This window comes from Neofelis nebulosa, chromosome 9 (assembly GCF_028018385.1).
Source record: "Neofelis nebulosa isolate mNeoNeb1 chromosome 9, mNeoNeb1.pri, whole genome shotgun sequence".
Taxonomy (NCBI): Eukaryota; Metazoa; Chordata; class Mammalia; order Carnivora; family Felidae; genus Neofelis; species Neofelis nebulosa.
This window is the reverse complement of record NC_080790.1, coordinates 16509597-16581685: the sequence shown is the minus strand read 5'-3', so window position 1 is coordinate 16581685 and position 72089 is coordinate 16509597. Positions and strand designations below refer to the sequence as shown.

Sequence of the window (72089 nt, the reverse complement as noted above, 5' to 3'; positions counted from 1 at the left end):
ATGGAAAGTGTAGGAAAAGGCACATCAACAGAAGGAGCATATAGTATTTTTGACCAATCAGAAAAGGACAGTAAGAGAAAACTTACTCTGCAGAAAACTTCAGATTTTGGGTTTACATGAGTGGCAGTGGCAGGAGTGGCCATTTATCACTGATTATAAGGTTCTGTTCCTGATGCAAAACTAGCATCAGTAGGAAACATTCAACAACTTAATCTAGGGTTACAGGGAAACAAGGGCAACAGTGGACATTTTCTCATTGGGCAAATCAGGCAATATGATTTTGGATAACTACTAGATATGTAATACCCTTTTTTTTTTTTTTTCCGTTTTTGTTTTTGTTTTTTTATTAAAAACATTTTTAACATTTATTTATTTTTTTTTATTTTTATTTATTTTTTTTTTAATATATGAAATTTATTGTCAAATTGGTTTCCTTACAACACCCAGTGCTCATCCCAAAAGGTGCCCTCCTCAATACCCATCACCCACCCTGCCCTCCCTCCCACCCCCCATCAACCCTCAGTTTGTTCTCAGTTTTTAACAGTCTCTTATGCTTTGGCTCTCTCCCACTCTACCCTTTTTAATTTATGCTTTTTATTCAGCCAGTGTGTCTGTGACTTTCAAATAAGAACACTATGATTCAGTTAGCATCCTAAAAGGACACAAATGGTTTCAAGGTTTGAGGAGACTTTTTAAAAAGGTTTTTCTAAAGGGTTAAGGAAATCAAAAAAGAATGGTGCAGTATCCTGGGACTAGCAACAAAAAGTGTGAAGGAACAAGGACACAGAGTGGATATTGAATCCTAGAGAGAGTAGCTGTATGACAGGACAATTCAGGACAGTTGAAGCTGTGGCCTTCAGTAGAGGGACACACCCAACTTACAGCAAGATAGCAGTGAGGGAAGACAGTAAATAAACACAGGAATCTTGCTGTCTTACCACCTTCTAATCTCCTGCCAGTGCATCCCATTGGTCAAACCTAACTGAATGCCAGAGGGCAAAACAGCCTATTGGTGCAGTCTATGAAGGTCATCCTTTGGAAAATAGAGCAGGTTGGAGAATAGTGGAGAATAAATTTGGAGGGAAAAAGTGAAAATATCTAGCACACTCTAACAGATCCTCTTATTAGTCATTCAGTTCATTTTCAGGTTTATATGGCAAAAGGTATTAGGGTTAAGATACCAAAAATTTACAGCATTTTTTCATAATACTACAAAGATACAACACTGCCTAGGTAAGAGAAAGAAAATGGTCTTGAAGAGTAAGCAAGAGTATTTAGGGCTGAAGAGTACTTTGTGTGGTACTCTTTCACTCTTTCTCTAAGGAATGTCCTCCCAGTTAACAGTCCCTACATCTTCATAGTTTTGTGTGCAAAAATACAAGAATTTCAAAATCAAATTAGTTTTCTAAAGTCTGTAGGTTCTCCAGCAAAAGAAACAAACTTGATTTTTTTTATGTTTATTTATTTTTGAGAGAAAGACAGAGACATAGTCTCTGGGCAGAGAGAGAGGGAGACACAAAATCTGAAGCAGGCTCCAGGGCTCTGAGTTGTCAGCACAGAAACCTACATAGGGCTGGAACCCATGAGCGGCAAGATCATGACCTGAGACAAAAGTCAGATGCTTAACTGACTGAGCCACCCAGGTGCCCCGAAGAAAAAATAAACTTTAAACCATCTTTGTTTCTTCTTTACCTCTCACATCCAATCCATCAGCAAGACTTGGTGGCTCAACCTCCAAAATATATTCTACATATACTGTTTTCTGGTATTAAGCCTCATTACAGTAAACTATCATCACTGCTCAAATAATCTTTCGAATGAGAAAAAAGGTTAAAACACTCAATCTTCCAGCTATTCTATGAACTATTACTCTGTTGGATTTTCCTCATAACAATCACCATTATCCAAAATCATACTGTTCATTGTTTACTTATTGTCTTCTTCTTCATAAGGTGATAAGCTCCATAAGTGCTAAAAGTTGGCCACTTTATATTCTCCAGAACCTCGGATACTGCTAGACGAACAGCAGGCACTTAATAAATTTTTGATAAATGAATAAATGAATCTTAAAGCACTCTTCAATATTGAGTTTACCAAGAAAGTCACCCTATACTTTAATTAATATGTATACTGTTGTTCTGTGTGTGTTTGTGTAGGTATTTTGGAGGAGACCATGCATTCTTTTTCAGGAATCCTATGAGGTTATGAATGGACTTCACTGATGTCTAAGTTGCATGTAACTTTCAAAAGAGAAATACATTTTATTAACTACTATCCATAGGATATAAAAGTGACCAATTATTTACATTTTAAGAGGTTAAAATGATAATATCCTCTTTGGTTTGTCATCTTGTCCAACAGGCTATATTAGTTTTGAGCATTAAAAAGCAGGAATTGAAAACAATCAAATTAGTTATCTAAAGTCTTTTGTATGCCATGGCAGGAAAGAAATGATTCTACATGTTTCTACAGAAACAACACAGAGTCAATGACAAATTCACTAGTTTACTAATTGTCCTTACATTGGTGAAGATCCTGAGAAATAAGACACAATTCCATGCTTCCGGTAACTCAAAAATCTATGTAAGATCTAAATCAATAAAGTTAAGTACAAGGCAAGTGATAATATAACAGCACAAACAAAAACATGGGAGCACCAAAGAGGGCACTGTGTCACCTTTGTTCAGTTAAGGCAGGCTTTAAAAGCTAAACTTGAGTTGAGCCAGGGTCAGGTTATAAAGGACTCCACCATGCTGAAGAGTTGGGATTTTAGCTCGCACTGAATGCAGTCTTTGACAGACATGGGCAGGTCACCTTTGTTTTAGGCACATTAGATTGACAAGATTATAAAAGGCTAATGGGACACAAGGGAAAACAAAAATCAGTTACGAGGTGATTTCTTTCACTCCCTGCAAAGGGCAAATTAGAGCAGAGTTCATCAACCTCTGTGAGGTGACTGTGAAACACAAAGCAAAACTTTCCTCTAAAGTTCAGGTCAAATAGCACACAGGCCATGAAATGTTTTTCTTCTCCTAGCATTACCATAAAAAGGCTTCAAGTTTTTGGGGGCACCTGCGTGGCTCAGTTGGTTAAACATCCAACTTTGGCTCAGGTAATGATCTCAAGGTTCATGAGTTTAAGCCTCACATTGGATTCTCTGCTGTCAGCGCAGAGCCCACTTGGTATCTCCTCTCTCTCTCTCTCTCTCTCTCTCTCAAAAATAAACATTTAAAAAAAGACTACATTTTTTGGAGTGTTTTTGGGGGGCACTTCCAGAAGCCAGCTAAATGAAATCCAGTGAGAAAACCAGAAAAATTATTTTAAATTTCCCTTCTGGGGTATTTCTTCTTTCAGGTATGAGGAAACCACGTTTGCTAAGAATTACCAGGAAAACCTTTTCATTGCTCTACGTATTTCAAATGTGTCATGTGTACTTTCCAAATTAAATGGCACTACATAAAAATGGTACGAAAAATTCAAAAAAAAAAAAAAAAAGAAAGAAAGAAAGAAAGAAAAAGTGACAGAACCATCCAACTCCTCCACTCCTTTGGGAAAGAACAAACAATCCAACCTGCCCAGTTAGACAACTCCTCAAAACATCTTGCTGCTCACAAATTTCTGGAAGCCTCCTCCATTTGTGACTTTCATAGCCTCTCCACAATTCTGTACCAGGAAAACACACTTTAGTTATACTGACTTTATCATGAGTTACTTTCCCTTTTAAACTTTTCCCTGACTGGCCGTTTTTCCCAGTAATATTAATCCCTTGACTCCTGAAGTTTTATCACTTGGCATTACTCACACATTTTGACTTTCTTCAAGAGCCTGTTCTTCCAACCTGACCACAGAACTAGCCAAGTACCCTGATCTTTGTATGGATCTTGAATGAGATTTAAATGAATCATGATCTAGGATTCCTTTTTCACTACAACTTGCTAGCCACACCAAACCTTCCTGAATACTGGGAAGAATATATCTAAAGAATAAAAATCATCAGAAACATACAAAAGAGAAGGAAAAAAATTAAAGCATTTGGTTTAAGCGATTTTTATTTTTATGATTGTTTTTGGATAGTCAGCTCATCATAAAAAGTTAGTACTGGGTCTCCACCTGGTGGCCAAAATTTCTATTTTTAAATTCTAAAGGACCTCATTATTTTTTGGTCTATCTTCTTGACAGTGAATTACAGAAGATAAAAGACACGATTAATTATCCTAAAAAGAATGGACAAACTCATGTAATTAATAATTCAGAAGATTATAAATTTGATAATATACAATTTAAAGGTATACTTATAAAATAAAGCCCAACAACTCAAGAATTGAGCCAAATCTCATGCAAGAAAAACAAAAACATAAGTATGTTCTGAATTGAGCACAGAATTGAGAAATTCTGTCACAGAAACTGCACTTATTATTCAGCAAATATTTATGGGGCACATATGTCGACAATTCCCCCCAAGTATAGGGACTATAGTGAAGATTAGCAAATTTCTTCCCTTCAAAGAGCTTATGTTCTACTGTGGAGAGAGAAACATTAACACATATACACCATAAGATCAGTCTGCCATCAATGTTATGACATAAAATAGAGTAAGAGGATAGGGAGTTATGGAAGGGAGGATATGTTCTTTTATAGAGAAAGGTCGGGATTGGCTTCTATCAGGCAATATTGGAATAAGGGACTTGAATGAAATGAAAACTGTATACATTCCTAAGGAAAAGTATTTTAGGCCAAGGAATAGTATGCACAAAGGGTCTATGGTAGAAACATGCTTCAAGATCATTAAGTGAACAGCGTGGCCGGAGAACAGTGAGTGATGAGAAAGGTTGAAGAAGGAAAGATAGGAGAGGCAGCAATTTGTCAGATCTTGCACAGTCTTAGAGGCCACTCAAAGACTTTGAATTTTATTCCAAATTCGGAAGAAAGCCACTGGAGATTTTGGACCTAATCATATTGGGTTTTAATAGGCTCACTCCACCAGCTTTGTAAGACAGACTGGGTATACAGGGGAGAGGGCAAAAGAGGCAATAGGGAGACCAGTTACAAGTCTGCTGCAATAGTCCCAGTCAGACGTGCAGCAGCTCCGGCTCTGGCGGTAGCAGTGCAGAGTACGAGAGGGATGCGTTTCAGAGGCAGAACAACAGGGAGGTTTGTGAAGGAGGAGAAGAAGAGCAATCAAGGATAACATCAAAGTTTTTTTCTCATGACAAGTAGGTGAGCAGATGTCAATTACTAAGGTGAAGAACACTGGGGAACATCAGCTTTGGGAAGAAAAATAAGAATTTTAGGCATGCTAAGTTTGAATTGACTATTAGGCATCCAGTTGAAAATTTCAAATATGTGGTAGGATATATGGGTCTACAATGTAAGGGAAACATAAAAATGGAGATACAAACCCCAAGCAAGTGTTTTGTAACTTGTGTTGTTAATCAACGGGAAACCACGAAAGGCTCACTCAGTATAATCTACCAGAATAAGTTGAACACATGTCAAATTGATGGCAGAATAATTCAGGACATGTGGGTAAATTTTACTATTGATTAGTTTCAAAGCACCTCATACGTGTTGACCATTATATAATGTCAGGCAATATAATGTGGAAAGAAAAGTTTCAGTCACTACACAGAAGCTTTCAGTTCTGGTAAGCTGACAAGATAAATAAAAATTAAAAAAAAAAAAAACATGAAACAAGCAATAAGAATGAGCAAGATAGCAGGGAAAGAAAATCCACGACGATAAGCATGAATCACATGAAGTGACAAAGGCCAGAAGGACAATGGTAGTTACATGACCAGAAAGCTAATTAGAAAACAAAACTTGTCACTTTTTTAAAAAGCTAATTACATCTAAGAATTCCATTTCACATTTAGGAAAAGTATTTCAAATAGTAAGTCACATGAACATCCCAATTCTGTAATACAGTCAAGTAAAAACATCCCAGATAAGTGAATTTTTAAGTCATATGAGATTCATATTTCTGGACTTGACTACATTTGTTGTTCTGGCTAGCTGCTTTCATACTCATAATGTAAACTTTTATGTATAAATAATATTACCAGTAAATTCATGATAAAAAGGTTATACTCCAAACACTGAAAATCTCAGCACACTGTGCGGATTTCTCCTTTGGAGATAAAGTAGATCAAGTTTTCTGACAAAGAATGACCAACATTGTGGCTAATAAAATTCCTGCTGCATGGTATACATTTAAGTCAACACATATTTTTGCTCGAAATATTTGTTGAATGTTCACTATATACTGAGCCCTATATTAATTATTAAAATTTGAGGTGACACTTTTCAAGTATTAGAGATTGATATGATAGTCTCTATCCTTAATAAACATAATTAGGTATACTAATAAATTATATTGCATTCTTAGCACTATCTAGAGTGGGGTAGGGTAGGACCTCAATTAATAAATGTTTGCTGAATGAACAGTTAATTGAGTCTCTTTCTTTGGTTTAGGGTGATATTCAGAATGTAAAAGAGGAGCCATTTTTATAATCAGGTAGATAATATCCAGCATGGAATTAGGGAACCTTCCCATAATGAGTTTAGTCTGGAGAACAAAGATATAGCAAGCAGATGGTCCTTTTTTTTTTCCTTGCATTCCTGATCCAAGCAGTCCAGAGATATTTACAGGAAAGCTTACTGGTGCAAAGTCTCCAAATAAAACTTTTCTTGTTTCTTCTGTGCCTGCCCCAAAGGTCCAACCTAGTTCAGATTCCCAACAAAAATCTCTTAAGTGGGATATAATGAACAAATTGCAAACATTTTTGATGACTTTGAGCGATCCCTGAAAATATCCATCACTACACTCTATAAAAAAGAGGAAACCCAGAGCACGTTTATAGTAAGCAAAAATCAGGAGGTCAACAACAGGAACTACCATAGATACAGAGAAAAGGAACCCTTTTTCATTTTGAGAGTGTAAACTGATGCAACCATTGGGAAAGCAATCTGGTAATGTTTTCTGAAACTAAGTATGCCCACACTCCTACAACCCCATTCATGGTCAAATACACTATAGAATGTTAACTTTAAATTAGGACTAAAATAGAACTGTATGATGAAAATCCCAAAGCATAAACAGAAAGTAAAATACATGTTACATAAAATGAATCCTTTTTGTACAATGTAGTTCACTACCAAGCAGAAGATATTTACAGTGTCCCAAAATGACAAAGAAGTAATATCCATGCCTGCACTAATCCAGTACAGGAGCCACTATTTGCATGTGGCTATTTAAATTTAAACTAATTAAAATTTAAAAGTCAACTCCACAATCCAGTAGTTACTATGGCTCAATAGTTTACATATAGCTAGTGATCCTTGTAGTGGAAATACCAGAATAACATTTCCAACATCACAGAAAGTTCTATTGGATATTTCTGATCCAGAGTATACAAGAAACTCCTGCAAATCAGTAGGGGGTAGGGGGAAGCCCAATAGTAAACTAGGAAAAGGACATGTAGGTTAACAAGAATTTTTTTTAATGCTCAAAAGTAGTAATAACACAACTAAAACCTAAAATACTGTATCATTATTATACCATTAATACTAAAAAAAAATCAAAGTTGGGCAATGTCAAGTATTGATGAGAATGTGAAGGTACAGGAACAATCATGTAGAAGCGTACACTAGGGAAGCCATTCTGGAAAGCAATCTAACACTCCTCAAATATATGTATTCCTTCTCAGAAATCCTATTCATGACATATATTAAAAATTATCACCAAGATCCATCACTGGAACATGTAGGATTCATTAAAGAACTGTGGAAAAGGAAGAGGAAAAAGGACATATGAGGGAAGGGAGGCAGAGGGATAGAGATAGAGTCAGGAAGAGAGATGGATACAGGTATCCATCATCCAAAATGATGACATTTGTCATCAGTGACAAAACTGAATGGCTTGGTTTTAACATCTGACGAAAGAATTGATGATCAAAAGTCACTGCTAGAAACTATCCAGAACACACAAAGAAGTTAAAACCATAGAAGGTGGTTTTTAAAAGAAAACGGGTCTAGAATGAGAATATCTAATTTGTATCTAAATGAATTTCCTAAAGGAAGAGAGAATGGAGAAGAAATACTGGAAGAGAATATGGTGAGAATTTTTCAGACTTACAAATGACACCAATTTACAGATTCAAGAACACCAATGAATCTAGAAAATAACTGCAATGCAAATTAAGAAGTATTAGTATCCAAGGGTCACTGGGGTGGCTCAGTCAGTTAAGCATCTGACTCTTGATTCTGGCTCAGGTCTTGATCTCACAGGTTCATGAGATTGAGCCCGGCACTGGCCTGCACACTGACAGTAAGGAACCTTCCTGGGATTCTCTCTCTCTCCCTCTCTTTCTCTGCCCCTCCTCCCCTCACACTCTCTCAAAATAAATGAGTAAGCTTTAAAAAAAAAAAATGTATTAGTATCTAAAATACAAATTAATCAATACAAAAAAGACGACAACCCAACTAGAAGGTGGGGGGCAGTGGGGGGAATAAAGGAACAGGGATTTTATTAAGGCAGTAGCATAAATAGGCAATAAGCCAAAGGTGTAACTAATTTATTATCTAAGAAATGCCCACTAAAACAACAGTGGGAACACAGCCATGGTGAGAAGATGGAGAGTTGGGCCTTTGTGGCCACCGTATCAGAAGAACTGGGGTGGTGAACATGACCTGCTGGTCAAGTGATTGGTTACTTAAAATGGGACTGAACAATTAAGTAAATATACTGAGAATTAGTGGAGGCCGGTATCTCATTACAATTATGAAAAAGGGGAAGGTATAATTAAAGTTCAGTAAATACTTGTGACTTTCAATATTTAGAGAAGACATATGTAGAAGTGGATATGAATGTATATGTAGACATATACATGTTAATACAAATATAACTACCAACTCAAAGGGGTAGAAACAAGACAGACAGTATAAATCAACACACAAAAGTCCAGATCTCAGTTTATAATTATTATTCACTAAAAGATAGCAGGACTTCTTGAAATGGCTGATTCTAAGGTTAAGGTACTCTATGGTAAGGAAGGGTTCAAAGTATTATGGGTACATATTAAAATAGAGCAATCAGTTCAAAGGAGTTCACACTGGCCATTCCTGTGACAATTTAGGGATCAAAATGCATAATGATAGTAATGAATTATAACTTTTAAAATAAAATAGAAATCCATGAGTCATTACTGATAGGAGTACAGGAATGAATAAGTTAATAATAAATCTGTGTATCTAGAAGGAATGATGGAATTAGAAAATCATTTGGCAACCATTATAGTCATATTTGATTAAACAAGAATTAAGGATTACAAAACTAGTAGGTGAATGATGAATAAGAGGCTATTTATACAACCTTATAAAATAATTACAACTACTCATTAATCAAACATAAAAATTACAGATAAATCTGGGAGACACTACCCTAGGAAAATCATATTAGGAAAATGATATAAGTTGACATCATCAGTAAGGGGACAAACTAATATTGTGTGCTTCCTCATAGAAGTACAGAAGAACAGAGCATCATTCCTATGGAATTCATGCCATGCCAAAATGCATACCAGAAATCTAATCACAAGAAAACATCAAACCCAAATTCAGAGTCATTCTACAACAACTGGCCTGTGTTCTTCAAAACTCTCAAAGTCATGAATGTCAAGAAAATTGAGAAAGTGCTCCAGAATGAAGAAGACTAAGAAACATGACTACCAAGGGTGACACATGACTTAGATTTAATCCAAGATCAAAAAGAGAGCAATTATAAAGAACACCATTAGAATAATTGGCAAATTGTGAATGTAGGTCTATGGATTGGATTGTAGGGATTACATGTCCATTTCCTGATTTTATGCAGTGTCCTTGTTTACAGGAAATATACACTAAAGCATTAAAATTAACCATTTGAGAATAGGTTGCATATCTAAGTATATTTATATACATCCATATGCTATATACATACACACAAATCCATATATGTATGTACATATATACATACATACATATACAAACTCAGAAATATAGGGCAAGTATGGTAAATTGAGAAATCTAGGTGGAGATTTAAAAGGAAAAATTTGTAGAAGTATTTAATTTTAAAATTTCAAAATAAATTATGAAATTCATTTTACATCCAAATTAGTAAACATTAAATACCTATCAATATTAAGTGTTGGTGAGCATATTAAGAAATACCAATTTTCATAAACTGCTAGTATAATTTTAAAAATCTGTAAAATATCTGGCAGTAACTAATAAAATTGAACATTGCCACACAGTATGGCTTGGCAGCTACAGTCCTAGGAATAAACTCTAAGACACTCTTGCATATGTGCAGAGACCTATACAAAAATATCTTATGGCATCATTTGTAGAACACCAAAACTAGAAAAAAAAAACAATGTCCAAATAGAAAAATTGTGGTATATCCATATAGTAGGGTATCATACAGCAATTAGAATGAATGAGCTCTTCGGCAAATGGTGCTGGGAGAACTGGACAGCAACATGCAGAAGAATGAAACTGGACCACTTTCTTACAACATAAACAAAAATGAACTCAAAATGGATGAAAGACCTAAATGTGAGACAGGAAAGTATCAAAACCCTAGAGGAGAAAACAGGCAACAACCTCTTTGACCTCAGCCACAGCAACTTCTTACTCAACCTGTCTCCAAAGGCAAGGGAAGTAAAGGCAAAAATGAACTACTGGGACCCCTCAAGATAAAGAGCTTCTGAACAGCAAAGGAAACAATCAACAAAATTAACAGGCGACTGATGGAATGAGGAAAGATATTTGAAAACAACATATTAAAGAGTTAGTATCCAAAATCTATAAAGAACTTACTAAACTCAACATCCAAAAACAAATAATCCAGTGAAGAAATGGACAAAAGACATGAATAGACACTTTTCCAAAGAAGACATCCAGATGGCTAACAGACACATGAAAAGATGCTCAACACCACTCATCAGGGAAATACAAATTAAAACCACAATGAGATACCACCTCACACCTGTCAGAATGGCTAAAATTAACAACTCAGGAAACAACAGATGTTGGCGAAGATGTGGAGAAAGAGGATCTCTTTTGCACTGCTGGTGGGAATGCAAACTGGTATAGCCACTCTAGAAAACAGTATGGAGGTTCCTCAAAAAATTAAAAATAGAACTACCCTACAACTCAGCAATTGCACGACTAAGTATTCATCCAAGGGATACAGGTGTGTTATTTCGAAGGGGCACATGCACCCCCATGTTTCTAGCAGCACTATCGACAACAGCCAAAGTATAGAAAGAGTCCAAATGTCCATCAATGAATGAATGGATAAAGAAGATGTGGTATACATGTATGTGTGTGTGTGTGTGTGTATACAAGCATATATGTGTGTGTGTGTGTATATGTATGTGTGTATATATGTATACACACACATATACGTACAATGGAGTATTAGCAATCAAGAATGAAATCTTGCCATTTTCAACTATATGGATGGAACTAGAGGGTATTATGCTAGGCGAAATTAGAAAAAATAAGTATCATATGACTTCGCTCATGAGGAGTTTAAGATACAAAACAGATGAACATAAGGGAACAGAAGCAAAAATAATATAAAAACAAGGAGGGGGACAAAACATAAGAGACTCTTAAATACAGAAAACAAACTGAGGGTTGCTGAAGGGGTTGTGCATGGGGGGATGGGCTATGAGTAAGGGGAATTAGGGAGGACACTTGTTGGAAAGAGCACTAGGTGTTATACATAGCAGATGAATCACTGGAATCTACTCCTGAAATCATTATTGCACTATATGCTAACTAACTTGGTTGTAAATAAATAACTTTTAAAGATAAATAAATAAACAAGTGCTTAAGAACAAAACGATGGGATTATGTCAAAGGAACACAAGAGGCAAGTGAAAGAGGGTTCAACAGCCAAAGCCGGAACAATTAGAATAATAAAGTACACAGCACTGGAATATAACCTAAAGTATGAAGTAAATATCCATGAGGCCACACTTATAAAAAGGAATGATGAAATATTTAAATGGGGGAGAAAAGACAAATATCTTCTACAGAAAAAAACCTTAAAAATTATAACACTTAATATATGAATACACCTAGAAATGTCTATTTAAAGATGTACAAGATTCTTTTGAAAATTATAAAATATTTTTAGAAGATTTTAAAGAAGCTAAGTTTAAGAACATACCATATTCACAGACTTGAAAATTCAATATTATGAAGCTGTAATTCTTCTCTAAATGATCTAGAGATTGAATGAAATTTCAATAAAAATCACAACAGTGTACTTTTATAGAAAATTAAAAAGCTAGGGGCGTCTGGGTGGCTCAGTTGGGTGAGCATCCCACTTTGGTTTGGGTCATGATCTCCAGGTTCCTGGGTTTGGGCCCCACATGGGGTTTTGTGCTGACAGCTCAGAGCCTGGAGCCTGCTTCAGGTTCTGTGTCTCCCTCTCTGCCCTACACCTGTTCATGCTCTGTCTCTGCCTCTCAAAAATGAATAAACGTTAAAAAAATTTTTATTTTAAAAAAGAAAAGATTAAAAAGCTATCATTAAAATGTTTATGGAAATGCAAAAGCCAACAAGGGCTAAGGCAATCTTTAAAAAGCTAGTGAATACAGGCAGCTTTCAAGATTTAGTGTAAGGTTACAGTAATTAAATACAGTAGGGTCCTTAACTTTATGGTATTGTCAATGAAAGAAACACAAAGTCCAGAAACACATCCAGGATAGTAAACACTTGATTTATGTTCAAGAGGATTTATCAGTTCAACAGAGCATGTACAGCCTTTTTCAATAAATGCTATGAAGTCAAATGAATTTCTATATGTAAAAAGTGAATACTGACCACTTTCCCATAACTAACATCAAAAATTTTAAGTGAATTGTAAATTGAACTCAATAAAATTCTTCTAGGAAACTGTTTCATTAATTTAGGGTATTTTAAGATTTCTTCAACAGGACACAAAAAGCACTAAATATAAAGGAAAATAAATGTAGAATTAAGAGCTTGCAATAATCATAAAATATGTACACCCATAAGAAGTTAAAAAAGAAAAGGATGACCAAAAGTGGAAGACAAAGGGCATGATTCAAAATATATAAAGAATTCCTATAAATCAATAAGAAAATGTCTGCCTAATAAGAAAGTGGCCCAGAAAGAACAATGAACAATTCTTAATTTAGTGACCACTGGGCATATGAAAAGTTGTTCTACTTTATCAGAAATGGAAACCAAAACTACAGTCAGATACCTGTAACCACCCATAAAGACAATGCTAAGTGTTGGTGAAGATGTGAAATGGAATTCTTACTCACTAGTAGAAGAATAAACTGGTACAATGACTTTGGAAAACTTCTGAGACAATAATTACTGACCTACTGAAGCTAGAAATCTACATGTTCTATGAGCCATCAGTTTCTCTCTGAAATATATATCCAACTGAAATATATGCACAAAAGCATCAAGAGTAATGTTCAAGAATGTTCATAGCCATATTCCATGTAGCCATTCACCGAAAAAGAAATCCAAATATCCATCAACAGTGGAATAATTACATATTCATACAATGGAATACGAGACAGCAAGAACTGCTGCACACCACAATGTAGATAACACTCACCAATGAAATTTTAAGAAGACAATGAATATGAAAAATACACATTGTATTAATTTATATTAAGGTCAATGAGCAAAAAAACTGAACTGTAATGTTTAGGGATCCAGTTTAGGAGGCAAAAATAGGAACAAAACCAGGAAGGCAATGATCATAGATATCATGACAAGGATATCAAGGATAATGCAGTTTTAATAATTACAAAGAGACAAGAGGGGCACCTGAGTAACTTGTTTAAGCATCTGACTCCTGGTTTGGGCTCAGGTCATGATGTCCTAGTTTGTGGGATCTAGTCCCGCTTTGGGCTCTGCAATGACAGCACAGAGCCTGCTTGAGACTGTCTCTCTGTCCAGCTCTCTCTGCCCCTCCCCCACAAGAGCCAACACATGCATGTGTGCTCTCTCTCAAAATAAGTAAACTTTAAAAAAAAAATACAAATTATTCTCAGTGACTGGCTGGTGATTACATGGGTCTGTTTACTTTGGGATAATCCTTTAATACTGTACTTTGCTGTGTATATGTTATCTTTCAATTTTGAAAAGTTTAATAACTCCAGATGGATTAAGATTTAAACTTAGACAATAAAAACTTTGCAAAGTGAAAAAAAGGCAGGGAAGGAACTTGGAATATACAATCCATGTGTGAGAGAGACTTTAATTACATGCCTAGGAAATTCAGTGCCTAAAACAGATACACCTGTTTAATTGTATGAAGTGTTAAAACTTTGTTGGCTTGTGTACAAAATATTTGTAAACCGAGGTGATAAACAAGGGGTTAACATCTTACAATATACAAAGTGCAAGCATTAAAGTCAGAAAACTCAGAAAAATTCAGGATCAACACACATGTAAAGTTGTTCAAATTCTCTAGTAATCAGGAAATTAAATAATCATTTGACCTTCTTATACAGGCAGAAATGTTTAAAATGCTATAAAATGTATTAATGGTAATGTAGGGAAAAAGGTATTCTCATACACAGTTTTTAAAAGCAATATAGTAACATCTATTCAAACACGTATTCGATTAAAAATATGTTATTTCACCCAGCAATCTCACTACTAAAAAGCTATCTCAGAGAAACAAAGTTACCCCTATATAATGATACACATCCACAGATATGTATCACAGTCATATTCAAGGTGGCAAAAAAATGTCTATCAAAAGAGAAGTTGCTGAAAACAAAATTAAAATACATCTGTACTTTTTAAAATCACGCACACATTTAACAGAACTGCATTACTTCTTAGGTTTTTGATGTCCTAAGAAAAGTAACATGCAGAAAATTACGCGTGATCTTTTTTCTAAAACATAACAAAAGCACATACATTGTGTTTGTTTACATAATTAAATTCATTCATTCACTGAATTATATGCACATGAAGAAAACCTAGACTTATGACCTACCTTAGGGCAGGAGTCAGAAATTCTATGGATGGAAAAATAAGGGGAACCCAAGCAAATGAAAATAAAGTGCAGGAAAAAAAAAACATACCTAAGAATGAATAACATGGTCATATTTATTCATTTATATTAAATTTATATATATATATACACATATATATGTGAGGCTTCTGTAGAATACAATGTTTCTTCAAAAAAATCTATCGTCTGTTTAGGCAGCTGAAATACATTTTTCCTTTAAAAGAAAAGTCTTAAGTATTGAGAAAATAATCCTAAAAGAGGAGTAGAAATAAAGCTAAAAGGAATTTAAACCACAGAAATGAATGCCACTAGATGGCAGTAAAACCCTCAAATTATAGAAACATTTTATCTGCTAGAAAAACTTGCTTTTATCTTCATCTCATAAAAGTGTTCAAGTTATGTATATATAGATCACGAATAAAGTCCCTTAAAATATAGACTTTAACCCTTATTAATAAAAGAGGTTAACATTAATATATAATTACCTATATCCTAGGTCATCTATAAGTCATTTTCATTTTTTAAAACTCGTGAATAATGCCCTCTAAAAAGTTGACAAAATATTTAATATGTATTCATCTCAAATCTATGTGTAAAATATTGAGGCAAACTGAAGGAATCATATTTATTGAGTTTTAAATCAAGTAGAACACAATGCAAACTAAATGGAACGTTTACAAATAAACTAGTACAGTGGCACATCTACTCTCTGGAATTCAGATAGCCAAAAGACTTAGCATCCCAAAACCAAATAAATGAATAAGCAAGCCATTAGGCAATAAAATGTGTCAGACTTTTTCACTGAAATTCACTTTACTCATTACCAGGCCTCTTTACTCTTACTATACACCAAGAACGCTGATGATTCTTTATAACATGGTTTATAAGTTATCCAGTTGTTCCAGTTACTACCTCGAGGCTTAGTGTATAAAACACAACTATTCTATTAAGTTTATGGGTCCTGAAGCTTAGGAATTTGGATATGAACATGATGGAGCTGGCTTGTCTCTGTACAATACCCATGGCTTCAGCAAGGAAAACTCAAATGGCTGGGCTCTGGAACTGTTGACAGGAGTCCCTACACATTGCCTCCCCACATGGCTTGGGTTTCCTCACAACCTGGATGTGGTATTTGGATTTCTTGCATGATGGTCCAAGACACCAGGTACAAGTGTTCCAGAAAATAAGGTGAAATCTACGTTACCATTTGTGAACTACCTTTTTAAGATCACACAGCATCACTTCTACTCTATGCTTTGGTCACAGCACTCATAAGCCTGCACAGATCCAAGGGAAGGATAATTATATTCCCCTTCTTGATGGGAACAGCTAAGTCAAAGTAGATGAAAGCTTAGAAAATATTACCGAGACAACCTTTGGATAATAAAGTGTGACGCAGTTTGCCCTCTGGCCCCAGTTCATATCATTCCCATATGTAGAATATACTACACCCTCCCCCAAGACCTCCAAAGTCTCAATCCATTATGGCATCAGAACAGTCTCAGACCTCATCATCTAAATCAGGTCCAAGTGTAGATTAGGCTCCCAGAAGTAGTTCCCCAAGGACAATCCTCTTGATCTGAAGACCTATGAAACAAAGTGGCATGTTAGCCCACACACATCCAACATACCACTGTGGGGCAAGCATAGAACAACTTCTATAGCACACTCATTCAAAACTAAGAATCAGAACACATGCAGTAATTGCTTGGAAATCTCTTGAATTTCCAAATTGCTTGGAAACTAAATCCTCAGTTCATTGGATAGATTTTCATGTTTTCCATACTATGGCAGTGGCAATTTTGCTAGATTTTCTTTAATATATATAACAAAGATTTCCAGTCTCCTTTCCTCCAGCTTTCAACATTTTCCTCAACTTCCTTAAAGCCCTCACAGACAGCCTCCTTGAGGACCTTCAGGTTTCCTTCCAGTTTCTGCCCACTCTTCAGTCCAAAAGTTATAGCAACATCTCATATCTGGTACCAAAGTCTATTCCATTTATTATTTATTTCCATGTAACAACTTATTCTGAAACCCAGTGACCAAAATAATAATATTATGTCACAGATCCTATGAGGCAGAAATTTGGAGAAAACATCGAAAAGTTGGCTTATCTGTGTTCCACAATGTCTGGGCCTTATCTAGGGAGACTCAAATGGTCCTACACTGGAACTATCAAAAAAAAAAAAAAAAGGATCTAAACATAACCTGTTCATGTAGCTTCAGTTCCCTCAAAGCATGGCGGCCTCAAGGTAACTGGATTACTTACATGGCAATGCAGCATTAAGCATAACTATTCTAGTGAACAAGTCAGAGGTACATAGCCTAATATGACCCAACCTCACAAATCAAGCACCATCACTTCTCCATACTCTTTGAAAAGATTATGGAGACAGGAGATAGTGTTGTGGCCAAATTCAGAAACTAAAATCCTCTCTGTCAGTTTATCTAGAAATAAGTGATGAAAACAAAGTACTACAGGCAATACGCACAATGACAGGAGGGAACACGAATGCTTGTAACACATGTGTTTTTTCTGTCTCTCAAAATCCTATTAAAATAACATGGAAAAAATAACATGGGAAAAAAAGCCACTTTGGGCTCCTCATGCACTGAACAAAGAAGAAGAGTTGTATATATTGACTGAGGTGCCTGATCCAGCTTCTACTAGAGAACTAGGGTAGAAATTAAACAAGAGATGAGAAGACTATGCCCAGAATCCAAATGATTGCCTGTATTACCTCCAAGTGCTTCCTTATTGAATGGTAGAAGTTTAGTGACAAACTAGGGAAGTCTTGCCTTGGCTGCAAAAGTAACTGCCCTATGATAAACAACTGGACACAAACCTAGAGAACATATAAAACTGTTTGCAGGCGTTGCACAGCACCCATGGAAGGGCTACAATCCTTGAGAAAGGTAACATGCGTGATTCGTCCAAAATTATTTGAACCATGGGCAGGAAGTGAGGTCAAGCATGGAGCAGTTTTACTGAATTAAGGATGCAGAAATCAAAGGTCAAGGCTATTTATAGCAACTGGGATTTGTGTGCCACAGTTAGAGCCACAGAGGATGAAACCCAGAAGCTTGCGTGGTAATTCTCCAGGTCCTCAGCGAACTCCTAGTCCACAAAGCTACAGGGCAAGACTCCATAGTTAGTGTAGCTATGTTAAGAGGTTGAAAGCTGAGAAGAGATTCTGGAGGCAACAGAGTGCTTGGGAGATTTTGCAGTTTGGGCCAAGCCAGAATAGAAGCACCCTGGAAAAACAACCCAGGCATTCAGCGGAGACCCCAGAAAAGTTATGCCATAGAAGATACAAAAAGCATGAAAACAAAATTAAATAGATGTGCCCTTAAACTAGATCTTGATAAAATCCAAGTGATCCATTAGCAATTTAACCACCTACCAGAACAAAAATTTTAAATCTTAAGAGGATAACATAATCCAAAACTACAATATACATACACAGCGTCTTCCATGTAATTAAAAAACAGGGGAAGAAAGAGGAAAAAGCGACATATAACCAAGAGAAATTATTAAAGTAGACATTAGTGATAAAAACTCTCAAACTTGGACTAGAAAATATCTTCCTCAACCTGATAAAAGGTTAAAACACCTATCACAAATATCATAATAGTGTAAGACAGAAGGCCTTTCTCCTAACATGGATGAGACATGGATGCCTGCTTTCACCACTTTTCAACGTTATACTGGAGTACTCTCTGCCAAGAAAAAAAAGGGGAAAGGATCCAAATGGAAAGGGAAAACTTAAATTTTACTTGCATCCAACATTCTATATGCAGAAAATCCAAAGAACTATACTCATACACATATAAATTAGAATAAACAAGTACAGAAAGGTTACAGAATACAAGGTCAAAATCCAAATCAATTGTATTCCAGTAAACAATGAACAATTAGAGAATTAAATCAACAATATATTTCATGCAACAAAGGAAGAAAATATCTAGAAATAAAGAGTAAGAGTTTCAAGACTTGTGCACTAAAACTTACAAACATTGTAGATGGAAATTAAAGATAAACACACAGATGTTCCCTGTTCATGGATTGGAAGATTCAATATTGTTAAGATAGCAAGTCTCCCCTAAAGAATCTATAGATTGAATCAACTGCTGTAAAATCTAGCTTTTTTGTATTTTTTAGAAATAAAAAATGATCCTTACATTCATGTGGAAATGTAATAGACCCAAAACAGCCAAAGCAATCTGGAAAAAAAGAGAGAGAGAGAGAGAGAGAGAACTTACCCTTTGATTTCAAAAATATTCCAAAGCTAGAGTAATCACAACAGTGAAGTACAGGCAAGAGACTAGTCCCATAGATCAACGGAAGAGAATTAAGAGTCCATAAATAAATCATTTTGGGTCAAGTGATTTTGCCAAAGGTTCCACAACAACTCAGTGAACACAGAATAGCCTTTTAAAATAAATGGTGATGCCAAGAAGCATAAAATACCTAGGGATAAATCTAAACAAAGATGTAAAAGATCTGTATGCTGAAAACTATAGAAAGCTTATGAAGGAAATTGAAGATATAAAGAAATGGAAAGACAGTCCGTGCTCATGGACTGGAAGAATCAATATTGTCAAAATGTCAATACTACCCAAAGCTATCTACACATTCAATGCAATCCCTATCAAAATTGTACCAGCATTCTTCTCGAAGCTAGAACAAGCAATCCTAAAATTCATATGGAACCACAAAAGGCCCTGAATAGCCAACGTAATTTTGAAGAAGAAGACCAAAGCAGGAGGCATCACAATCCCAGGCTTTAGTCTCTACTACAAAGCTGTAATCATCAAGACAGCATGGTATTGGCACGAAAACAGACACATAGACCAATGGAATAGAATAGAAACCCCAGAACTAGACCCACAAACGTATGGCCAACTGATCTTTGACAAAGCAGGAAAGAACATCCAATGGAAAAAAGACAGTCTCTTTAACAAATGGTGCTGGGAGAACTGGACAGCAACATGCAGAAGATTGAAACTGGACCACTTTCTCACACCATTCACAAAAATAAACTTAAAATGGATAAAGGACCTGAATGTGAGACAGGAAACCATCAAAACCCTAGAGGAGAAAGCAGGAAAAGACCTTGCTGACCTCAGCCGTAGCAATTTCTTACGTGACACATCCCCAAAGGCAAGGGAATTAAAAGCAAAAATGAACTACTGGGACCTTATGAAGATAAAAAGCTTCTGCACAGCAAAGGAAACAACCAACAAAACTAAAAGGCAACCAACCGAATGGGAAAAGATATTTGCAAATGACATATCGGACAAAGGGCTAGTATCCAAAATCTATAAAGAGCTCACCAAACTCACACCCGAAAAACAAATAACCCAGTGAAGAAATGGGCAGAAAACATGAATAGACACTTCTCTAAAGAAGACATCCGGATGGCCAACAGGCACATGAAAAGATGCTCAACATCACTCCTCATCAGGGAAATACAAATCAAAACCACACTCAGATATCACCTCACGCCAGTCAGAATGGCCAAAATGAACAAATCAAGAGACTATAGATGCTGGAGAGGATGTGGAGAAATGGGAACCCTCTTGCACTGTTGGTGGGAATGCAAACTGGTGCAGCCACTCTGAAAAACAGTGTGGAGGTTCCTCAGAAAATTAAAAATAGACCTACCCTATGACCCAGCAATAGCACTGCTAGGAATTTACCCAAGGGATACAGGAGTACTGATGCATAGGGACACTTGTATCCCAATGTTTATAGCAGCACTCTCAACAATAGCCAAATTATGGAAACAGCCTAAATGTCCATCAACTGATGAATGGATAAAGAAATTGTGGTTTATATACACAATGGAGTACTACATGGCAATGAGAAAGAATGAAATATGGTCCTTTGTAGCAACGTGGATGGAACTGGAGAGTGTGATGCTAAGTGAAATAAGCCATACAGAGAAAGACAGATACCATATGTTTTCACCCTTATGTGGATCCTGAGAAACTTAACAGAAACCCATGGGGGGGGCGCCTGGGTGGCGCAGTCGGTTAAGCGTCCGACTTCAGCCAGGTCACGATCTCGCGGTCCGTGAGTTCAAGCCCCGCGTCAGGCTCTGGGCTGATGGCTCAGAGCCTGGAGCCTGTTTCCGATTCTGTGTCTCCCTCTCTCTCTGCCCCTCCCCCGTTCATGCTATGTCTCTCTCTGTCCCAAAAATAAATAAAAAACATTGAAAAAAAAATTTAAAAAAAAAAAAAAAGAAACCCATGGGGGAAAGCAAGGAGAAAAAAAGAGGTTAGAGTGATAGAGAGCCAAAGCATAAGAGACTCTTAAAAACTGAGAACTGAGGGTTGATGGGGGGTGGGAGGGAGGGAAGGGTGGGTGATGGGTATTGAGGAGGGCACCTTTTGGGATGAGCATTGGGTGTTGTATGGAAACCAATTTGATAATAAATTTCATATATTGAAAAAATAAATAAAAATAAAATAAATGGTGATGTAAAAATTGGAACTCCACCTGCAAAAAAATAGTTATATCCCACCTCATACCACATACAAAAATTAACTCAAAATAGATCAGAGACCTAAATATAAGTTAAGATTTTAAAACTCTTAGGAGAAACTTTTATAAATATTCGCCATCTTGGATTAGGTAATGACTTCCTATGTATGACACCAAAAGCAAATGCAAAAGCAACAAAAATATGGATATACACTGGACTCCATCAAAATTAAATAATTTGTGTTTCAAAAGGAGATCAAAGTGAGAAGACAACCCAAAGTGGGGGAAAATATTTGTAAACCATATACAGGATAAGGGACCTGTATCCAGAAACTACTACTCAACAATAAAGAGACAAAAAAAATATTAATGGTAACAATTTTTGAAAACTTTTATTTAAGGAAGATATACAAATGGCTAAGAAGCACATGGAAAGATACTCAATATCATTAGTGAAATGCAAACTAAAACCAAAAGATACATTTTCACATCCACTAGGATGGCAAGAATGAAATGGCAGATGAAGAACCAAGAGATGGTTCTTTGAAAATATAAGCAAAACTGATAAATCTTTAGCCAGACTCATCAAGAAAAAAGAGAACTCAAATGAAATGATAAATGGAGAAATAACAAACTACACCACATAAATAAAAGATAAGACTATTATGCCAACAAATTGGACAACCTAGAAGAAATGGATAGATTTCTAGAAGCATAACCTTCCAAAATTGAATCAGGAAGCAACAGTAAATTTGAACAGACCAGTTACTAGAAATGAAATAGAATCAGTAGTCAAAAAATCTCCCAACAAACAAAATCCAGGACCAGACAGCTTCACAGGTGAATTCTACTAAACATTTACATGATTTAAAGGATTTAAATTTGAAGAAGAATCAGTACCCATTCCTCTCAAATATTCCAAAAAACAGAAGAGGAAGAAAGCTTTTAAATTCATTCTAGCAGGGCAACATTACCCTGATACCAAACCAAACACTACAAAAAAAGAAAACTACAGGTCAATATCTGTGATAAACATAAAAAATTCCTCAACAAAATATTAGCAAACCAAATATAATACATTAAACAAAATCATTCACATCAAGTGCAATTTATTCCAGATATGCAAAGGTAGCTCAATATTCATAAATATATTCAAAATGATATACCACATTAAGAAGAGAAAATATCTCAACAGATTCAGAAAAAACATTTGATAAAGTACAACATCCATTCATGATAAAAAATGTTCAACAAAGTCGATGTAGAATGAACACACCTCAACATAATAAAGGCCATATATGAAACATGCACAGCTAACATCATACTCAATGGTGAAAACTGGGACCCTTTCCTCTAAGATCATGAACAAGACAAGGATGGTCACTCTCACCATTTTTATTTGACATAGAAGTCTGTGCACAGCATTTAGACAAGAAAAAGCATCCAAATTGGTAACGAAGAAGTAAAACTTTACTATTTGCAGATTATACTAAAATGTATATAAGAAACCCCTAAAGACTCCAGAAAAAAAAAAAAACTACTAGAACTGTTAAATGAATTCAGTAAAGTCACAGGATACAAAATATATAGAAATCTACTTAATTACTATACACTAATAACGAAATAGCACAGGGAAATTAAGAAAACAATCCCACTTACAATTGTACCAAAAATAATACCTAGGAATAAAACTTAACCAAGGAGGTGAAAGACCTATATTCCAAAAACTATAAAATGTTGATGGAAGAAATTGAAGACACAAATAAATGGAAAGATGTTCCATGCTCATGGACTAGAAGAGCCAACATGGTTAAAATGTTCATACTACCTAAAGCAGTCTATGGATTTACTGCAATCCCTATCAAGATAATCAACATTTTTTACACAACTAGAATAAATAATCCTAAAATTTGTATGGAACCACAAAAGACCCCAAATAGCCAAAGCAGTCTTCAGAAAGAACAAAGCTGGAGTATTATAATCCTAGATTTCAATGTATGCTACAAAGCTATAGTAATTAAAACAGTATGGTATTGGCACAAAAACAGACACACAGATCAATGAAACAGAATAGAGAGCCCAGAAACAAACCCACACTTATATGTTCAATGAATCTACAATGCAGAAGGCAAGAATATATAATGGGGAAAAGATAGTCTCTTCAACAAACGGTGCTGGGAAAACTGGAGAGCTACATGAAAAATAATAAAACTGGGTCATTTTCTTACACCATACAGAAAAATAAACTCAAAATGGATTAAGGACCCAAATGTGAAACTCTGAAACCATAAAACCCCTTGAAGAAAACATAGGCAGTAATTTCTTTGATATCAGCCATAGAAATATTTTTCTAGATAGGTCACCTTGGGCAAGGGCAACAAAAGCAAAATTAAACTACTAGGACTACCCCAAAATAAAAAGCTTTTGCACAGCAAAGGAAACCATCACAAAGCAGACCACCGCCTATTTACTGAATGGGAGAAAATATTTATAAATGACATATCTGATAGGGGCTAATATCCAAAATATATAAAGTACTTCTATAACTCAACACCAAAAAACAAACAATCAAATTACAAATGAGTGGAGGACTTGAATAGAATTTTTCTAAAGACAACATACAGATGGCCAACACACGAAAAGATGATCAACATCACTAATCAGCTGGGAAAAGCAAATTAAAATCACAATGAGATATTACCTCACATCTGGCAGCCAACATCAAAAACAGAATAAATAACAAGTGTAAACAAGGACGTGGAGAAAAAGGAACCCTCATGCACTGTTGAAGGGTATGTAAATTGGTTCCACTACTAGGGAAAATAGTATATAGGTTTCTTACATTAAAAACAGAATTACCATATGATCCAATAATTTCAGTACCAGGTATTTACCCAAAGAAAATAAAAACGCTAATTTGAAAAAGATACATGCACTCCTATGTTTATTTCAGCATGATTTATAATAGCCAAGAAATGGAAGCAACCCAAGAGTCCATCCATAGATGAATGGATGAAGAAAATCTGGTACATGTATTTGCAATGGAATATCAGTCACTCAAGAAAAAAAAAGGCAAGGCAGCAATCTTCCCAGGTACACAAATGGACCTAGAGGCTATAATGCTAAGTGAAATAGGTCAGAGATTAAGCCAAAATGAATTTAAAAAAAAAAAAAAAAAAAAGACCTTAAGTGGAGAGAAACAGTGGTTGCCAGTGGGGGGTGGGTGGATTTTAAAGAAAGACACAACATATTGACAAGGATATAAGGATACAGAGAATCAGCAAAACCTCCATATAGTCAACAGGAATATAAAAATGGTACACTCACTTTGAAAAACAGTTTGGATTTTTTAAACATTAAACATGACTTTACCAAAAGACCCAGTAATTCCACTCTTAGGTATATATCCAAGAGAAATGAACACATTCACATAAAGGTTTGTACATATATATTTTTAGCAGCATTAATCCTAACAGTCAAAACTTAGAAATATGTATATTTATTCAATGAAATACTATTAAGCAATAAGAAAGGATGAACTACTGATACACACTATGATATGGATGTAGCTCAAAAACATTTTACTCAGTGAAAGAAGCCAAACACAAGAGACCAAATATCACGATTCCATTTATATAAAAAGTCCAGAAAAGAGAAGTGTTAAGGACAGAAATTAATGTTTGCCTGAAACAGGGAGTGGGGGTAGAAAAGGATATGGGAATTAACAGAAATGTATGTAGGAATATTGAATAAGATGTTGTAAAAGTTTTTAATGGGGATAGTTGCACAACTTGTGACAAATACCAAACACTGAATTCTACATCTGAAAAGAGCTTATCAGAAAAAAGAAAGAAAAGAGCTTATCATATGATATGAAAATATGCTTAAAGTTAAAGATATTCAGAGGAAAACAAAAGCTGAGAAAATCACTGTTATTGGATCCAAATTAATATAAATAAAGGGGCATTAAAAAATAACCTAAAAAATGGACACACTTCAAAATATATGGGCTGCACCTGAAGAACACTTAAAAAGTTGTTTCTGGGGGTGCCTGGGTGGCCCAATTAGTTAAGTGTCCGATGCTTGGTTCTGCCTCAGGTCATGATCTCACAGTTCATGGGTTTGAGCCTGCATCAGGCTCTGTGCTAACAGTACAGAGCCTGCTTGGGATTCTCTCTCTCCCTCTATCTCCACCCCTTCCCCACTCTTCCTCCTCTCTCTCACTCTCTCTCTCTCAACATATAAACTTTAAAGCAGTTTCTGGCATTAAGCACTTCTATTACAAAAGACAAAGATCTAAAATAATAGCTACTTCAAGAAGCTAGAAAAAGCAAATCAAACACAGTAAAAGTCAAAGCAGAAATGAAACAGAAAATGGAAGAACCATGGGGAAAAAATGAAATTTCTTTCAAAGGAGAAATATAATCCTACATAAAAATTTTCAGATGATAGAGGAGACCTTTCCCAACTCATTCTGTTCCCGATACCAAATCCAGAGAAGACATACAAAGTGGAGAAAAAAGAACCATAGACCAATATTCCTTATAAACAAAATTCCTTTAATAACACTAGCACCAAATTTAGCAAGACATTAAAAAGATTGCATAACATGCCTACACGAGACATCACAAAAATGCAAGGGTGTTTTAACATTCAAAAATCATATTTCGGTCTTCCCAGGAAGGTTTCCTATGACCAGCTGACAGAGGATATTTTAACAATCAAGTATGATCCATAAATTGGTCAACACAGTATGCCATTGCAAGCCAGCATGCACTACTGCCTGACTACATGCCCATTCAGGGACATCCCTGAAGGAACAACGCTAAGAAGAAACTTTCCCTTTGGGCACAACCTACATCCTTTCTGAATGGAAATGGAAGAAACCTAAGGTAACCACATATAGACTGCCACACAGTGGTAACTGGTTAAGTTGGTTGGCTGGGGCTCAGAAGGTACAAGTATGGAAGACAAAGATAAGGAAACCTGCAGAAGAGGCATTTGGATGAGCCAGTGGGTAATGACCATGTGAATCTTGGCATATCAATCTTGGTGATTCATCTCAATGCTTATCATAGGCATCCTCCACAGGAGTAACACTCAACCAGATGAAGAGAATTACCCATCCAGAGGGTTTCATCCTACCTCTATTCTCTACCTCTAGTGTACAATGACCCAACAATTCCAGCAATGAAACCCAGACACATCCAACAGAAATGCACATACGTGTTCATGAAATGACACGCAGTTATTTCCCTTATTATCTGCAATAGTTGAAAACTAAAAAAATTGTCAAGAGTAGAATGAATAATAAATTTATACCCTACAATAAAAATTATTTATTCAGAAATGAAAACGAATGGGGCGCCTGTGTGGCTCAATTGGTTAAGTGTCTGACTCAGTTTCAGCTCAGATCATGATCTCATGGTTCGTAAGTTCAAGCCCACATAGGGCTCTGTAGTGACAGCACAGAGCCTGATTGGGATTCTCCCTCTCCACCCCTCCCCTTTTTGCATGTGTTATAAATACATAAATACATAATTTTAAGAAATTAAAATAAATGAACCATAACTACACACACACACACAAAAAGGATAAATCTCGTACTTAAAAATTGTGCAAAAAGAAACAAAAACATACTACTGGAGTGCCTGGGTGGCTCAGTTAAGTGTCTAACTCTTGGTTTTGGCTCAGGTAAAAACTTAAAGAAAAAAAAAAAAGCATACTATCAGTTCCATATATAACCATTAAAAGAAAAAAGCATTATTTCTTGGTTGTTGGCAAAATTAGGTGGTAAAACTACTTTAAAGACACAAAAAGAAAGGAACATAGTGCCACAAAAGTCAGGGTAGTAGTTCCTTTGGAGAGAAGGGCATAAATACTTGAGAGGACAGGAAAAGAGCTTCTGGAGTCCTGGTAATGATCCATTTTTGCACTGTGTAGCAGTAACACAGGTGTTTTATCAGAAAGCCTGTAGCTATATATCTTGGTTTTGTACACTTTTAGGTCTACACTTAAAAATAACAAGGTTTAGGGGTGCCTAAGGTGGCTCAGTCAGTTAAGCATCCAACTTGGGCTCAGGTCATGATTTCACGGTTTGTTAGTTTGAGCCCGGTGTCAGGCTCTGAGCTGTCAGCACAGAGGCTCAAAGCCTGGAGCCTGCTTCAGATTCTGTGCCTCGCTATCTCTCTGCCCTCTCCCGCTCACACTATGTCTAACATAAACATTAAAAACATTTTTTAAGAAAATAACAAGGTTTAGGGGTGCCTGGGTGGCTCAGTCAGTTAGGTGTCCAACTTTGGCTCAGGTCATGATCTTACAGTCCATGAATTCAAGCCCCACATCCGGTTCTACGCTGACAGCTCAGAGCCTGGTGCCTGCTTCAGATTCTGTCTCCCTCTTTCTCTACGACTCCCCCACTTGCACTCTGTCTCCTGCTCTCAAAACTAAACATTAAAAAAACTTTTTTTAAATAACAAAGGTTTAAAAATGCTAATAGCTAGTAATAGCTATTATTATGACCAATAGCTAATAATGACATGCATAGAATGATCTAGACTAAGGATGCCATTCTCCCCACCCTAGCGATCTCCTTTTTCATTTATTTTTTGGTTCTTGAGGTTTGAGATTTTATTCCCTTTAATTTTGAAATCCCTAAACTAGATATCAGAATTTCATTACATTTCTCTGTTCTTCTCTAAACAGTCTCAAGGAATAGCTTATTGAATTCATAAGCTATACATAAGCTTCATACATGTAATTTTTAAGAAGCTTTACTGAAATATTCAGGGGTCATAAAATTCACCTTGTTCAAGTGTACAGATCAATAAGTTTTAGTATATTCAAAGAATTGTGTAACCACTGTCACCATTTAACTTCTGAACATTTTCAGAGCCCCAAAGAGAAACTCCACACCCATGAGTAGTCACTTTCTATATTCCCAACTCCCCTCAGGCCTTGGCGATCAAAACAAAATAGGGTGATTGTACTGAGTCAGTTGTGCGTGGCTGTACCATGTGGCCTCTAATTTCCTTCCTTGTAGGTCTAAGTTCCCTAGCATATCTTTGAAGAATCAGGCTCACAGGTCATTTTTTAAAATTGTTTTAGTGTATATTTATTTCTGAGAGAGAGACAGAGCACAAGCAAAGGAGGAGCAGAGAGAGGAGGAGACACAGAATCTGAAGCAGGTTCCAGGCTCTGAGCTGTCAGCACAGAGCCTGACGTGGGGCTCAAACCCAGGAACTGTGAGATCATGACCAGAGCTGAAGTTGGATGCTTAACCTACTGAGCCACCCAAGCGCCCCATCACAGGTCATATTTTTAAAGTCTTTTTCCAACTGGTCCCCCAATCCCAGGAAGTAAAGTGCACGGTCTTCTGTGGTCCTAAAGCACCTTATTATATACCTTTATTACATACCATGTACCATTCTTTGTTATAATTATTAATGTGCTTCCACCACTATAATGTAAGTATCTTAAAAACCAGAATTTGACTCATTTTTGTATCTCCTATATCTAACACAGTTTGATGAATGAATGTACCATATAGAAGACTGTAACAAGATTATAAAAGATAAGGTTTTAGTACTAAGGAGAAGATTTTCAGAGATTATCAATATGTTCAAGGACACAGAGACAAATATATTATGAAATAGCATTATAACATTAGTCAATAACTGATCACTTTGTGATTAATGAAAAATTATGAGAAAACTAAGAAAATACATTAAAAACCATTACATAGAGTTCACACTAAGATGTTAATGTATCATCAAAGGGGAACTTCTATAAGAATCTTAAATACTCTTAGTATGGCTATCATGATATAACCTAAGAAAAATTCTAGAAGTCAAATGCAGAAAATAAATATAATGCGGGAGACTCTTAAAAAGTTGAGAAATATATCCAAATTATAGGCCAAATAAAAAGATTTATAATTTTTAAAACTCCAGCATTCCTTCAAAAGTGAAAAAAAATGAAAAATTAAAAACTGTTTTGAGAATTAGAAATACCTTTAAAGAGAAAAAAAATTGTGCCGAGTGTCTGAGTAAGGACTAATTTTGGTTAAAGGAAATGTTAAAGTGAATTCAATTTTTCATCACTATAATGCACAAGGTATGATTCTGTTAATGCTATATTGCCCTTTTAAAACATACTCATTGAGATTTTAGCAAACTATATTTATAATGTTTTACTGTGAAAAAGTAACTCAAAATACTCAATATACAAAACAAAAATAATTTCCCTTGAGTGTACACAACTAGAACAAAAGAAGTTTTTAAGCAATAGCAGAGTTAAATACACATATAAAAGTCAGAAAAAGTTATAGGGGTGTCCGGGTGGCTCAGCTGTTAAGTGTCCAACTCTTGATTTCAGCTTAGGTCATGATGTCACAGTTCATGAAGAGTTCGAGCTCCACACCGGGCTTCGCACTGACAGCATGGAACCTGCTTGAGATTCTCTCTGTCCCCCCACCTCTTCCTGCCCCTCCGCCACGCTCAAAAGAAATAAACTTAAAAAAAATAAAAGGGGGCATCCGGGTGGCTCAGCAGGTTGAGCGTCCCACTTCAGCTCAGGTCACAATCTCGTGGTCTGTGAGTTTGAGCCCCATATCAGGCTCTGTGCTGACAGCTTGGAGCCTGGAGGCGCTTCAGATTCTTTGTCTCTGTCTCACTCTGCCCCTTCCCCACTCATGCTCTCTCTCACTCTCAAAAATGAATAAATGTTTAAAAAAAAATTGAATACACACACACATTTGAATAATGCATACGTGAATATTTTTTAAAAACCAAATCAATTATCATTTCTAAAGAATACTTTTTCTATTCTTATAAAATTTTACATGAGTTCAAAAAATAACATTTTTTAATTTATAGGAGTAAAGCAAAATTACAAATGAATTTAGGGGTGCAGTCAGTTAAATATCTGACTGGATCTCAGCTCAGGTCATGATCTCATGGTTCATGGAATCGAGCCCCACACAGAGCTCTATGCTGATATCATGGAGCCTGCTTGGGATCCTCTCTTTCCCTCTTTCTCTATCCCTTCCCTGCTTGAGCATGCACAAGTGCTCTCTCTCAAAATAAACTTAAAAAAATTATCAAGTATGTTTCTGAGAAAAATTTTTAAAAAATAAATTTAAAAAGTAAAGCTTAGCAATCCTCAACTTTGAAATATTTTAATCTAAAAATGTAAATGTGCTACTACTTCCCAAATTTTGAATCAATAGTCTATTGCCAACATTCATAAAATAACAGCTTCTACTAACTTAAATTCATACAAGTGTTTTAGAGTAGGAAAAAGCATTATTTTAATATTGACTTATCTGTAAAATCTAATAAAACTTAATCCTAAGAAAATATAAATTTTAAGATGAATACACTATTTGTTTTTGCTTGAAAGTACTCTGAATAACTATATTACTATACATCCTCCATGTTGTAATTTTACAGTATAACAAACTAGCTAATGTAGAACAAAAATAATAATGTAGTTCCATAAAAAAGAGGAAAATGGTTTTAAATTAAGCTCTTTTTATCTTAAAAGGAAACAATTTTAATCCTTTCTTCAGTTACTTTCTAGATTGGGCTTCTGTCTAATAAAAAATCAGTTAGGAATTAACTGAAATGTAGTCTTGTAAAAACATTTTCTACAATATTTAATAACATAAATGCTATAAATAAATTTGTGAAGTTTGTCTATTTCTAAACATAAAATACTGTACCTCAAGACACATAAATGAAATTAACAGAACTCTGAAAAACTGAAGAGGTATGAGGCCCTTCATGATAAAACTGGTACCAAAAAACACCCATTAATACTTTATCTTACTTTATTCATTTCTTTTGTTTACTTATCCAAATCATTAACTTTGCCATGTTTTATGGTAACAAAACAACAAAAGCAACCCAGTATTAAATAGTCACAGAAGTTGTATAAAGTGAATTCATTTTCTAATAGAAATACTTTTCCAAATTGCACAAAATAATCTGTGAGATCTGGTGAGGTTTGGAGGAAAATGACACAAAAGTATTCAAAGAAATTCGATTACAAAGAGTAAATATTAAATTCTCTGCTCTAAAATAATCACAAGCCACAGATTAATTTGGAGCGTAAAAATATGAAGCCTCCCTGCACTGAATAAACTTTCAAGATACCCAACTTAAACTCCTATATATTCATATACAACAGCATTTCTGGAAATTACTTCCTAACCTCAAAAAAATGACAGTATTAATACATTCAATATACATGTACAATGATAAACTTGATTCTCCATACCTAGCTTAGGAAATTTCTAAATTTCCCCAAATATTCTCTAAATCACCAAATCTCTAGTTCTTCAAAACTATTTGGTGGACACTGACTCAAGTACATTTGCATGATTTTATGGTTCTATCTTGGCATCAAAACAATACTCTAAATTTGCTCAATAAATGTTTACTTGAAAAATAAATTCTAATTCACAGTTAAATACACTGACAAAATATCTACCCCCCCAATCAAACAGCAGTGTTCTTGAATGGCACAAATATCTACAACTAATGAACAACCAAAAGTGTAAAACCAAATTTAAAAAAAGGTATGACTGCAAAATAAAATGAAAGAAAATTCCCACTGTATGATCTAAAGAAAGGGAAGAATAGGATTAACTCTGACTTCTCTTCCATATCCTATTAATAAGTGTCAGTCCTAAAAGCACCCATATTTTCCTGGGAATGCAGTCCTATAGCCTTAACTCTCTATGTATTTTCCATGATTTCAATGATGTCCCTACAAAGCAGCAACTGAAACAAAGGTTTCAGTTAGGAAAGACACTTGAAAAATACAGATAATGGTAAAATATTATCTAATGACTGTGGAAACACAAGCAAAGAATGGTTTGTCAAATGTTTAAAATACTTTAGGAGTGAACCACATTTCCTAAGTAATCTTCTACAAACAAATCATCACAATTCCTGGTCACATAGAATTTCTGTAGCATTCTAATCATTGTCTCCTAGGGAAATAATTTGAACAATCTAGATGCCTTGAAGATACCTTTAATATTAGAAATTGTCATATGCTTACCACTTTTATTATATATTTGGAGCATCTAGAACAAAACAGTAATTATTCGGTATCCTATGTATTATTTGTTGCCAAACTGATACATAGAGGATCTGAGCTTTCATCTCCCTTCACTGAAACACAAGCAAAAACAGTAATAATTAATATGCTGTAATATAATTTTCCAAGCATTATGGGTCTAATTCATAGTCAAGATTTTATTTTGAAAATACCTTCTATGAACAGAATTTTAGTTAATTTCTAAAAGTCACAATTGAAAAAGGTAAAGGAGGAGTGAAGTATGGCATAATCAGATTACACATATACTATAATATATACATATAATTGTACATAACAACTGAAAATATCTTTTCCTAAACAATCACTAATACATACCCATTTTGGAAAAAATACATATAGCCTGTTCTAATCTTTATTTAGAACTATAATTATCTCAATCATAAATCCTATCTTCCAAATAGAAATTTAACTGTTAATCTAACCATTGTACTATAGATATAGATATAGATATAGATATAGATATAGATACACACACACACACTGCCCTACATATTTCAGTTTCTTGCAGAGCAACATCAGAAATTTTCAAATTGCAATTTCACAAAAGATTTACAAAACAAATACATTAGAGCTTTATTGGGATGGCTGATATTTCTAAAATTTCTGAGCACTTACTCTGTACCAGATACTAGTGAAAAGGTTTTACACATTTTAACTTATTCAGTCCTCACAAGAAGCCAAATGCATAGTTATTATTTCCATATTCCAGATGAAAAAACTGAGGAGGCACAGCCATGTTAAAAAGCTTACCTACAGTTTCACAGTTAAGAAGGGATGAAGCAGGAATTCAAACTCAAGGAGCAAGGGGCCTCACTGGCCTTACTTTTAAATACCATGCTACATCCAACGCAAGTGATTCTTAAGTGTGTATCACCTACAGGTCTCGTATTTTCAAAATTCAGTCTAACATTTTACATGCCTGTCAGCCATCCCCCTTGGATGTCTAGGTGTATTATTTCAAATGTAAAATGTCAGACAAAATTCTCCTCTAAAGTTGGTTGCCATTCCAAATTTCTTTCAAAAATGTCCTCCAGTTAAATAAGGAAGCATAGGAAGGTAGCACAAATCAACATAACGCACTACTTCATTACCAAAGAGTGACTAGATACTTCTGTGCTTTTTGAAGGGTTGTTACATTCTTTAGTTCCCATAATTATCTACTCAAGGACTTCCAGGAAAAACAAACAAGCAACAACACAAACCTGCAGAAACATCCTGGGAAAAGACTAGTAACTTTTAAGAAAACAATCTGCAAACAAAAACAACTAGTTTGAATATTTTAATACTGATATGTTACAGTAGGGTGAAACTAGGGGAAAGTTAAGCCAATTTTCTAAACATAAGAGGCAGAAACTTCTATAATTAAAACAATACCTGGGCAAGGCAAAATAAATGTATTATACTTTGAGGTCATTTCTAACATCGTGGCATTTTTACTATATTTACTTCAAATTAAGTTTAGCACAGAATTGCTGTAATTCACTATGTATAGTCTGGCCTCCAAATACAGGAGGAATAGATTTTAAGACTTTTCACAAAGTCCAGAATTGTTTTCTCTCACAAAATAATTCAGAAAGTTATCCACAATCGTCTCTAAAACAGTGGTTCTCAACCTTCTCTGTACATTACAATCACCCAGGGGGCTTTAAAATCCTCATGGAGGCGGTAGCCTGACCAATTAAAACAATCTCAAAGTGAGACCGAGCCATCAGAATTTTTTAAAGCTTTCTTAATGTCAGTGCAAAGTATAAATTCAACAGCATGGCCATTAGAGCCACTTTTCCAGTTTCCTTAATAGGCAACAATTTCAAGTATTGATAACTTCAACCAAGAACTAAAACCATTTTGCCTTAGATTCAAAGCACGTGCAGGCAATAGTAACAAACAGCAGTGGCTACTACACTACCACTGTGGACGAGTAATCGGGGTTAGGAATTTGGACAGTACACAAGGCAATGAAACCACTTGATGTTTTCTTATTTTTTTGTTTTACATGGATCATGGCAAGTGTATTAGAAAATTCTTAGTCCATGAAACCATGGTTCTTGTATTTGTCTCACTCAAATTTATGATTTTTCCCTAGTGAAGATTTTTTAATTTAATGTTTGGTTCTTTGTTTTCATAATAGCTACTTTTACTTAATTCACTTACTGGTTCACTCTGTACTAGGAATGCAGGAGGTAGGATAGAGATAGGGACCAAGAGTGGGTTCTTAAGGAAAAACAAAGACGGTGGAAATGAACACATGTAAAGTAACAACAGAAGGTATAGAAGTGCCAAAGTGTATGGGCTGATGGTCAAAAGCTTATAGAAAACTCTTCCTCAAATATCTAACTCCTTTCCAAAAGGCAGTATCAGTAATTAATAAAAGATTTTGGATGTGGAAACATCAGAGTTGCTAGTAAACAAGGAACTGAGATTTTTCTCTTTAGAGCCATTGGCAATTTACTTAATTTCCCTGAGCATCATTCATAAAATAGTGACAATAATTTGGGGGAGGGGTGCTTCTTCCCATTCCTGGGGTTTCCTTCCATGTACAAGTATTCACGGGTGAGGTATTCTCCTAACCTAATACTCTGGTTTGTTCACTCCCTTACTTACACTTGGAGTAGGGCCATGCAGGGCATACCTTTGTCCAAAGGTATAGGTCAGTTTAGTCTCTTCCTCCTCCCCTCCCTTTCTTTTTTGGAGATAAACGCCTCAACCTGTAAGTTTTACATGGGTAGACCCCCAATATGGAGAAATTCGCCTCTGTGGGTAAGTCTAAATTGTTGACTCGGTGTTGGTAAACCCCTTTCCCATTGATACAAACCCACGTCCATCAATACTGGTTTGGGGTGGGATTTTTTAACATTTTATTTTTTGAGAGACAGAGGCAGAGCACGAGCAGGGGAGAGGCAGAGAGAGAGAGGGAGACACAGAATCCAAAGCAGGCTCCAGGCTCTAAGCTGTCAGCACAGAGCCCAATGTGAGGCTCAAACTCACGAATCGCGAGATCACGACCTGAAGCTTCCGACCAAAGTCAGAAGCTGAACTGACTGAGCCACCCAGGTGCCCATTGGCTGTTTTGTTTTGTTTTTAATGTGATATTTTGCTCATCAATGGTTTCTCTCCTTGTCCATCTCTAAAATGGTTTAGAATTCAGGCAAAGAAATGGGTACTAGTTATTGGACTCCATTTAAACCTTAATATCCACCTACTTCATAGAATTTGGTAAACTTTAAAAGACATAATACATCAAAAAATCTTAGCACAGTACCTAGAACATAGTAAGCACTCTACCATAACTGCTAATAACAAAATACTCAAAAATAAGAGGACCAATTTTAAAGCCTTTATCAATTAACTATAAAACACCTCAATATGAATTCAAATGAAATACTCCTTCTAAAATACATCAATAAAAACAAGATCCCTCCCCTCATTGAAAGAATGTAACCGGCTATAATACTAGAGATAATATGGAATAATAGATTTATAGTCAGAACAAACATTCATTAAAAGCAGGGAACATTTATAGCCTACAAAATCCTCAGTAACTAACCCATACAGAAAATAAAATATAATTTTGCATAAGCAAAATCAGATAACATAAAATATTAAAATTTATTATAGAATCAGTTTGACATCTAAAAAATTTAACAGGAAATATGTTCAAGTCAGTTTATACCATAAATTTAACTTTATTAGCAATATGCTAAAAGTACACTCAAAAAATCTAAATAAAGATATATTTCATCTGATAAACACATAACAGAAAATTGGTTCTCCAAAATGAGCTCAGGAGCTCACTAATAGCAAGATTTATTAACTAGAGATCTATGGGCCTTTAGTTTTGTGAAACCCTTTAAACTATCTATAAAATGTCATGTCATGTATGTGTACATGCACATATGGTTAAAAATTCTCTCCACTTTCATTACATTCTCAAAGGTTACCATTCAAAACAGGAAGATATCCTCAAGTATCATTTTATAATTAAGTAATCACTCCAAGTTTATCCATTTATTGATTGTCTAGTGAGCTTCTTGCACTATGATTTTTTCAATTTGGATAATCTTAGCATATAATAAACTTTCAAGGAATCAAAAACAATATACAAAAAAAGCTGTTTTTTTTAAATAGGTACCTACCTTTTAAGTGTTCCTCAGATATAATCTTTTCATTAACACGCAGTGCTTTTATCCTTGTTCTCAAATCCATTGTGTTATTTTCTTGTATTTCTTCAGTTGGTAGTTTTTCAAAAATGTTTTCAATGAAATTAGTGTTATTCAAATCATTCAGTAGTTCCCAAAATGAAGCTGCTATACGTGTATCAAATGTGATGGTACTTCGGGGATTATGTTTTCCAATGTCAGCCTTCTTCAGAGTTAAATTTCTGGAATATAATCGCGTACTGATATTGCTTTTCCTTAAGTTCTTATAGACCTCTTTCTTTACGGTTTTCTCTTTTAGTTTTTGTTTCTCAGTGCATATACAGCTTGTATTTTCTCTTTTGTAACAATTTTGATCTAACAATGGGAAAACAGGCTTACTCTGTAATTGATACTGGATTTCAGTAGATCCAGTAGTACTAACTCCATCATTAAGATGATCTGAATCTTTAGAATATACTGCAAGACCAGATACAACCAACATATCTGCCAAACTGTTTTTCTCATGAATGACATCTACTTCCAGTTTTGTTTCAAAATTATACCTCCTCAACTGAAAAACTAAGCCTGGTTTACTTAGCTGATCTTGAAAAAAGCTTTTGGCTTCTTCACTCCAATGCTTCCCCTTAGCAGGTAAGATACCACCTAAAACACAAGGATAACTTAACCTTGGTAAATTCAGAAGTTCCACAGGAACAACTTTGAGATTTTTTGTATCTGAGTAAGGTATGTAAACAGAAAATCCATAGTCGATCAACACAAGTAGTAAAGACCGATTAGAGACTTCAGAAATTTCTACTCGATTCCACTGATCTTCCAGTTCATATTTGAACAAACAACTAGCACCAGGAAATATGCACTCTTGAGGCACTGTTTGTAAGTTTTCTGGTAGATCAGAAAGCAACACAAAGAGAGATTTCATTGTGTCAAAGAAATCTTCTAACTGAACACAGAAATCTGATGGATCAGAAATAGCAGTGGCAATACCAGAATACTGCTTTCCATTTTGGAGTTGGGCCCAAGTATATGATCTTATTGTACATGACACAGGAGACTTAGATTCCATATTAAAAATCGTTTCTGAAGATCTAAGTTTGTTTTCAACACGAACTGTATTTAAATTTAAATATTCCAAAAGTAACAGGCCATCTACCAAAATGTCTACTTCCCACACAGAGTCTAAATATTTCAGGAAAAGAATATTTATTTCCAGATGAGCAAATAAACACACAATAGACTCAAATGACCGGTTTCTAAAATTTTCAAACCAAATCCATTTACAAGCCACAGCTTGTCTTGGAATATTTCTTATTTCATTACTAAGCACCTTGGTATTACCTAATGGTACTATTTCATACCTACCACGATCTACTAAAAAAACAAGCACTTTATCATCAACACACTTTTCTACTTTTGATCGATACCATTTCAAGGTTTTTTTAGATTTTGCCAAGCACTCTAAGCCTTTTTTAATAGTTTCCATTGATAAAGGTTTTTTTACTACTTTAGCGATTAATACTGTTAAATCTGATAAGATTTTTTTATTTTTTGATAACTTCACATAAAATGTCCCACTTTTTGAGACATAAAATATTTCAGCCTTTTCCAGTTGGCCAGGTTTTAACTCTTCAAAAGGAATATTACCCAGCTGTTGGTAGGGTGGTTGAAGGATCATAGAACCTTCATATTCATTTGATCTTCCTTTCTTAATTTCATTATCCTCACCAGAACTCGCTTTTTGAGAGACAACCGCTGGCATCTGCAATCCTGTTTGCTGAAGTTTTGAACATGCTGTCCATTTCAGTAGTTCATTAATAACAGATGTTCCATCACAAATGATATTTACTTCCCATTTCTGCTCATGCTTTTTCAAAAATTCACATGCAACTGTTTTGTTACTTACTCGTGATGCAAAATAATCCACAGTTTTACTGTCCCATATTTCATCAGGCTCATTCCACTTGACTCCACTAAGAAAAGAATGGATTCCTAGCTGAGGAATTGTTAAGAATTCCCTCTGAAATTCATAAATTTTTGATGTGCTTATTATCGCAGTGTTACCATAGTCAATAAATTCCACTTCAAAAGAATTTCCTGGCAAATTTTTCTTAATGACTGCTCTGTAAATGGCATGGTCACCAGAGTATTCGGCAACTACAAGGTCTCCCACCACAGGCTTAACTGATTTTCTCTCTTTCACTATCTTTGTTCTTCTTTCATTTAGAGCATCTGCAAGTCTGATGATTACATTTTCATTATCAACAAGCTGAATATGGAAACTTGCTGGATTACTGACACTAGAAACATATCCTTTAACTTTGGCATTCAAGCAAATTTTGGGTTGAGGAAGATCTTTGATCTGTGGTCTAGTAAGATTATACGGGTTTTGAAAGTCTGCTGGATTTAATTCTTGGATAAAAGATGGTGATACAACCCTTACTGATTTCTGGCCCACATCATTTTCATCAAGAGTATGTGCAGATCCAGGGACAATTTTTACACCTTTATTTTTGAATCCATCACTCAAAGACTTCACTTTGTTTTTTGACACAGGTTCAATTTTAAAACAGGCCGATGGTTTCAAAAGCTTGGCATATGTACTTCTGGGATTCATTAACTGATCTGTTTTGCTTTCAGAATATGTTACTACATGAGTTTTGTTTATATTATTGGGATAGTGGTTTTCTGTTTTGCCTTTCAAAGAAATAGTAAGTCTCTTATTCTCACTTATTTTATGACCCTTTTCCACACAGGGTGCTTGATCACAAAGTTTTTTTCCATAAGCATGAAGCAACATTTTAATTTTCTGATTTATATGTTGATATCCATCATATAATTCTACACCAAGCTGGCCATCTGACTCCCTGGACAATATTATTGCCCTTAATCGTTTTCCCAAAAAATTATCTTTAAACCAGCTATTGATTTCTACTGGAACATCTACATCTCTAAGATCTGACAAAAAACACTTAATAGCTTGCATAGGTGTAAACAGCAACTCTGGAAACTGATCTGAAATAGCCTTCAATGTACTTTCTTCTACTAATTGCTTATTTCCAAAGTCCACAAAATAGACCAGAAAGTCAGTTAATGAATCTGTTGGCATTGTTAAAGCTCGATAAAAGAGACCATCCTCTACATACTTAGATATGCACAGTCTCATTTTACTAGGATCATATTTTGGACAATTTTTGAGATTACCAATCTCTGTGATTTTTGTTTCTATCATCTCCAGGTCTTTATTATTTCTACTAAGTTGGCAATAAAACCTTCTGGGACTATATATGTGAGATATGTATATTTCTTCCTCACTTCCAATTTTTATGTTAAAGGAAGAGTAACAGTAACTGTAAAGACTAACTGAAGATGGGAATGGCTTTGATAATGTAGTATATTGTGCAGAGCCATGATTCATAAGAAATTCTTTTGCACTAGTAAGTGGAGATTGCAAATCCACTAAGTTACATAAAGAGTTTCGATGTGTAAGAACTAAGGCATAAATGGTGCAAGTCAATCCTTTAGATGAAGAAATAAAATTCCCAAAGTCTCTGCATGCTTCTCTTGTCCAACTGAATGATTTACAACTAATGGGTTCAACTAAATGATTAAGACTACATCTGAAGGCTTGGCCTTCTAACATAAGAAAATGTGGGTTAATAGCGCAAAGATCTTTAATTAAAACTCTTTCCTGGTAACCATAATCAACAAATACGATGTCAAATTCTTTTTGTGATACTCGAGTCAAAACAGCAGCTCTATACCACTTCCCATCTTTGGAATACTTAGCAACACAAGCAATCTGCCCAATCTGATAAGGATCTGAATGAATGCTATAGTAATTCTGAATTTGTTGCATTAGTAATTTTAGGTCTTCTAACTTACATTGAAGCTGGCATGAGAAGTCACCTGGGCCACAATAAGAAGAACACTTAACTTCAAGGACTGTTCCTGGTTTAAACATATATTCTTTATAAGGTTGTGGTGACTCAGTCCCCACAGACAAGGTGAAAGGACTTTTTAAGTCTGAGAAATTAACAGCTGGTGTTTTTACCAAAGACAAGCTACTTTCTTTTAGCTTATTTGAATGGTAAAGTTTAGGTCCTTCAAGAAAGGCAGATAGGACTTTAATATTAACTTTGTTTTTAAATTTTAAATTTAACACTGAATATTCACTTGCAGATTTGGGATAACACTCTGGTTCTACTTCCCAATATTCTGCATATCCAGCTTGTAACATAAGAGGGACAACATCAATATTTTCTGAGGCTTCAATACTCTGAATATTTACAATGTATTTGTCATCTTTTTTTGCTAGAACCTGCAGCAAAATTTCTTTGTTCAAGACAATTTTTTTAAAATAGTCAATTGCTGCCTTCACCCATAAATCTTCAATAGGAAATATATGTGCAAGTGAACAGCACATGGCTAAGGCAGGCAACTCACAAAACTCTGGAAGCAAAACTTTTACATCAAAAAATGGTATGGAATCAGTATTTCCATAATCTAAAAAATAAACATTAATCTTACAGCCATTAATTTCAGTGATGACAGCTCTGTAAAAATGTCTATCCTTGCTGTATCTAGCACAACAAAATAATCCAGGTTCTGGATTTCTTAGAATCAGTTCACTATTTTCACACAAATCATAAAATTTGTTTATATTTTTCATTATATCTTGAAGTTCATTCTGATGTTCATTAGTACGTACCCAGAAATTTGATGGGTTTAATACATATACTACAAAAGCTATATAGGCAGCCTCTATCTCCATCTCTACAGTTTTAATAGGAAAACCTACTTTCAAAGAGTTTTTATTTAGATAGTCTATTGACAATTCAGTATTTCCAACAAAACGCTCAACTGCAAAGCCATTTACATCAGCAGCACTACTCTCTTTAAACATACTAGAGATTTTTGATTCAGACACTGGACAGATTACTTGTGTGCCTACAGTCTTCAGCAGACACTTAGAATTAATTGTAGACTCCTGAGTTTGTAGTGTTACATAAAACAAATGTTCATCTTTATTGAACCAATTGATGTGTGCATATACTGTTTGTCCTAACAAGGCTTGTTTAAATACACTCAATTGAGATTTTCTGGCATCTCTATCTGGACTGTTTAAATACGTCAGAGAACATGGAAATGAAAATAATGGTACTAAAATAAAATCCTGTTTAAGTTTCTTTACGTGGATCGAAGGTATAGCCTCAGTACTGCCATAATCCATGAACCAAATTTTCACCTGATTATTGGGCAAGAGCTGCTGAAGAATTCCTCTATACCACTGTCCATTTCTTCTTTTGGCAACACAAAGTAGTCCAAAGTTATCACATGTGGGACTACTTACTTGACTGATAGCATCATAATGCAAAGTCATACACGCTGTTAAATTTTCTAACTCTGGAATCCATTTAATTAGTTGACAATAAAATTTACTTGGGCTCAATGCAGAGGATACCTTTATACTTTCAATACTGCCTACTGACAAAGATGGCTGCAAATTATCCAGAACATGTTGAACATCAACTGGAGTATCATTCTTACTTAACAATTCAGGTCTTCTATGTTGTAGTAAATCGGGCATTTCTTGTGGGAATTCTTTTAACATTTCCACAATAAGACGAAATGAATCCCCATCAATAAGTCTGCCTAATTGTAACTCAAGAACCTGGGATATAATTTTTGGTACTTCTAGAAGAGTCCTTTGAAGAGGCAACACAGCTTGTACACAACCTTTCACTTGTAGTCCAACTAATGACTTAAAATAATTCAAAGCTTTAAGAGGCCATCTTTCCCCATTTGGTAGTATGTTGGCAAAAATACCAAATATTACCCGTGGTGGTAGCTCAAATAAGTTGTCACAGGCTGAAGCAACCTGTGTACTATCAACTCTTAGTTCTTCTCCGTGATCTATGAGGAGCACTGTATAGAGTTCGTTTTTCTTTTCCATGACTCTTCCTCTCTGCCATTCTCCAGATACTCTTTCTTCCACCAAACAAAATTCATCAATGTCCACATTAGCTTTTACTTTTGGAATATGCTGAATTTCCCTCTGTAATATGTGGTAGTCAAACTCACATTCAGTATTATTTCTGCCTTGAAATTTCACTAGAATGTCCTTAGGAAAACATTCTATATGTGATATTGTCAGATCCATGTCTAAAAACATTGGTAACAGAGATGTGGAATCCATTTTCTAAAAAGCAAATAATAAGTACTAATTAGCTTCTGCACAGGCAACTGTCACAACTAAATGAAATTTGCCACAGAGACCTGAAACTAGCCTTATATAAATTTGGTATGTAGACATAAACCTTAAAATCATTATATGCCTGTATTTATCAAATTGAACATGTTGGTTTAAAAAAAAATTTCGTTAGACAAGATGGAGACAAAACATAACTTCACTGCCTTCTGCTTTTAAAAAAGTCTACTGAAATAACTGAGAACATGAAAAAATAGGAAATATGTGTATATATTATAAATATATTTATTTTCATATATTTTATATGTAATATGTAATATATATTATATAGCATACTATATATGCTATGTATATTATGTTATATTTTATATATATATTATATATACATATTATACATATATATACACACATACATACAATCACTGGAAAAGACAGGAGTGCAATGTTTATTTTCTAGAAACTTAAGTTTCTACTAGATATTGGACAGATGTGGTGTAATAGAAGGAAGCCAAATAAAGTCCTCCTTCTACTCCTGTGAGAAAACTACCTTCCCTCATGCAGACTTCTTCTAACAACACAGAACTCAAAGGGGTGAATGCCACCAGCAAGGGCAGATGGTGAACCCACAGGACACATGATGTTTGCACTCCGCAGTCTATCAATTAGTAACATTTAGACCCTATCAGCGTCATTATACAACTCCTGGATACTTCTTTGAGGGAGGGCAATAGGCTAAGTCCTAGACACCATTAAGGAAAGCCAGGCCTATTAAGACCCTAAGGCAGGTTAAGTAAATCCAGACCTTTTCCCTGGTATGGCTGACCACAAAAAGTGTGGAAGGAAAAGAAATCTTTAGCCCAGAGGTAAAGCTGTAACTATGCCTCCAGCTAATCTTCTCTAGATTGTTACAATTCTAAAAATAGTAAAACAAATATTCAAGGATAAAATATTCCCCAAATTCAGGCAAGAACCAACACTTATTGTGATAGGTCACAGCTCAGTTCAACTTCTACTTGACTTGGAGTTAACACTTCACAACTATCAATTTCTTTCCATGATGAGAAAAACACTGGACCTAACAAAAAAGAGAGCGAGAAAACCACTTAAAAGAAACCAAGGAAATGCTCCCCTAAGGAATAAATATGCTGAAGGAAACAGAAAAAAAATTGCTTTTCAAAAGTCTGATTTGTTTTCAAAAGGCCAAAAGAGAGCACTACACTTATAGGACTAAGTAATCATTAAGATGCAACAACTGAGATTACAAAGAAATACATGTAAGAAATTTAAGACTGCAATGGGGAAAGTGAACACACAATAAAGATAAATGGACTAGAATTTTGAGAGAAAGCCCAAAACTCAGAGGAAAAAGGTAAAAACATGAAAGAGAAACATATAGGACAAAAAAATAAAAATCTTATCAAAGTATAAATACGATCTCAAAGATAAACAGAAGCCCTTTCTAACCTTTAAAACCCAAGTCCAAAAATTGAAACAGGCCACTGCAAGGCTAGAGAAAGAGTTAAGATTTAGGAACATCTGGGTACAACTATGGTTTTTATTTCCTCCTAGATGATTAATTTGGAGGTAATCATCACGGTCTGATCTATAAATTATAGCCTATGCTTATTTGATCCTGGAGTGTCTAGGAATAAAAGAATCAATGGGCAATACACTAAAGACTTTCATTAGAATAAACCAATAACAAGAATAAACTTTGTCTTCGGGACAAGAAAGGCCTTAAACCACCTTAAACCTTTAAAGTCACAGGCCTTTACCCAATTCCCAGACTTAAGTCAATTTATAGGCTTATTATTCCTTACATAAAGGGAAGACCAAGTACTCAAGAAAGGATCCTGTGCTAGAACACAAGAACATTCTTCCTGGCATGCACCCAAAGGGTGATGTGACCACTCACCTGAGAACATAGGAAAAGGAAAAAAATACTTGTCTTTCAGGAAACATACCACTCTTCAGGTATAAGAAGCAGATTTGCCAGGATGCCTTCATTAAATGAAGGCGTATATACAGTATAAGCCAAAGAAAGCCCAAACACACAAAGAAGTTGAATAGAATAAACTACCAGAAGCCTAACCCTCCCTCAAACAATACAAATGGCCTCATGTGGAGTTTCACAGCAGAAGGGAGGAGATAAAAAAAAAAAATCTGAGCCTGGTTTGCATATGCTCTCACCCAATGCCAGGAACATCTAGAAACAGATTGCTGAAGCACTTGGGGAGGCCTTGTCTGAGAAACAAATAGTCACAGTTGACAGAACTAACAGTACATCTACTTTGCCTGAAGAAATTGCTGGCCATAAGAATCTATGCTAATTCTGCAGGAAAAGACAGGATTTATTACAAAGAAATCTCAAGAGGAGAAAGGTGTTTGGGCCCCAAAGAACTGACACGTAAATTCATAGGTCCTGTGTGATGATTACCAAAGTGCACTACTTTGGGAAAGATTCTTGATCACATAGACAGAATAACCTGTTCTGGGGGTGTCAGTCTCTTTCACCTGCCTCTTCAATACTTGCTCAACAGGATCATGAAGAAAGTTTCCAATGTCACAGATAAAGCTCCTACCCTTGTGTTTCTGAAGGTCAAACTGTAACAATTCAGAGAAAATTACATGATTGGTTTTAAACAATGGTTCTATACAATGGACCTTTAAAGACCTAATTTAAATTAAGTTCTACATCCAACAATCTTTACTCAATATTCTATTCTTTAGACTATTACCATATTCATGGAAAGTACTTTTGCGTATTCAAGATTAAGACATCAGGAAAGGAGTTTTATGAGATTCAATTATGTGAAATTTGGGGAACTGTTTCTTAGAATCATACCAAATCTTTAAAGTGAGAGGGTTGAATTAGGACTTTCAAACTTTTTTTTTTTTGGCAGCAACAGCAGCAAAAATCCTTCTTAACCTAATATAAGATGCAGAAATAGAAAACATAAAACTTCTATAAACTGGATTCATAAGTGGTTTTCTAATAATTTCATAAATTGATACAATTATAAAACAAATGATAACATTATCACTTGCCTTATAAGGCTATACATACATATAAAATAATTTGCCTTATTATCGTGTTTGATAGCACTGTATTGAGAAAATCAAGCTCAGACATATGTAATAGTTCCACAACATATGACCAGATACAGACAGGCTCAGATAAAGAAATCTACACCTTAAATAATCAAATTTATCTGATGATGCTAATTAGTGCTTGTATCTGCTTTTAAATTTATCGTATTTTAATGTTTTCTTTTTTAAAAAGGCTATTTTTAAAAACTAAATTCAAAAGTTCAAACTTCTGAATTAAATTTAAAAATTCACAGCATCACAATTCCCGTAGGGTTTGTGGAAAATACTATCTATAAACACTAAGAAAATAGATATGGAAAGCACTTTCCACACTAGAATTCCCCAATTCTATAGAATAGATCTTACAGATGTCATTCTGACCATTTTGGCAACTGTCTTCTAGGAGTTCACATCCAGAAAGTCTAGACCAGTGGAACCTGATAGAAATATAGTTGATCCATATATGTAACTTTAAATTTTTAAGCTTTAAATCTTCTAAAAGAAATGTAAATGTCTTTCTTTGTATTAATAGCTCCTTATTATAACACTTTAATATTTTTAGAGGTTTTCAGTACATTAGTTTAACCGAGATTGCCACTTTTCATTTCAAAACAGTGAAGACAACCTGGGTGCCTAGGTGGCTCAATCAGTTGAGCATCGGACTTCAGCTCAGGCCATGATCTCACAGTCTGGGTTCGAGCGCCATGTTGGGCTCTGTGCTCACAACTTAGAGCCTGGACCCTGTTTTGGATTCTGTCTTCCTCTCTCTCTGCCCCTCTTCAGCGTGCACGCGTGCTCTCTAAGTAAGTAAACTTAAAAAAAAAAAAAAAAAAAAAACAACAGTGAAGATAAAAGGGATTCAGGAGCTTGAATTTAGGTTTTGATTCAGTCCAGTTCTCTACATACACAACTCCCACTGTTTCACACTGCTCTTTCAACTAAATCACATAATTATGTATAAGAACTAAAAGTGAAAGACACAAATCCAAAACATACAAATAAAAATAGGTAAAGCACCCTTGTGATAGAATCAGCTTACTAATTGTCCCTTTTTCAAAATTTAAGATCATTCTGATAAAACTCTGACTAGTACCCTGGCAAAGTTACCGTGTTGCAAAAGACTGGTTCAGATTAAGCATCTGTGCCCTGGTTCTCCTCCTCTCTTTTCAGATTGATTTCTAGATTCAGGTCTTTTAGGACACAGATGCAGTGGAAATAAAACAGTATTTTTTTAATCTGCATATTTCAAACTCAGAGTTTCCATTTAACATTCTTTATTGAATTAGTCCTCAACCATGGCCCTTTTTTGTCCTACAGTAAATAAACATTTGGCAACGTCTAGAGATAGATTTGCTTGTCATAACTGGGCAGGGATGAGGGCAGGGGTAGCTACTGGCATGCAGCACATGTAAACCAGGTGCTAGGCATTATCACAGAATGCACAGAAGAGCCCCCCACAAAAAAGAACTCAGTTCCAGCCCAAAATGTCAATAGTGGGAAGGCTATGAAACATGGCTTTACTAAAAGCAAAACTACCAGACAGATAAAAGAATTTTTTAAAACTACCTAAAAGTGGGGCGCCTGGGTGGCGCAGTCGGTTAAGCGTCCGACTTCAGCCAGGTCACGATCTCGCGGTCCGTGAGTTCGAGCCCCGCGTCAGGCTCTGGGCTGATGGCTCGGAGCCTGGAGCCTGTTTCCGATTCTGTGTCTCCCTCTCTCTCTGCCCCTCCCCCGTTCATGCTCTGTCTCTCTCTGTCCCAAAAATAAATTAAAAAATGTTGAAAAAAAAAAAATTTAAAACTACCTAAAAGAATTAAGAGGAAATAGAAATTTTGTTTTGCTAAAGAAGGCTTTCAAGAGACAAAACCTAGTTAAACATGTATAAAATCACTGGCAAAAAAAATGAAGCTTGAACAAAAGTAAAATCAATATAATCTACCACATGTAAGATTTGCTCAGGACAACTATCTTCAATCATCCTAGATACCACTTTTTTGCATCCTACACACAACCCACCAGGAAATCCTACTGGGTTTATGCCCAAAGCACATTTAAAATATTATACACACACACACACACTTTCTTCCATCTCTGCAGATACAGCCTAGGTTCCTAACTTGTCTTCCTGCTTCTATCCTTAACCCTACCCCTCCATGATGATTCTCAGTATTGTAACCAGAATGACCTTCTTAAATCACTTAATCCTCACATCAACCTTGTGAGGTAAAGTGACATTTTTTTCTCTTTATTTTTGTTTTGAGAGAAAGGAACACACGAGAGAGCAGGGAAGAGGGGCAGAGGGAAAGAGAGACAGACAATCTTAACCAGGCTACACGCTCAGCTCAGAGCCTGGATGAAGACCTGAGCCGAAATCAAGAGTCAGACATTCAGCTGACTGAGCCACCCAGGTGCCCCTTCCTTTTTAATTTAAATTCTGGTTAGTTAATATACACTGCAATATTGGTTTCAGGAGAATTTAGTGATTCATCACGTACATACAATACCCAGTGCTCATCACAAGTGCGCTCCTTAGTACCTGTTACCCATCTAGCCCATTTCGCACCCCACTCCCTCCATCAACTCATAGTTTGTTCTCTATCGTTAAAAGTCTCTTGTGGTTTGCTTCCATCTCTTCTCTCCCCCCCATATGTTCATCTGTTTTGTTTCTTAAATTCTACATGAGTGGGATCATAGGACCTGTTTAAAATATAGGATGCCGCATGCACTACTATGTTCAAAAACTTCAGTAGCTATTTTCAAAGTGAAAACTAAAGCCATCAGAATGGCTTAGAAGTCCTACAACATGTAACCACTACCACCAGGACTCCCCTTCTCCCTCCACACACGTTCTTCTGTTACCTTATTCCTACTACACTCATTACACCTGTTACAGTGCCTTTCCATTTCTTGAACTTCCCAAGTCTGGGTTTTGGGTTTATTGCTCAGAGATCAGCGTGCTTCCTAACGGCCTTCAAGTTTTTGTCAGAGGTTTCCTTTTAGGTGAAGCATTCCCTGGCCACTCCATTTAAACTATAGCTTTCCCCTAATTTAGAAGTTTCTAGACTCCTCCCTAACCTCTCTTTCTCAAACACCAAAAACAGTTCTATTAAACCAATGGTTTTCAAATATTTGGTCTCAGAACGCTTATATTCCTAAAAATGAGGACCTTCTTACGGACTGAGTTTTTGTGCTCCCCCCCCCCCCAGTTATATTGAAACTCTATCTCCCAATGTGATGGTATCAGAACATGGGGCCTTTGGGAAATAATCAGGATTAGAGGGCATGAGTATGGAGCCTTTGGGAATGTGATTAATGCCTCTATAGGAGTCCTAAGAGAACTTCTCTCTGCCATATGAGGAGATCACAAGAACACGGGCATCTGAGATCTGCTAACACCTTGATCTTGGACTTCCCAGCATGCAGGACCGTGAGAAAGAAGTTTCTGGTGTTTACTAGGTCATCCAGCATAAGGTGTTTTGTTAGAGCTGCCCAAGACAAGACAGACCCCAAAGAGTGTTTATGTAGCTTCTGACAATGTTTACCATATTAAGAAAACATTTTTAACAGGAACCCATGGGGGAGGGGAAGGAAAAAAAAAAAAGAGGTTAGAGTGGAAGAAAGCCAAAGCAGAAGAGTCTCTTAAAAACTGAGAACTGAGGGCTGATGGGGGGTGGGAGGGAGGGGAGAGTGGGTGATGGGCATTGAGGAGGGCACCTTTTGGGATGAGCACTGGGTGTCGTATAGAAACCAATTTGACAATAAATTTCATATATTTTTTAAAAAAGAAAACATTTTGAATTTATTCATTTCAAAGCATAATAAATCCATTAAATATTAATGTTTTCATGAAGGATATTTTTCAAAACCAAAAAATATAGTGAGAAGAGGGTCATGCCTTTACAGTTTTTGCAAGTCCTGATGTTGGTATAACAGAAAAATAGCTGGATTCTCACAGCTGTTTCTATAATGTGTGTAGCAATAGGCTGCTTTGGGTAAAGTATGTGAATAAAATCTGGCCACACACAGATGCCTAATTAGAGAAGCGAGTAGTATTTTAATAGCTTTTTCACATAGCCGAAGAGACTCTTCTTTGATAGTCACAAAAACTCAATGAGGGGTGACTTCTTAGACATTACTTACAGTATGGAAATACAATACAGAAAACCATGTAAGTGAGCTTTTTGTAATTTTACTTTAAAATCCTTTAATCTCAGGGGCGCCTGGGTGGCTCAGTCGGTTAAGCGTCTGACTTCAGCTCAGGTCACGATCTCACGGTCCGTGAGTTCGAGCCCCGCGTCGGGCTCTGGGCTGATGGCTCAGAGCCTGGAGCCTGCTTCCGATTCTGTGTCTCCCTCTCTCTCTGCCCCTCCCCCATTCATGCTCTGTCTCTGTCTCAAAAATAAACGTTAAAAAATTTTTTTTTAAATCCTTTAATCTCGAACTTTGAATGGAACTTTAAAACACGAATGATTTTAAAGGTACTACATTGATTTGTTTGAAAATACTGGTTCAGAATTATGCAGAACTTCTGCATACTGACATACCGCAATTACCCAACATTTCAAAAATCAAATATCACAACCAACCTCATCAGAAAACAGATATTGGGAAGCTCTAAAGGTTGCAGTGACAGGCACAAGTTTTCCAAGTTTATAATTTTGGCTTTAAAGCATGAATTTTATCATCAATAAATATTGTCCATTTTCCTTAACATATCAAGCTTGTTTCACTCACTTTTGCAGAAATGTCTATAAAATACTCAAATCTGAATAACCACAGTTTGTCTCTTATCAAAGTGGAACCATACAATGGTTGTAGGACACACAATGGAAAACGATCACCAATGAAAGGGGACAAAGTATTGATACATACCACATAGACGAATCTCAAAATAATTATTCTGAGTGAAAGAAATCGGAGAAAGAGAATGTATACTGTATTCCATTTATATGCAATTCTAGAAAATACAAACTATAGTGACAGAAAGCAGATCAGTGCGCCTAAGGGCAGGGACCAGAAGAATCTGTGGGGGATAACGGAAAGGTTTATCATCCTGATTACAGTGGTTTCATGAGTACCTGTTTCAAATATCATTAAATTGCATACTTCATGTGTGGTTTGTACCACAATTATACTTCAGTAAAGCTATAAAACACACACACCACACAACCTAAATGTATATTAATGGTGGAATAATTATAGAACACCTCTTATCCTTTCAATTATTATTTTAAAAATAAATCTACCTTCATTGGCTCTGGTGAATAGGTCTTAGGAATCCTGTAAAGTTGGGGGGCGGGGAGGAGGGTCAGAGTAACATGTAGAGAATACTAACACAATATCCTATAGGGCTACATGAATATGTGCTTGCAGGTGCCCAAAAGGCATGAAGGGTAAACGAGGAGAGTGGCATGGAAGAACAGAAGGGGGATTAATTTTACCTTCTACTTAGCTGACACGCTGCAAAGGGTCTGCATTGGTTTTTTCAAAATTCCAAAAGGTAAAGTTATTTCTGAATGTGTATTAACGTATTACAATTACGTGACTCAGTAAAAATAAGCTTCTTCAAGAGAGCACTTCCATGCTCTTGGCGTCTTTCCGGCTCCACAAGTAAAAACCCCTGGCCATAGTCTCAGCCATTATGGAAACGACCCTGAGAGACACCCTCCCTGAAAACGGCATTTCGTCACGGCAAGCTGAACAGCTGACGCCATTAGAGGACAGGGAGGGCAGGGGGGACTGGAGGATCCCCCACAGGAGGCAGGGGGCCACTGCTCACTCCTCTGGGACCAAAGCGCCGACAGTTCAAAGGAAAAAGGTGAGGTGGGTGTCAGCAGGCTAACAATAAAAATGCAGACTTACAAAGAAGCGCCAGCCAGGCCGTTCCTCCCACGGCTCTTAGAAGAGCGCCAGAGCCCAAGATGGCAGCAAGCTTGACGCCTGGCGTCCCCCTCCCCGCCCCCGCCTTATAGTTCTCAGGGCGCATGTGCAGAGCGTGGACGCTACCAGGAGAGGAGGGGTGGGAGACTCACAGGTGGGTACAATTCCTCCTGCCCCAGGGCAAAGCAGAGACTGCTGCGTGGGGCCCAGGAAGAGCAGTGCCCAATCTGAGCTACAAGCTCCACGTGGACGACCTGCCAGCTTTATTTATCTGGGATAGGCTAAAAGCCTCCATGACAGCCTCGTAGGGGGTCTCAGAGCCAGACTAAGGTGGTGTAAAGAATGTAAATTTGTCATGAGAGTGTGGCACATTGGGGTAGGATCACCCCACTTCTCTAGTTGTGTAAGGACTGCGGAGTACATGGGCAGACCTACCCCATGGCTGCCCAAGAAAGACACTCAGGAGCCCCTAATGAATTTACAGATTAGTGAAAGTAATGGCCATTTATTGAGCACCTATTAATCACTTACTTAGGTATATTATTGCATTTAATTATGTATCTCTGTTTTGGAGAAACTTGAATTGGATCTCTGATTAACTAGATAGTAGTATTCTATGGTGTTAATTTCCTGATCTCAATGAATGTATAGGGGTGATGCAAGGAAACATCCTTGCTGGTAATAAATAAATGCTAAAGTATTGGGGGTGATTGGGTTATGATGTCAGCAATATACTTTCAGATTATTGGGTGGGGAGCATGTTCTTTCTATTCTTCTTGTATCTTTTCTGCAAATTTGAAATTATTTCAAAAGAAAAAGAAAAATCTAATTTAAAAAATTATACTAACTTCATAAAATGAGCTATGCAACTGTCACTATTTTTCTGTATTCTGTACCACTTTATATTACACAATAATTAACAGTTCCTTGAAAGAATAGGAACTCAGCTGTAAAATCATTTAGGTATGGGTATTTGGGGGAAGACAAAATCTTGAGTTCCGTATAAATTCTTTTCTGCAGGTTTAGTCAAGTTTTCTATTCCTTGCATGAATTTTGTCATTTTATTTTTCTATCAATTTTTCCATTTCCCCTAGATTTTCTAATTTATTAACATAGTCTTTGAATTTTTTTAATGTTTATTTATTTTTGAGAGAGAGACAGAGAGACAAAGTGAGAGTGGGAGAGGTGCAGAGAGAGAGGGAGACCCGAATTCCGAAGCAGGCTCCAGGCTCAGAGCTGTCAGCACAGACCCCTTGAGGGGGCTGGAACCCACCGACTGTGAGATCATAACCTGAGCTGAAGTCAGACACTCAACCGACTGAGCCACCCAGGCACCCCTAACATATAGTCTTAATAATACAACCACATTATTTTAAAATCTGTGTCTGTCATTTCTCCAAAGAAGACATACAGATGGCCAACAGCATATGAAAAGATGCTCATCATCATTTGTATCAAGGGAAATGCCACTCAAAAGTACAATGAGCTATCACTTCACACCTGTCAAAATGGCTAAAATCAACAACACGAGAAACAAGAAGTGTTGGTGGGAATGTGGGGAAAGAGGAACACTCATGCACTGTTGGTGGGAATGAAAACTGGTGTAGCCCCTGTGGAAGACAGTATGGATGTTCCTCAAAAAAATAAAAATAGAAATATTATATGATCCAGTAATTCCACTACTGGGTATTTACCCAAAGAATACAAAAACCCCAATTCGAAGGGATTACATGGACCCTTATGTGTTCCAGTTAGTTAACATACAGTGCGATGAGCACCTTGTGATATATGGAATTGTTGAGTCACTATATTACACACCTGAAACTATCATAACACTGTATGTTAACTAACTAGAATCAAAATAAAAGCTTTAAAAAAGATAAAAAATAATAATATAAAATCTGTGTCTGTGACCATTTCCTCTTTTATTCTGTATCTATTTATATCTTCTCACTTTTTTTCTTGACAGATCTTGTTAATCTTTCTTGGATTTTCTTGTTCTAATTATTCTCTAGTTCATATTTCTTTTCTATATCATATTCTTTCCCTTTTAAAAATTTCTTTGAGTTTGTTCTATTAATTATTTTAGCTTCTTGTGTTGAATGTTTAGTGGCTTTATTTTAACCTCTCATTTCCTAAAAAATGTGCTTAAGCTATAGAATTTTCCTGTAACAGCTGTTTTAGTTATATCCCTTAAGTTTTTATGGTAATAATATATGGTAATGATAAAATATGATAATTTAATTATTCTGTTTAAAATTTTTCTAATTCCTATTGAGACTTATTTTGTAGTCTATGGAGCAAAGATACTTTTTTTTAAATTTCTAGATAACATGAGGTATATTGTTATCTTTTTGATATAAATTTATAACTTGTATTAATTGCATTGTGATCAGAGACTATGGTCTATATAATACTGATTACTTAAAATTTCTTGGTACTTGTTTTATGGCCTAGTGTCTGGTCATTTTAAAACATATATCCATTAGAATAGTTGTTAATTTTGCCCAAGTATAAGGTACAGAAAGTGATTTTTTTTGTCAGCTTCTTGTAAATCTGCCAATATTTTCTTTCTATATTTTGAATATATTTTATAAAGTACATAAACGTGTAAAATTTCTTTCTGATGAATCTACCATTTTATCAATTTTAATATACTTCTTCAAGTCCAGAAAGTTTTGCCTTAAAGTTCATTTTGCATGGTATTGATTTAGTCATGCCAGCTTTCATTTAGTTGTTATTGCTTTGGTTCGTTTATTGTTTTCTCTCCTTTTTCCTATTAATCTTCTGTGTCTTATGTTTTAAGTGTCTCTTGTAAATAACATGTAGCCCAATGTTTACTCGTTTTCTGTTTGTTCAATGTTTATTCAGACTTAGAAGCTTCTTTTTACCTTTGGTCTATTGACATTGATTGTGATTTCTAATATTATGTGATTCATTCCTACCATTTTAAGTGTTAAGGTTTTTATACTTTTTCTAGGTTTCTCCATTAATGTTTTCTTTGAGATTGGTTGAAAAAAAAATTAACTTATCCTTCTCTACCCCACCCACACCCACACCTGCCATTTTCTTCTCTACCACTTGGGCAGTTATTCACTCTGGTACTATCTGTTAGTGTTTGCCCTACATTTTGTAACATTTATTTAATGGAATGAATTCTGAAATGAGTCAATTCCTTCATCCTCCTCTTAAATGATACAAAGACCTGGGGGCATTTTAACTTCAATTATCACCCCTCCCTTTCTAACTTATATGATTTTTCCTGAGATCTGCTGGGAGGAATTTCTGTGAACATCTGACAGACTATCTACCCCCTGTACTTAAATTACTCCTACTCATCCTTCATTTCTCAGCTCAAATGCCACTTCCTCTCAGACTTCCCTAGAGTCTGGGTCAGTAGTCATCAAACTGGATTACTCTGTATTTAGAAATACCCAAAGACTTCCCAAGGGGCACTGTCATAATAGTTTTAGAGGATTCAATTTCTGGATCGTCACCTTTTATATATAGTCTTCCCTAATATTTATCTGCCTGAGAAACAAGCTACCCACAAGCCTGAATCAGATAGTTAGTTCCTAGATCTCTATTAAAAAAAAAGGTATGTCTCTATTACCTCTATTTACCATAGTGTTTGGTTTGGCCCTTGAGTATAAATTCCTCTCAAGGGCACCTGGGTGGCTCGGCTTAAGTGTCTGACTTTGGCTCAGGTCATGATCCCACACTTTGTGGGTTCTGGCCCTACATCAGGCTCCATGCTAACAGTGTGGAGCCTGCTTGGGATTCTCTCTCTCTCTCTCTCTCTCTCTCTCTCTGCCTCTCCCCCGCCCTACAACTCACGCTTTCTCTCTCTCTCAAATATAAATAAACTTTAAAAAAATAAATTCCTCTCAAACACCAGTCAGTAGTTCAAAATATTAGCATCAGTGAAACTTCCATGTTTGTCTTTCCCTGTGTTATTCATATTTTTTTGAAAGGCAAAGCATTAGAAATGGAGTGTTTTGGTGCATGTTAGGTTGTTAATAAGCAGATATAATATGGAGTAAAACAAGAGTAGAGTTGCCAGATTTAGGAATTAAAAATACAGAAACCTAGTTACATTTGAATTTCAAATAGCAAAATTTTTTTAATATGCAGATTACCCAGATATACTAAAACACTGAAAAATTATTAGTCTCTGAAATTCAAATTTAACTGCACATCCTGTATTTTATCCAACAACTGTAGCTAGTATTAAGAACAACTCTCATTTTTTAGTTCATCTCTTTGACATTTTTAAATAATACAATGTTCCCAAGAGAGAGTTCTATTAGAGCAAAACCAACCCAAAAATGTAGGTAAGAAGTTTTAAAGCAGAGGTACTTTATTTCAACCAGACTACAAACTCGTGGCAAGGGTCTTTTCCTTATTTAGCAATCTGTCTTACAATTAGAATTACAAAGTAAGATGGTTATCATAGTGATGCTTACTAATATGTTGATTTGAAATGAAAAATAAAGTCAGACTTGTTCTGATGGAAAAGAAGGCAGATTTGGCTAAATGATTTGAAAATGAGAACTCACTTTGGCAACTAGGTTACATGTGGGAACTTTTCAGATATTGAATTCACCAAATCTTCAACTCCAGGGTTTTATAGAAACTAACACATTATAAAAATAAATGTTATCAAAGATTTCATGGCTACCTGTGTCTTCATGTTAAAAATTCATTGATCTGGGGGTGTCTAGGTGGCTCCGTCCAACTTCAGCTCAGCTTATGATTTTGCGGTCCGTGAGTTCAAGCCCCGAGTCAGGCTCTGTGCTAACAGGTCAGATTCCATGTCTCCCTCCCTCTCTTCCCCTCCCCTGGTCATGTGCGCTCTCTCTCTCTCTCTCTCTCCTCTCTCCTCTCTTTCTCTCTCTCTCTTTCTCTCTCTCTCTCTCTCTCTCTCAAAGATAAATAAACATTAAACAAATTTTTTTAAGTTCATTGATCTGTACAATTAAGATGAATGCACTTTATATATGTTATATAAAAATGAAATGAAAATTAAATGAAAAAAGAAGAAAAAGGCTTTGGAAAGCAATGTTAACATTAACAATGTATTTTCTAAATATGTTTGCTAAATGGGGTGCCTGGGTGGCTCAGACAGGTGTGTCTGGCTTTTGGTTTAGGCTCAGGTCATGATCTCATGGTTCATGAGTTCAAGCCCCACATCGGGCTCTGCACTGTCAGCTTCTTTCTCCTCCTCTCTCCCTGCTTCTCTCTCAAAGAGAGAGTCTCTCAAAATAAATAAACTTTTTAAAATTTTAAATAAAATAAAATAAAAAATAAAAATTTAAAAATATAAAAAATAAATATATCTGCTAAGTCACATTTAAATCAAAGAATAACACATATAATTTGGTAATTTATGATAAGGCCTTTTTGTTTTTTGTTTTTTTTTTTTAAATTTTTTTTCAACGTTTTTTATTTATTTTTGGGACAGAGAGAGACAGAGCATGAACGGGGGAGGGGCAGAGAGAGAGGGAGACACAGAATCGGAAACAGGCTCCAGGCTCCGAGCCATCGGCCCAGAGCCTGACGCGGGGCTCGAACTCACGGACCGCAAGATCGTGACCTGGCTGAAGTCGGACGCTTAACCGACTGCGCCACCCAGGCGCCCCTGATAAGGCCTTTTTGTTAAACTTCCCAGAAATTCAGAAAGTAGATAATTCTGAGAAGGCTAGGTAGGAAATTTTCAAGTCAAGCGGTCTCTAATTTTAGCACTAAAAATAAAAAGAAGGACAAGGAGGAAGAGGAGGGGAAGGAGACTGAAGAATCTAGTCAGCCCCTTAATCAATCATTATAGATATGAGAGCATTAAGAATATAAGAGCAATAAAGTTTAAATACCACTAACACCAAGTTATATTTTGTTATAGCAACATGGACTTTTTCCTTTGCTTATCATAATATATGAATATATATTCATTTGTGTGACTATTTGATGTCTGTTTATCCTACAACATCAAGTCTCATAGGAGACATACTGAGCAAATTGCTTTTCCTTAGTGAATCTTTTTTTTAGGTTTATTTATTTTGAGAGAGAGGGTACATGCATGTGCTCAGACACCAGTGAGCAGGGGAGGGGCAGAGAGAGAGGGAGAGAGAATTCCAAGCAGGGCTCAGGGCTCAAACTCACAAACCATGAGATCATGGTCTAAACCGAAATCAAGACTCAGACTAAGGAACTGAGCCACCCAGGCACCCCTTCCTCAGTGAATCTTAAGGGAAAGATTAAATGGGCAAATGCATTACTGTACAGGTGGTATTTGAATTCCCCAGGTGTGGATGTGATTACCCAGAATGTGTGTGCAGAGCAGAGGATGGAACTCTGGAAAACAGAAGTAGGTTAGCAACTCCTTTTAGGGCCACACCTGTGTCATCTGCATTTTCAGCTCTTCCTTGTCCTTTCCTCCTTCATCCCTAATAGGGAGCATAGTGTCTTGCATACAGGAACAATACAAAAGTAAAAATGACCCTGTTTGCTAAACCAATCTAAGATCCAGAGTAGACAACTACCATTAAGAGCATTCTTTTAGTGAAACAATTACCTTAGAAGACTGTGGCACTGGGCAAATTTCTCAATCCCTTTGATCTTTATTGTCTTCACCATCCTATAGGAGAAATGGATGTTAAATGCATAAAATATAGGGGCACCTGGGTGGCTCAGTTGGTTGAGCGTCCGACTTAGACTCAAGTCATGATCTCTCGGTCTGTGAGTTTGAGCCCCACGTTGTGCTCTGTGCTGACAGCTCAGAGCCTGGAGCCTGTTTCAGACTCTGTGTCTCCCTCTCTCTCTGCCCCTCCCCTGCTCATGCTCTGTCTCTCTCTCTGTCAAAAATAAATAAAACATAAAAAAAAATTTTAATGCATAAAATATAGTAGCTCCCTCCTCCCCTTTAAGGAAGCTGCACAAAATGCCCCCTGAGAACTTGCAATTTATTTTTTTTAATGTTTTATTTATGTTTGAAAGAGAGAGTGCAAGCAGGGAGGAGCAGAGAGCGGGAGACATAGGATCCAAAACCAGCTCCACACTGACAGCAGTGAGCTTTTGTGGGGCTCCAGCTCACGAACCACAAGATCCTGACCTGAGCTGAAGTTGGATGCTCAACCAACTGAGCCACCCAGGCACCCCAGCAACTAGCCATTTAAACACTAATTTTCTTTTTCCATCATTCTTTTTAGCAAAGCATCTCTGAGTGCCTCCTGCGCATCAGACCACATGCTATATCATGTGGGTAAGAATTTTCTCCTCTGGTTTCCATATCCTCCAATATCCTAGAGTCAGGTCCATTTTTTTTTTCTATGTGTCTATTACCCACTTTCTATTACTTTAGCCCTAGATTAATTAACAATGATGAGTTGTTCAGATAGTTCAGTTTGACTGGGTTTTTTGCCTTGTCCAGGTCTTTCAGGTGCCACCAGGAGGCAGCACGAACATAGTGAAGATCTCACATCTATATTCTGCCACTTCTTAAAGGAAGATGTCTTTTCTATTTAATATACAATTAAACCTGACCTTTTTATTTTTCAAATAATACCCAATGTTAATGAGGACAAGGGGGGAGGAGACACTGCTAAGTACTTTCAGTGGAAGTGATCTTTGGGACGATTTGAAAACTCCATAGTTAAAGTCTTAAAATTGTTAATATCCTTTGCTCTAGCATTCTCCTTTCCCACAACCACTCTCCCACCCCCTGTCATTTCATTTAAGGAGATTATTGTGGCTGGGAACAATTTTAGCTACCAGGACATTCAGGACAGCATTGCTTAAAATAACATAAACTAGAAACCATGTAAAGGTCTATCAATAAGGGATTCTGATTATATCATGGATTACTATATGGCTGTTAAAAATGATATCGTTGAAATGTTTTCCAAATAAGTGGTATATATATCACAAGATGTGGTACATGGGACAATGTCAATGGTATGTGGAAGGGCACTGTTTCCATTTCGCTGTATCTGCTCCCATTTCCCAGAACCATCCTGGTTCATCATGGCCTCCTCCTAAACAGCTAGAAGGCTAAGAATTCCCACACCAACCCACACTCTTCTTTTCTCCATCATCCTTAGGAGCTCTCTGTCCTGTTCCTGTTCCAAAGCCCAGGTTTCATCCTGCCATCATGGCTTCAGCATCATTTCCTTCCCGCCCAGCCCTTCCTCAGTCTAGCTGCCAGCTCTACCCTCATTGCCTTCAAGTCCCTTTTCACAATATTTCCTGAAGCCTCCACTCTGCCCCTTCTTCTAAGCTCCAGGAGGTGGCAGTGAAGTAAGCCTCAAAGGATACGGAGGAGTTGGCCTAGCAGAGAGAGAGGACATGGAGGTATGTCTGAATAATAGACACCAGGGCAAAAAAGAGAAACGTAGCAGGAAATGCACAGAGAACTAAAATCAGGTCAGTGGCACACAAGAGTAAATTGAGAAGCTTGTTCAGAGATACAGCCTATGGGTAGCAGGGACTTGATTACGAAGGACAGAGCATGATGTTCTATAGAGTTTAAATTTCACCCTGGAACTAAGTTTAAGAACTGATGAAGTCAAATCACAAAGTTTTGTAGAAAATGGATTTGTAGGGAGAGAGGTTGTTGAACTAACAGATATGAGACATAAGGGCTTGAGCTAGACTAGAGCAGAGGTAGGAAATAGAGAGGGGTCAGATTCAACATTATGTAGAACATCAAACTGACAGGACCTTGTGACTATGGACTATAGACCCACTGTAGGTTAGGTAAGGACCAGAATCACATCTGTCTCACAGCTGGTGAGACAGCTTGTACCTAATACAGTGTATTGCACACAGGTACAAGTGTATCTCTTGTACCTAATACAGTGTATTGCACACAGGTACTCAATGCATATTTCTTAATGAAGGAGTAATGTTTTAATGAACACTTAATCAAGTGAGCTAAGTTGGCATTACTGTGTATGTAGCAAACTCATTTTTAAAACACCATCAATTTTAAGACATACCAGTGATTTCCTAACCTTTTGGAAGGCAAGTAAGTATCAGAAGAGTTAAAATGCAAAAAGAGTGCAGATCTTACCACTAAGTGGGAGAATTTTTTCCCTTCCCCTTAAATGTTGGTTGGCCTTGTGATTTGATCCATGTTAGCCAACAGAATTCCTGATACCAGAAGGATTAAATGAGAAGAAAAGAATCTCTGCTAATTCAATAATTAGCATAAATTTAAATAATCACTGATGACACATCTGTGAAATAATATGTAATTGAGGATTCCTCAAAATAAAAGTAGAATACTATTTAAACAAATTTAATGATTATGTAGAATTAACACTGTTGACAATGTCAACATGATTTGAAAGAAAAGATTTAGCATAGCTAAATATGAAGTTAAAATCAATTAAAAGAATTATCTTATTTGGTATAATGAGACTATAAAATTGATTAGTTTCAGACAAAGTAAGCATATATAAGTACAAATAGGTTTATTGACTGATTTAGAATGTAAAGTTACAGACCAAAGCTATAGGCAATATAAAAGAATATTATAAAATAAAATCCAGCTATATGAGACTTATAAAATACATACAAAAGGAGCACCATATGCACAGATTGAAATTGAAGAGATAAAAAATATATACCTTGTGAATCACGGGGCCAGCCCTGATTCAAGGGGAAGGAAAATAAACTCTTCCACTTGATGGCTAGATCTTCACAGTCATTTTGCAAAGTGTGTGGTATGGGAACGCATAAAGACAAGAAAGGATTTTTGTAATTAATCTATCACACCATGAAAATTCTAGTTGAAATAAGTAGGTAAATAGGAAGAAAAAAAAACAGGAAAATAGGGAGAAAAAAAAACATATGGAACATAAGAAGCAAATAGCAGATGGTTAGATATAAACCTAGCCATATCAATAAACACATTGAGTATAAATGGTCTAAACATTCCAATTAAATGCACAGGTTGTAAGATTGGATAAAAAAACAAGAATTGATTATATGTTGTCTAAGAGAAACCCACGTTAAATATAAAAACGCAGGTTAAAAGTGAAGTGGAAAATATATACTATGCTTAACAATCTAAAGAAAACTAAAGTGGCATAGGAATATGAGAGGAATCAGATTTCAGAACAAAGACCGTTACTAAGGATAAAGAGGGTAACTGCGTAATGATATTAAGGGTCAATTCGGTAAGAGGACATAATATTCTTTAATGTGTATGCAAATAACAAGTGTTTCAAAATACCTGAAGCAAAAACTGTGAGAAATGAAAGGACAAATGAACAAATTCACAATTTTAGTTGGAGATTTTAACATTAATAGACAAAGTAAAAAGAAAATCAGTGAAGGTGTGGAATACCTGACCATTATCATCAATCAACTTGACCTATTTGCCATTTAATAAAAATTCCACCTAGCAACAGCAGAATGCAGTATCTTTTCAAGTGCACACAAAATTTACCAAGATAAGCCATATTCTAGAACACAAAACAAGTCTCTACAAATTTAAAAGAATAAATCAGGGGCGCCTGGGTGGCGCAGTCGGTTAAGCGTCCGACTTCAGCCAGGTCACGATCTCGCAGTCCGTGAGTTCGAGCCCCGCGTCAGGCTCTGGGCTGATGGCTCGGAGCCTGGAGCCTGTTTCCGATTCTGTGTCTCCCTCTCTCTCTGCCCCTCCCCCGTTCATGCTCTGTCTCTCTCTGTCCCAAAAAAAAAAAAAAAAAAAAAAAAAAAGTTGAAAAAAAAAAAAAAAATAAATAAATAAAAGAATAAATCATAAAAAGTATGTGTTATGACCGCAGTAGAATTAAATTAGAAATCAACAAACAGATATTTGGAAAAGCTCTAAGTATTTGGAAATTAAACACATACTTCCAAATAATAGTTAAGAAGAAACTATGGGGGAAATTAGAAAATACATTGAACTAAATGAAAATTATGAAGCAGCATATAATATATCATATAATATATATGATATATAGCATATAATATATGTGATATAATATAGCATATTATATATATGATAAATAGCATATTATATATAGCATATTATATAGCATGTATAGCATATAATATATATGATAATAGCATATAATATATCAAAATTTATGAATCAAAGCTACAGCAGTGCTTTGAAGGAAATTTATATCATTAAATGGTTTCAATTTAATATTATAAACTTTTACTTTAAGATAATAAAAAAGTGAATTAAATGAATTAAATTCATAGGTATTAGGAAGGAAATAGTAAACATCAGAGCAGAAATCAATAAAACAGAAAATAAATAACAAAGAATAAGCAGTGAAACTAAAACCTGGTTCATTGAAAAGACCAATAAAACTGACAAAACTCCCACAAGAGTCAAGTCTGACTCTTGATCAGTCAGACTGATCAAGTATATAAGAAAGAAGATACAAATAAGAAAGGATAGATGTGACAACACTACAAATACTACATATTTTAAAAGAATACTAGGAACAATTTGTGCCATTTATATGAAATTGACAAATTCCTTGAAAGACAAACTACCAAAGATCACTCAAGAGAAACTGATAGCATGACTAGCCCTAGGCCATGTAAATAAATTGCATTTGTAGATTAAAACTTCCCCCAAAAGAAAATTCTAGATCCATAAGTTTCCCATGGTGGATGATACCAAACATTTTAGTAAGAAATAATATCAATCTTGGGGCACCTGCGTGGCTCAGGTGGTTAAGCCTCAGACATTGTCTTAGGTCATGATCTCCTGGTTTGTGAGTTTTCTGCTATCAGCAGCAAGCCTCCTTTGGACAGGGGTGTCCTCGTCTCTCTGCCTCTCCCCTGCCCATGCTCACTATCTCTCTCAAAAATGAATAACCATTTAAAAAAAAATACCAATCTTACGTAAAATCTTCCCCCAAATAGAAGAGAATATGCTTAACAACTTATTTTATGAGGTAAGCATTACCTTAATACCAAAATGAGATAAAGCCATTGGAAAACAACTACAAATCCAAATCCTTCACAAACATGAATGCAAAAATCCCTAACAAAATATTAGCATATCAAGTCCAGAAATATATAAAGGGAAACTGCCACATGGGATTTATCTTGGGAATGCAAAGTTGGTTTTAAAAGTTAAAAATCTATTGAGGCACCTAGGTGGCTGAGTCAGTTGATTGTCTGGCTCTTGATTGCTGCTCAAGACACAATCTTATGGTTGGTGAGATCGAGCCCCACATTGGGCTCTCTGCTGACAGCCCTGGAGGCTGCTTGAGATTCTCTATCTCCCTCTCTCTCTGCCCCTCCACCGCTCATGCACATACATGCTCTCTCTCTCTCAAAATAAATAAATAAACATTAAAAATAAGTAAATATCAATGTATTTCACCAAATCAATAAATTAAGGTAGAAAAACCATATAATCATTTTAATAAAGGCAGAAAATCCATTGACAAAATTCACCTCCCATTCATGATGAAAACTCCAAATCAGGAATAGAGTGGAACTTCCTCAATTTGATAAAAAGCATCTGCAGCTAATATCATACTTGATGATAAAAGACTGAATATGTTCTTCATAAGGTCAGAAAAAAAGGCAGAGACATTCATGCTTCCCATTTTTATTCATGATTTTACTGCAGGTTCTACCCAGCTTAATAGAGCAAGAAAAAGAAATAAGTGCATCCATATATGGAAAAAAAGAAGTAAAGCTGTCTATGGAATCCACAAATGAACCATTAGAATTTAAAAAATCAAGTTTGGTGCTTCCACAGCAGGAGCCATTAAGGACTAGCAACCACAGCTCTGCACTATCCTATGGCCCTGGGCCTTACCAAGGGCCACAAGGTGACCAAGAACATGAGCAAGTCGAGGCATAGCCACCACCACCAGAGCCTTACCAAGCACTCCAAGTTCCAGCAGCACAGGATCTTAGAGGTGTGCAGCAAGCCCCTTATGAGCGGCCATAGAGCCATGGAGCCATGGCCATGGAGCCATGGCGATCCATGAATCAGCTCAAGGTCTCCAAGGACAGGCTCTCTCTCAAGTTCATCAAGAAAAGGGTGGGGACACACATCCCTGCCAAGAGCAAGAGAGATTCGCTGTGCAAAGTCCTGGTAGCCATGCAGAAAGTTGCAGCTAAGAAGGACTGAACCCCTCCCATCTGTATGTAATAAAGCCTTTTTGGAAAAAAAAAAAAAAAAGAACAATCAAGTTTGGCAAATATCAGAATACAAAGTCAATATAAAAAATAAATTCTGTGTATTAGCACTGAACAATTAGAAATTGAAAATTTAAATATTTATAGTAGCATCAATAATATGAAATACTTAGAGATAAGTTTAACAAAATATGTGTAATACCTGTATACTAGAAATTATAAAACTGTTTCTGAAAGAAATTAAAGACCTAAATAAATGATGAGGGGCACCTGGGTGGCTCAGTTGGTTAAGGGTCTGACTCTTGGTTTTGGCTCAGGTCATGATCTCATGGTTCATGAGATCAAGGCCCGCTGTGCTCTGCGCTGACAGTGTGCTCTGTGCTGAGAGCAATCAAAAAGAATGAAATCTTGCCATTTGCAACAACATGGATGAAACTAGAGTGTATTATACTAAGCAAAATAAGTCAAGTAGCATATGATTTCACTCATGTGGAATTTAAGAAACACAACAGATGAACATAGGGAAAGGGAGCAATAAGAGACTCTTAAACACAGAGAACAAACTGAGGGTTGCTGGAGGGGAGGTTGGGGGGGGGGGATGGGCTAAACAGGTGATGAGCATTAAGGAGGACACTTGTTGGGATGAGCACTGGGTAATCTACGTAAGTGATGAATCACTGCGTTCTACTCCTGAAACCAAGACTAAACTGTATGTTAACTAACTTGAATTGAAATGAATTAATTAAAAAAAAAAAAAGAGGGTCACTTTTGACAATGGAATACTATTTAGCACTAAAAACGAACTACTGGTAACATGTAATAACATGGGTCATCTTAACTGAAAGCATCATCCTAACTGAAAGCAGACAAGCACAAAATATTATATATTGTTTATATTTACATGAAATTTTAGAAGAAGTAGAGCTGTAATAACAGAAAGCAGATGAGTAATTGACAGGGCTTATGGGTAGGAGGGAAGGAATTGACTGCAAAATGTCATGAGAATACTTTTGGGGGTGATAGAAATGTTCTTGATCATGTTTGTGGTTACACCACTGCATGTGTTTGTCAAAATTCATTGAACTATACATTTGAAACCAGTGAATCTTACTGTATGTGAATTGTACTTCAAAAAAACTGACAAAAAAATAAAGATGGAACCTTTTAAGACATTCAAAACTAATAAAGAACAAGAAGTAATGAAATAGAAAAAATAAATTGCTACAAATAAATAAATAAATACCTATCTGAAAAAACTAATAATGCGGACAGACCTCTTGCAGGACTGATCTAGAAAAGAAAACCCATATAAAAAATATTCCAGGGAAAAGAGACCTAAAAGTGGAATGGATGGATTCCTGTCCAGCAGTGAAAAGGAATGAACTGAAGCTACATATACCTAAATATGTTGAAAAATATAACTTTGAATCAAAATAAGTTGCCAAAGGCTATGTACGATATTCTACACTTATATAAACACTAAACAAAGAACAGTATATATTGTTTATTCATGCCTGCATATATAGAAAACTTTCCATTTTTCAGCTAAAAATTTTATTTTAAATTCTCATTTAATACATGATAATTAGAATGCTAATTGATCGGCTTCAAGTTATTGGTCTCCTTGGGCAGGAAGAAAGCCTGAGGGAATGGGGGGGGTGGTGCAAGGGGAGACTTTAACTATATCTTTAATGTTTTATTTCATTTATGTCCCAGAGAAAATGACAGAGACGGAACTGAAGGCAAAAAAAAAAAAAAAAAAAAAAAAAAAAAATGTTGTGATCTTTTAGGCATTCTAGGGAGTATCTATAGGTATCTGTTATATTATTTTTGGTACTTTTGATGTTTGAAATGTTTTATAATTTCATATTATTTTGACATTGAATAAAGCCAGCACTACAAAGTGTCCAATATGGTAATCATATTCCTGAAATTATCTCACAATTGACACAGATTTCAGATTTACAGACAAGATTCAATACATATTAGTTCTCTCAGAAACTTCATCAGAAGTATTAACAAACTGAGGATCAGTTCATTAGTTTCTTTTTTTTTTTTTCATTTCAGAGAAAGAGAGAGAGAGAGAGAGAGGTTGAGAGAGGTGTGAGCAGGGGACAGGAACAGAGGGAGAGAGATAATCCCAAGCAGGCTCCACACTAGGCGTGGAGCCTGACATAGGGCTCCATCTGAGAACACAGGGATCATGACCTGGGTTGAAACCAAGAGTTGGACCCTTAACCGACTGAGCCACCCAGCACCCAGGTCAGTAGTTTCTTAATTACACTTCTTTACTGATTCCTTGGAGGATGCCAGTCAACCCTAGTGATCCACCAGATCCTGGCAGAATGTTATTAAATATCTGCTGCTGCGTGATTAAATTATCACTGAGGGTGAGTGAGCGCCCTATGATACTGGCCTTGCAAGTGAGGTCAGAGATATGTCTGTGCTTAGAAAGGAGGATTCACTGTGATAAAAATCCAACCCATAATTAATTGTACCGTGTCCTTCCTTAACACTGATCACTTGGAATCATCATCACCTGTCTGTATGTTTGGCTCACAGTAGGGACACAATAAATAATTGTTGGCTGACTTATTAGCCTGCAGGAAATGAAACTCCATAAACAGACGGATTGTGCCTACTTATCCCTAGCTCCTAATATGGTGGACCCAGCATGAGGTAGGAATCCACGAACATATCGAATAAGTGAAGGGAAAGCTAAAGGTGCTCCTACTTCCATGAAAACTCCCCAGCTCTCTCCAGCCAGAAGGATCTCTTCCTCTCAAACTTGTATCCTCTTATAATATTTAACATCTATTCTTACAGATACTTGTGCTGATGTTTCATTTTCATTGCTACTTTTTAGGTTTAAGAGCAAGGACTGTTCCCTTTTTGTAATTTATTACAGAATGATGGAAAATAGAAAAAAAAAGTCTTAGAACTAAAATTAATTTATTTTTATACTTTTCTAAGTTCAGCAGAATTATATTGACCTTAAAGTATACCACTTCAAACTGTTTAAAATGAAGCCCCACTTCCATGTATTTAGTCAGTTGGTAGCAAAGCAATGGGCCATGACACATTGCGCTGGACCGCCTACATGGCCAGTGTGCGTGTTTGCTCAGCTATTTTCCATTAAATACCAGTGAACAAAGACAGCTGCCAAACATTTTCTAGGTCATTTGTTCTGTTTGTAAACAGAAAGTGTACAATAATTAACAAGATGTAATCATTTGCAACCTGGATTTACACAGAATGAAGGAATTTTTTTGAAGAAGGGAAATTAATGCAAGTCTTAAGTGCTTAATGACCCCATTAATTGAGAGATAGGTAATTGAAGAAATTAAACAGAAGAGGTAATGGCCTTGGAGCCATTAATCTATTCTGGGAGTATTGCTAATGTTTACCAGGTGATTTTCATCTGAACTAAGAGCTGAGAGCCAGTCTACTTTCACGCAATGGTTCTTGGATCTGGCCAATCAGAAGAATCACTTGGAAAGCTTTGAACAACACAGATCCCTGGATTCTCTTCATACATCCTTAATCAGAATCTTAGGGGTACAGCTCATGCACATGGATTTCTTAAAAGTTAAACAGGTAATTCTTTTGATTACTTTTATAAAAGGGCTAGCCAAGTTTGAATGTACAGTGCAGAATAGGGTTTCTCAACCTAGACACTACTGATATTTGTGGAAGGTTAATTGTTGTGGATGCTGCCCTTAGCATTATAGGATACTTAGCATTATCCCTGGCCTCTACTCAGTAGATACCAGTCACACCCTCCCTTCCATAAGTTGTAAAATAACCATGTGTCTCCAGAAATTGCCATATTTCTCTGGGGGCTGAAATCACCATCCATTTAAGAACCACTGCTTTAGAATAGCCCTGTCTAATAGAACTTTCTACAATGAGAGAACCACCCAAGATGGTAGCCACAAGCCACATGTGGTTATTGAGCACTTGAAATGTGGCTGGTACAACTAAGGACCTGAATTTTAAGTGTTATTTTATTTTAACTAATAAAATTATAAAAGCCACATATAACCACATTGGACAGCACAACTTTACAAGATTCAGATCTACTCTGGGCAGTGAAATCTATATACAATGTCACCCTAAGTGCTTCTGAAACATACCATGTAGAAATAATTTACAAGAATAGAAAAATCTACTTACCTTCCTGTCTGAACCAGAATAACTCTTGGGATTTTATGACTAATGGAAAGTTTACTTGCAGCTTTGCTTTCTAAGTATTGTCTATGTAATATTTTCTGTTACTACCTTTCATATCTGTATTATGAGACTTAAAGCAGTCTGGTGAGATAGCCCCCTTCAGTCCCAAACTTGATCTCCTTTTATTATCAGTCCTTAACATTTTCTTAGGAAAAATTCCCATTGCTGTCTGGTGTTCTCAGTTCTTAGCAGGTTAAACATAGAGTTACCATATGACCCAGCAATTCCACTCCTAGATGTATACCCAAAAGAGATGAAGACGTGTATGTCCATGCAAACACTTGAACATGAGTGTTATAGCTGCTTTTTTTTTCCAGTTTTATTGAGATATAACTGACATACAGAACTGTATAAGTTTAAGGTATAGAGTACAATGATTTGACTTACATATGTGGTTAAATGGTTACCATTATAAGCTTAGTTAACATTCATTGTCTCATATAATCACAAAAAAAAAAGAACATGAGAAAGAAAAAAGTGTTTTCCTTGTGATGGGAACTCTTAGCATTTATTCTCTTAACCACTTCCATATATACTATACATTAGTGTTAATGATAGTCATCATGTTGTACATTACATCCCTAGTACTTACTTATCTTATAACTGGAAGTTTGTACCTTTTGACCTTCTTTCAATCCCCCTTCCACCTCTGGTAACCAACAAATCTTTCCTTTTCCTATGAGTTTGTTTTTTGCTTTTTCAGATTCCACATGTATCTGAGATCATACAGTATTTATTTTTCTCTGTCTGACTTATTTTACTTAGCATAATGTCCTTGGTTCATCCATGTTGTTGCAAATGACAGGATTTCCTTTTTTATGGCTGAATAAGATTACATTGTAGATTTACCACATCTTCATTACCCATTCATCTGTCCATGAGCAGTCAGATTGTTTTCATGTATTGGCTTTTGTAAACAACACTGCCTAGCTGCATTATTCATAATGGCCAAAAAGTGGAAACAATCCAAATGTCTAACAAACGATGAATGAATAAACAAATGTATATGCATCAATGGAATATTATCTGGCAATAACAAGGAATGAAGCCCTGATATATTCTACAACAGGATGAACCTTAAAAACATTATGCTAAATTAAATAAGCCAGTCACAGAAGACCACATACTATATGATTCCACTTATATGAAATGTCTGTAACAGACGAATCTATAGATACAGAAAGTAGTTTAGCAGTTATCTAGGGCTGGCGTGAAATGAGGACATTGGTTGGTTATAGCTAATGATTATGGGGTTTCTTTTTGGTGTGATGAAAAATTTTTAAAATTAGATTGTGGTGATGACTATACAATTCTGTGATTATACTAAATCTATTGAATTATACACTTTAATTGGGTGAATTGCATGGTATGGGAATTGTATTTCAACAATGTTGTTAAAACCTCTGTTGGTGTAATTCACTCCATAAGCAGATCTAACAAGAAAATCTGCACCATCGTATCAATCAGTACATGATATTTATTATCAAACTGGAAGTGGCTTTAGATGTTATTATCTTATTCCAAAATAGTCTCTACACTGGTTACCAGCACTCTCATTTCCAAGGTAATTGAAGTGACCCTGCATTGCATCCAAACGCGGGCTGGAAAACTTTAAGCATGGCCCTTACTCAATAACAAATCATTCCACACCCTGAGACCCACTGTAGGACAGTGAATGCATTCAGAGGATACACTACAAAATCCTAGCCAGCCACTAACCAAAAGGGCCCATCCTTGTAATTCCTGAGTTCCTCTCTAGTCCGTAGGAATAATGGACTCATGGACATTGCCAATGAGAAAAGACAAATGAATAAGAGGTTTTCAAAACTAACTTTGTCGTTAAGTCAGGCTGGTCAGACCCTGTCCAGGATGTAAAACGCTAAGTCATGGATGTTAAATAGCTCTGTCAGGCAATTAGAAGAGAACATTCACTTTTAGGGCCTTGAGTTTTCCCAGAAGCCCCAGATAGAGCCCGTTCTCTGATTTTTCACCTCACCTGACTCAGCTAACTTTACAGGAAATGAAAATGTGCCTAGGTTTTTCGTTATTAGGTGAGACTTGGTACTGAAAATAACTGTCAGTCTTCTTTAGCTTAAGCATGGACTATTCAGGAGGCCTCCTGGAAGAATGCAGAAGATGGGAAAAGGAAAACAGCAAATAGCAAGTGGGGTAAAATTTTTCATGATGTAAAACCAAAAAAAATCTATCTAAGGCAATTTTGCTTTACTCTTCCAGAAAAAATAATGTCAAATGAAGTTAAACAGTTTGTCTAAGTGGTTAGATAGAGATCTGTGAAGAATTATGTACAGAGAAGTAGGGGCTCAGACTGCAAAGCAGGAAAGGACAGACTTTTTAAAGAAAAATTTGTGTAGGGAGGAATATTAATTCAGTAACTCATTCAGTAGACAAGGCAGAAGACCTTAGGTTACAAAGCAGTGACACATTTCTGACCTTTCTTCCATTCACTGAGGATGGAGATGAATAAATACATAGAGCATTTATGGGAAGAGCTAAGTCCTTTGGAATGGTTCTGGGAAGAGTCTGAGTTATTTGGAGGACAAGTGTCACCTTCAAGACAAGATGCATTAACTGTACTCCGAACTTCTTATAACTAGATATAGTGGCAACCTTCCCTGGTCCTCATTGTCTGGCTGGGTAAGTGTTGTCCCTCTTCTGTGTTCTGACAGTGCCCTGGATATACCCTTA

At 36.0% G+C, this 72089-nt stretch overlaps 1 protein-coding gene, 1 long non-coding RNA gene and 1 pseudogene across 2 annotated transcripts in view; 1 reads left to right on the top strand and 2 right to left on the bottom strand.

Moving 5' to 3' along the window:
* Positions 1–15681: 15681 nt before the first annotated feature.
* Positions 15682–43040, bottom strand: TDRD15 (tudor domain containing 15). Its single transcript, XM_058682642.1, has 3 exons — positions 36824–43040; positions 32631–32743; positions 15682–16657 (listed from the first exon to the last, which is right to left on the bottom strand). Exons 1-2 carry the CDS (start codon positions 43038–43040, stop codon positions 32685–32687), a joined length of 6276 nt encoding a protein of 2091 aa, XP_058538625.1. The 3' UTR covers positions 15682–16657; positions 32631–32684.
* Positions 43041–51783: 8743 nt separating this feature from the next.
* On the top strand, positions 51784–65142 carry LOC131486281 (large ribosomal subunit protein eL36-like; annotated as a pseudogene).
* Positions 65143–69695: 4553 nt separating this feature from the next.
* LOC131484442 (uncharacterized) overlaps positions 69696–72089 on the bottom strand; it is a 23649-nt gene continuing 21255 nt past the window's right edge. The window contains exon 3 of the long non-coding RNA XR_009248251.1: positions 69696–72089. This exon is cut by the window's right edge and continues 1212 nt beyond it. This is a non-coding gene — a long non-coding RNA (uncharacterized LOC131484442).

Excerpts from the sequence above, each read along its gene's own strand:
- TDRD15 (XM_058682642.1), bottom strand. The coding sequence starts at position 43,040 with ATGGATTCCACATCTCTGTTACCAATGTTTTTAGACATGGATCTGACA. Across the intron at positions 32,744-36,823 it reads ATCTGAGGAACACTTAAAAG|TGAAGGGAGATGAAAGCTCA; the intron begins GTAGGTACCTAT and ends CTTGTGTTTCAG.